Source organism: Brachionichthys hirsutus, chromosome 2 (assembly GCF_040956055.1).
Source record: "Brachionichthys hirsutus isolate HB-005 chromosome 2, CSIRO-AGI_Bhir_v1, whole genome shotgun sequence".
Classification (NCBI taxonomy): Eukaryota; Metazoa; Chordata; class Actinopteri; order Lophiiformes; family Brachionichthyidae; genus Brachionichthys; species Brachionichthys hirsutus.
This window is the reverse complement of record NC_090898.1, coordinates 14,425,192-14,486,139: the sequence shown is the minus strand read 5'-3', so window position 1 is coordinate 14,486,139 and position 60,948 is coordinate 14,425,192. Positions and strand designations below refer to the sequence as shown.

The following is a 60,948-nucleotide window of genomic DNA, read 5'->3' as shown; positions in this document are numbered from 1 at the left end:
AAGGAAATTGTTCTAACAATGCACCGACTTTGAAGCGGAGAGCTGGAGCAGGACTGTTCCCTAAGTTATCTCAGGGGCTACAGCGAGAAACCCGTCAGCCATCGTGGAAAGGAGAGGGCGGGAAGCTCCATGGAAAAAGGGAGGAGAAGCAGAAGTGAGGCGAGATCTTCGACGGATGCGTTCGTCGTTTTGAGGTTGAGTGCTACACGTGAACGGAACACAATCAAAGCAGGAGAGACGAGCGCCGATTTGTCTGCAACAACCAAATTCACCCGGGATTACAACCCTTGAAGTGGCCACACCCAATATAAACTACATTCAAACCCCCAGGCAGGGATGGGGGTGTGTGTGTGTTAACTCTGAGGAGGAATAGTGGGATATTCCACTACCCTGCGAATGAGGGCGGGGCTCTCCCACTGCCACAGACAAAGACCTCGATAAAGAAGAGCCCGGCGTGAGGTCACCGGTGGCCGGTTGACCCGCGCAGGCCGGCAACGCCCGAGAGTCACGATGGGCTGCAACATGTGTGTGGTTCAAAAGCCCGAGGAACAATACAGGGTTATGTTCCAGGTAAGCTCCCCCACCTCCTCTCTTCCTCTGCCTCCTTTCTTTTCTTTCTTTCTTCCACTCCTTTCCTTTGTGGATCCCTGTCGAACTCAACAATGCGCTGCTTCTTCCAGTGATTACAGGCGTCTCTAATCTAATCTAATGACGGCCCGTCATGTAAAAACACAGTAATTTAATCACCGACTGATTAGCATTTTAATTTGCTAATATTCATATGTGGAACTTGGATTTATTTAGCATATATTAAGGGATATTGTTTGCATTGATTGGAAATGTCAAAGCAAGCATCGCCGGGTAATTCATCAATTAAATATGAACACTATCATGATAGGGAGTCTTGATAATGACATTAATTAGTCACATTAAAACAACGAATGCATTAAATACGACACGGGGGGTAAAATGAGATCTGGATCACAGGCTGCATCGGGTTTTTACTGGACAGGAAGTAGTGATTGCGCTCTACTTCGTTTGCACCCGTATTAGCGAGACATTTATTTATTGATGTAAGATTGATCATTCTGATAGTGACAATCAGAGAGCGGCGCTCTTTCGGTGGAGCGGAGTAGTGCAACCGGATGGACGGGCTGTTAAAGCTTGACAAAAGGGTGATGGGAGACGGGGGTTGCCACGGTTACAGCCTCAGCACCGCCTGCCAACTTGGACCGTAGGCTGCGTGTGAGTAAGCTCATCTGGCTGAGTGGCGCCTAAGGAGGCTCCCGTTGGTGACTCAGTGATACACGGAGTCCCACGCCACATTTTGAGCGAGAGCGGCACCGGGAGGCTCAGCTGGGGGGTCTGAGGAGTGTTGGAGCTGTGTGGGAAAGTTAACCGGGCCGCGTTGTAGCGTTTAGGGCGATGCCAAAAGATAGGGAAACGTGAGAGGAGCGTCCAAACAGAAGGATGGAAATGAGTCAAGGTGGGAAATGAAGGAGGGCTGTTTCCTCCTTTGAGACGCTTTCGCTGCTGCCTGCCTTTAGACTGCAGGAACAGATGATTCTAAAGCCTCCATGCAGGAGGGATGAATGGAAAGAACCTGCAAAATGTCATCCCAGGGCCACGTGGCTTCCAAACGGGCGTGGCAAGGAGTGCAGCAGTGGCAGGGGAGCGTGCAGAGGAGCCGTCGCACGGTACTCGAAGATGGAGTATCAGGGTAGAGTGGATGCTGCGGAGCGGCAAGTCAGCACGTACGCCGGTCCGGTAAACCGGAAACGGCATCGCTAACAGGGAGGAGGAGGAGCTGAATGCAGATGGAGTTCTGAACCAGATCCAGAGGCTTTGGCTTCAAGAGGCTGCAGACGTGATGCAACGAGAACGTACTGAATGAAACATCAAAGAATCACGACCCGAGACAGCTAAATGAATCAAAGTACCAGGAACAGTGGCTTAAAGTCAATGTTTGAGTCACACGTTTTCTCATTGCAAACACACGGCATGGCTGATTCATCCTCAGATAACGAGTGTTTATGTATATGTAAAAAACCACATCAGAAACGAGGAAGCGTAATTACGCCCCCACGTTTCACGGCTTCTCTCATTAGAGGTTTGCAGCTTTGAGCTGTTTTCCTTAACTAATGTTTAATTACACCTAGAAATTAGCTGCAGTCTGTTTCTGCCAATAAACACGGCATTAAAGAGCTCACAGCGACATCAGCCTGGAATCAGACAGCTAAATGTGACTCTATCAAATCACTGCTGGTGCCAAAAGGAGTGAGATTCATGCATCGTGCATTGATCTGGCTACATGCGATCATTCAACCTCCTACAGCCACAAGTAAAAGGCTGAAGGGCAACTTCTACCCCCCCCCCCCCCCCCCCCACACACACACACGCTCATCCTCTCCTCACCGAAGTCCAACAGCCACATCCCTTTGTTTTACTCCATCCACACTGTAAAACAGGAGTCTGTTTCCATGGCAACCGGTGTCATTAAACAAATCTAATGTGCTTGTTTTAATTATTTTTTTACAATGACACGACACAAGCGGCGGACAGACAATCGATATTCCTGCATATTAATTCTCATTAATACGTGATAATAAATAGTTTATATCATGTATTACAGCTATAATACAATAATGATAATAATAAATATAATTTCCATGGTGACACATTTTATTATAATTATCAACAACATTGACTGGAGACTAAAAACCTTCTGTAATCATGGTTTAATAAACCATTTATTATCTCCGGCGAGACGGCGGTTATGTGATCGTGATCATTTGTCCGTCCATCCGTCCGTCCGTCAGCAAGATAACTCAAGAAGTTCTGGACGGATCCAGAAGGGATCCTGGATTATGGAGCAGATTGAAATGTTTGAAAACGTTGCCAGAATTAAGCAGGCCCCTCAGGGGTTGCCACGGCAACTCAACCTTCAGTCGATTGCATGGTTAAATCTGGCAAAGTTTTACGCCAGATGCCTTCCAATCTGGATTTATCCGGGTTTAGGACCGACTCAAGGGAGACGCTACCTGTGCTACCCCCCCTAAATTACTAATACTAACCCCCCCACTTCGGGCGGAGGTAATTACTGCAATAAATTACAACAAATGCAATATTCCTATTCCTGTTGCCATCCTTCGTGTTCCCTCTTGTTCTTTCTGTTATCAGAAAAACATCATAAAATATTTGCGTTCTGCTTGAAGAGAAGAATCACATCTGAGATTCTTAGAAGATTCAACCTGATGCTGGCGTCATGCCGCGCTTCTAAAACTAATAAAATGACTTTACGATGCAGGCACTAACGGAGTCAACATGTATGTTTGTGCACGCAGGCATTAGTGCGCGGTCTTCCTCGTGCTTCCTCTGCAGACTGACACCGAGCCGAGGTGATGGAGAGGATGCCGCTCTTCACACTGCATTGAAACTCGGTATTCCGTGCTCCCACTGAGGCTTGTTAGATCCATCGCCACCGGAGCTGCATTTTAAATCAGTGACAGCGTTTCATCATCAGTTTATAATACCCTGCCACCCCTTGCTTGTCCATTGAAATGAGCTCATTGGCACCAAACAGCAGGGGGTCACAGCCGGGAGTTGGCCCTGATTTCATTTCCCGAGGAAGCGACTGCTCCGGCCTTTAATGCGTCGCAGATGAGAAAAATCAATTACCGAACAAGTGGAATTCAATATCGGTCGTGCAGCAGCTCCCAAATGATTGTGTTAGAAAAGGCCGAACTGCAGCGCAGGGGAGAAAGAAAGGGAACGTTTCAGCTTGAGAGCGTGATAATGCATCTAAAAACACTCACACCGTGTGGGTGAATGAAGCCGCTAACTTAACACTCACACCGTGTGGGTGAATGCAGCCGCTACCTTAACACTCACGCCGTGTGGGTGAATGCAGCCGCTACTTTAACACTCACGCCGTGTGGGTGAATGCAGCCGCTACCTTAACACTCACACCGTGTGGGTGAATGCAGCCGCTACCTTAACACTCACGCAGTGTGGGTGAATGCAGCCGCTACCTTAACACTCACACCGTGTGGGTGAATACAGCCGCTACCTTAACACTCACACCGTGTGGGTGAAAGCAGTCGCTACCTTAACACTCACACCGTGTGGGTGAATGCAGCCGCTACCTTAACACTCACGCAGTGTGGGTGAATGCAGCCGCTACCTTAACACTCACACCGTGTGGGTGAATGCAGCCGCTACCTTAACACTCACGCAGTGTGGGTGAATGCAGCCGCTACATCAACACTCACACCGTGTGGGTGAATGCAGTCGCTACCTTAACACTCACACCGTGTGGGTGAATGCAGTCGCTACCATAACGCTCACACCGTGTGGGTGAATGCAGTCGCTACCATAATGCTCACACCATGTGGGTGAATGCCGTCGCTACCATAACACTCACACCGTGTGGGTGAATGCAGTCGCTACCTTAACACTCACACCGTGTGGGTGAATGCAGTCGCTACCATAACACTCACACCGTGTGGGTGAATGCAGCCGCTACCTTAACACACACACCGTGTGGGTGAATGCAGCCGCTATCTTGACACTCACGCTGTGTGGGTGAATGCAGTTGCTACCTCAACACTCACGCAGTGTGGGTGAATGTAGCCGCTACCGTAACACTCACGCCGTGTGGGTGAATGCAGTCGCTACCTTAACGCTCACACCGTGTGGGTGAATGCAGTCGCTACCTTAACGCTCACACCGTGTGGGTGAATGCCGTCGCTACCTAAACGCTCACACCGTGTGGGTGAATGCAGTCGCTACCTTAACACTCACACCGTGTGGGTGAATGCAGTCGCTACCTAAACGCTCACACCGTGTGGGTGAATGCAGTCGCTACCTTAACACTCACACCGTGTGGGTGAATGCAGTCGCCACCTGTCATCTGGTCTTGCTGTTCACCACGAATTTCATTTTGCTCTTTAAGGCACTTCAGATAAAAACTAATTGCGCGTCAACCACTTAGGCTTTTCCACGAGTCTCTATTGTGCTTGTGTTTATTTCCAAGAACCGAAGCAAGACCCGGGTTCACTCACTATTTACCGTCATCCGGCGAGCGCCTGTCACGGAGCGCTTGTTTTCTACACCTCTCCCTCCTGCATCATTATCTCCTCAACTGCCCTTCCTCCTTTCTCCCCATGCTCACTCCATTGCTTTCTGCCTCTGCACTTCCTTTCATCTCAGCCCACATCATCCCCACACCCTCAGCTCAAAAGCTGCTGCTGATCCCCCCCCCCCCCCAGTGAATTTTGGAGGCTTTACTGAATTTCAATTCCATTTTGAGCACAAAAAAACAGCAAAAAAAAGGGTGGAGTGTGGGGGCGGTGCGCACCCAGAGGCCTCACTATTTGCATAGGTTGTGTTGCTCATAAAGAACAGTTGGGTGGAATGACCCAGTAACCCAGAGGCATCCGTGCACGGTGGACGGATTCTCCAGGTTGGAGCCAAAGAGATCAACCCTCTCATTGATAATGAATGAATCCCTCTTTTCAGGCTCTCTCTGCATTCAAACCTGTCACTCCAGAGCGCTGAGTGAATCCCCAATGGCCTCTTTCTGATTGTGGAGAGCCGGGCGCTTGTAGTCTCGAGCGCAGAGTGTTGAACAAGCCATCAGACACCTCCTGTGATTTGCAGAGAATGAAGATCATTCGGTGAAAGAGAGTTAAAAACGCACTTTTGAAATAGATTTTAAGGCGGCAAAGAAAGCAGACGACTTTACAGAGACAGCAGGATTTATGAAGCGGCATTAGTGCGAGGAAGGACTTGCACACACGAGGCGACGGACCGGCTGAGATATAGATGGAAATAGAGGAGAGCGAGTCGTCTCCATCTCCAGGGATGGGGACGGAGCAGATAGAACAGCTGAGACAGCACAGTGGAAGAAAAGCAGGAGGCGATGGGTAGAGAGGGAAAGAGGAGTGGGTGTGATGGAGGTCATGCTGGTGGGGAGGCAAAGAGCAATGCAGCAATAGTAGAACAAACCAAAAACGGTTTGAAAAGGAGCAGAGGCTGAAAGTGGAAGACGCTTTGTGCTCGGCTGCAGCAGGAAGACATTGATTTAACAAGCAATAACTGGGGGGGGGGGGGTTAAAGTTTCATCTCTTATTAGCTCTGTGGTGCCGTTTAATCTGGTTAGAGCTTTCACCAGAATACGCATACATTTATCAGTTAATACATTTTCACAGAGCAATAAATTAAAATCCACACACAAAAGGAAGCTTCAGTTCAGGACTAAGAAGCACAAAGGGAACTTGGTTTTAATCTGGAATGAATGCACTGAACTACTTCTGCCCGTCTCCAAACTCTCACAGCTGCGCTTTTTAACATTTTATGTATTTAATCATACGCAGAGGCAATTACATTCCAGCCGCCCGCTCTCCCGGCTTTGTGTGCTGAAGGGTTATTTATGCAACATGTCGGCTTATTCCGAAGCCGACAGTCGATTAAAGGTCGTGGCGAGCGTCTTTCTGCTCTGCTGCTTTGTGTCCTGTGGTGTCGAAACGTTTTAAATGCAAACCTGTTTCCTTTCTTACCCCCCCGCCCTCCGAACCTGTTGAACCACCATCAGAGCGAATAATCAGATTTTAATTACCCTCCCTTACAGAACAGGGTTTTTTTTTTTCCTCTTTACGGGACCTTGTCTGTCTTCCAGCTGCAGTCCTTCCTTCCTTCTGTTCTTTACGAGGCAGATTTATCTCTGTGCATTAACCTCTCTTTTCGGCGACACTCTTTGTCTTCCTCCCTTCCTGTTACTCATGTTAGCATCTTTCTAGTTCATCTCTTCACATCTTTGATCTCCCTCTCAGTTTTCCCCTCCTGCTCCTCCAACATTTTGATCTTGACCATCTGTGCTTTCCAGGTGAACGGAAAGGCGCTGTCCCGCCTTTCAGGGGATCCCACCCTAGCCATACGGGACCCCGTCCTCTCCAACATACTGAGACGGGGGGCTCGCAGACGGGCGGGCCCCCCCGGAGGCTTGGTGCCAGTGACCATGGGCATGGCCGACTGTGTGGACAGCTGCACTCAGACGGACATCAGCTTCCAGCACACGTTGACTCTGGGCGAGAGCGGACAGCATCCCTGCGGGGCTCCGCCCCCACCATCACCTCCACTCCCACCACTCCTGGAACCGTATCTATTCAGCGACCTGTAAGTAGGAGCAGCTCGACGCCTCCGACTGTTCCCTTTCACTAAAACATATCCGGAATATTTTCTATTTTTGGCCGCAGCTTTCCAGAGCCCATTTACTACGACCCTACCGACTACTTCGACGTCACGCAGCACGAGGTGGACCGCCAGGATGAGCTGGAGTATGAGGTGAGAACCTGGGATTTGGTACCGGAAGGCCACCTCCGCTGCTTTGGGATGACATCATCGACCTTTTTTTCCCCGTTTCCAGGAGGTGGAGTTATACAAGTCGCGTCAACAGGACAAACTTGGACTCACTGTCTGTTACAGAACTGATGATGAGGAGGACTTGGGGATATATGTAGGAGAGGTGAAGATGGATGTGTGAAATCAATATTTCAGTCAGGAGCTGCATTTAAAAAAAAAAAAATATTCTTAAACCTTTTTTCCATTTTTGTGATTTCCAAGGTGAACCCAAATAGCATCGCTGCAATGGATGGACGTATCCGCAAAGGAGACAGGATCCTACAGGTGCAGGTCTCCCAGATGAAAAATGTATATCCTGGATCAAAGAATATTGTCACAACAGAAAAAACAGAAAAGTCTCTGATAACCTTTGATCCGCATTAGAACTGGGTTCAAGTCCCCTTCAGTAAGGCCTCAACCACATCTGAAATTAAACTGCTAATAGTGCTTCTGAATTTCCCGCGCTTCTTCATCAGATCAATGGAGTGGACATCCAGGACAGAGAGGAGGCGGTGGCTATTCTCACCAGAGAGGACAGCACTAACGTCTCCCTGCTCCTCGCACGGCCCGAGATCGAGGTGAGGAAGCGCAGTCCTCGGAGCGCCGAGCAAACCGACCTAAACACGTCTCCATCTTTATGCGAGACATTAGCAGACTTGCTTTGGTTGCAAAAACGCAGCTCCTCCTGCATCCCAGAGGAGATAATCCAGTCAGAATAGAATAATGGGGAGCCATAAATGTTTTTTGCTCCGTCCTGGGAGCTGAAAGATGCAAAAACACGATGAGAGCGGAGATAAAGAGGAGAGTGAGGCAAAGACAAATCGTGCTTGCACTAATCTGGAACGGCTCCGGTTCCCTCAAGGTCACTCTTCTAGCCGATATGAGGGTACTCTAGCACGTACTTGACCCCCCCCACCCCTCCTACCTACAATAGAACCACTAGCAATTCACTTGAAACAACTTGACAGAACCAAACCAAGCTGAAGTTCACCCTGAAGATGTGTGAGGAGGATGCAATAATCTGCATGCCGGCTGGCATTTGTTCAGAAGCAGCTAAAGGGCGTATTTAAAAGCTGCTCATTAAAACGGACTTGGTCAAAGGTACAAGACAAACTCCCCCCCCCTCTGTGTAAATATGTCCTTGCACAAGCGCAACCTGCGAAAGCGTGACAAGATTTATATTGCTCAGGCACGGTCCCAACATTAAGATTCAAGCGAGAGATGGGAAAATCATCAGAGGGAAACGCACAAGCAGAGATTAAAGCCTGATCTGTTGTCTCGGGGGGGGGGATGAGAATGAAGATAATCAATACGTTGCCTCTTCTTGCGTTCTGCATGCGGTTCACACTCAAATCAAATGAATTAGCCAAGATTGACTCCGCTCTGAGAAGCCAGCGTAAGAAGTCCAATTTATTTATAGCTTGTGGAAAATGTTCTTCACATAAAGTACGGTCCATCTTGTTTTAAAACTACACGACCGTGTGGACTTGTCACTGCCTGCTGCAGGAACCCTCCCCACGACGAACCCATTTCACTTCAGGAACCCCCCCCCCCCCCGCTTGGTTCTAGACCTTTTCGGGACCACATTATTCTCTAATATAGATCATGGAGTAGTCAAAAGAATCCCAAAGCAACTGCAGAGCATCCGGATATAAAATCTCACGCAGTTCTGGCGACCCCTAGTGGCAGAGACGAGCACCAGAGAAACAGGATGCTGTCAAAAAGATTCCTAGTTGGGAGATGAACCAGGAAAAATGTCAACATCACCTGGAGCCTTAAACTCAGACGTGTGCGAACAAACAAAGACAGAAACACATTTTATTGAGAGGCGGGGCTTAGCAAGCTTTCTAATTCATACTTTCCTTTCTTCAACACCTTTACCTGTCAGAATGACAACCAGCTGGACCCAGACGAGCTGGACATGGAACCCCTGGACAACGCTGTCCATCCGCCCAACAGCAGCGCCGCCCCGGGTGCTGGACCAGGCGGCGTCGGTGGTCTACTAGGAAGCCGCTGTCACTCCGGGAACAGGGACTCACCAGATTTGCTCCACACTGTGTTGAGCAACAGCCAGGAGCTGGACAGCGGCGTGGGTCGAACCGATGAAAGCACACGATACGAGGAATCATCGGAACACGACCTCCTGGGGGACGATCACACCAGTGCCCCAAACACCAATGCCACCAATACTCCCGGCAGCATGCGCAAGTTTCTGTCCAGTCAAGGCGAGAGTCCACCTTTGCTGCACTCCCAGGACCTCCAGTTCAGCGCCGACTCCCTCTTAGGACTCGACTCTGTGAACGGAGGAGGACTGGAACAGGCGGAGAGGTTTGAAAGGGCCTACAGGGCAGACTCCGTGAGGATGACGATGCCAGGACTCACCGAGGAGGAGTGTGAGAGGTACAAAGAGCTCCTGGAAATCAAGTGTTACTACGAGAAGAACTGTACTGACGCGCTGCTACGAGGAGGTCACGGGCTGGCACAAGAGGAAGGAGGCGTCTCGCTGGATGTGAACAGGAACGAGAGCCTCACGCAACACGAGATGGCCCTCCTGGAGGAGGAGTTGCGCCACTTGGAGTTCAAGTGTCGCAACATCTTGAGGGCACAGAAAATGCAACAGCTGAGAGAGCACTGCCTGAAGGCTTGGCCCATTGAGGACAAGAACAGAGCGAGTGCAGGGGCTGGAGTAGGACCCGGGCCCTTGGACATTAGTGGCCCTTTAGCTAGCGAGGAGTCCTCTCAGCGAGGTTTGCCAGACATCAATGAGCTCCCAGAGAGGGAGCGATCAGACAAGGACAGTACGAGTGCCTACAACACAGGAGGGGAAAGTTGCAGGAGCACCCCTCTAGTTCAGGAAGAGCACCCTTCGCCCTCGATGCAGAGATCGGAGGGAGGAGAGCATCTCATCCCAGCAGGGACGCAGCTCCCAATCACAACTAGGCAGCGAGAGAGAGGGTCTCGGGCTAGAAGAGGGAACGGGACGCAAGCGAACCTCAACCTACCTTTCTCTCCGCAAACCCAACGGAGAGGAGCTGAAGCCAAGATCGCCAACTCTGGAGGGAAGGCTCGGTCTCTGTCCCGGGATGTCGGAAGCAGGCATGCCTCAGACGGAGGGGTGAGACGCAACCCCAAAGAGAGAGGCGGCGGATGTAGTGCGGAGAACAGTCCTTACTTATCCCGGCGCGATAATAAAACACAGTTGCCTCAGCGCTACCTAAGCTGCATGCAATTGACGTCTCCTTCCACCCCCGAACGTCTCGGAGACGCTCTCAGAGAGTCCGGGGGCGACGCCAGCCCAATGAGCCTGGGTAGCACATGCAAAGACGTCGGCCCAGTCTCCAATCGCGTACCCTTAACCTTAACCTCGCCGCTGCTTCCCGCATCCCCTCGGATGGAGTGGAAGGTGAAGATACGCAGCGACGGCTCGCGCTACGTGGCCAAGAGGCCCGTGAGGGATCGGCTCCTGAAGGCGCGCGCCATGAAGATAAGGGAGGAACGAAGCGGCATGACGACAGACGACGATGCGGTGAGCGAAATGAAGATGGGTCGCTACTGGAGCAAAGAGGAGCGCAAGCAGCAGCTCCTCAAGGCCCGGGAGCAGCGGCGCCGCAGGGAGTTCATGATGCAGAGCCGCCTCGACTGTTTGAGGGAGCGGGAAGGGGAGCAGGGCGGCGTTGGGGAAGGGCAGCAGGGCACCGCGCACCAGCAGGAAGCCACCTCCATCCTGGAGCTGTGCCACAAGAGGAGCACGAAGAAGCGCAGTCGGCGAATTCTGGACAACTGGATCACGATACAGGAGCTCCTGGCCCACGGGAGCAGGTCCGCAGACGGGAAGAAAGTCTACAATCCCCTGCTGTCCGTCACCACAGTCTGATGGTTTCCGCGTGAAGTCAAACGGATTAAGCACAAACGTTTGTCTGCAGAGACACCAGAAACACAAAAGAACACGATAAGAGGTGCAGCACATAACACGGCGAGTATTAGAAGCACGTAAATAATCACAAATACATGACAATGTATGATACTGAATGTACCTGGACAGGTCAAAAAACACTCTCCCGCCTTTTTTGTGACGCCTTACTTCCAGAAATCTGAATGTCTCAACCGATGCCGAAGACAAAAGCAGCAAGGAGGGTGGACACATGGACACACGACACAGATGAGCATTTCAGAAACGAATATTCGGAGGAATCAATTTACTTCCTCTCACCTTGAGGTTCGACGGTGAGACAAAGGCAGCAGAAAATTACAGAACCGGAGCTTTGTTATGCATAAAAAGCCACATCTGTCACATTAACTGTGTTTAAAGTACCAAAAGGACTTTGGAGAACATTTTGTGAAAGTTGCTGTATTTGTGATTTTTTTTTGGTGTGTGTTTGTGTACAAATAATCTTTTGCTTTGACGAGGGAAATGTGACGTCACCGCCAGCCCACAGCTTACTTGAATATTAAATGAGCTGGGCGGTGCCTTCTTTCAGGCGGACTGGACCAGAGAGCACAATTTTAAAAGCGAAAAAATGATCGTGAACCACTGTTCAAACGAAGATCGAAACAGACACGATTTGTTGTATAAAGCACAGAAAACGTTTGATTACTGTAAAAAGAAATGAAAAAGCACATTTGCTATTTAAATGGATGATTAGCCTTTTTGTCCAGGCAATACAATTTATAGGATTGACTGTGCGTAGCGACATCCCGTCCATGAGGTCTGCTGCCAAATTAACCGTGTTCCGTTGTGAACATTTCAGAACTCGAGGTTTACACTTTTTAATTCTGTGCTTTCAAATTGGGTCTCTGGATAATGTTTTGGAACTGATCACGTAAAGCCCCGTGGAGCAAGAACTGATTTTCCATCTTGCTTTCATGCATGTTTGACCCCCCCCCCCCCATGTATTTTTAGGCTCAAAACCTTTAAGATACTGTAATTATGAATGTCTCTTTGAATTTGCCGTCAAATTCTAGGATAGAAAAAGACAACATGGTGTACTCGTTCAATATTGTGATGTCCTTGCGTCTGCCGTTTCACATCGAGAGTTTTTCTTAATAAATCTGTGATCATGACGACTGGTTTTATGAGACGGTCAAGAGATAAAAAAAAAAAGAGTCAGCGTATCCTAAACAATTCTAAACCTTTATTTCCTATCAAGAGTGAAAAGAAAAACAAGGCAACATTTAAATGAAAGTTTATACACAAACCCACGACAACTGTGTGTCTGCAATATCAATAATATAATAATAATATATAATTTGAACCCAAGAAACAAAATCAAATGTGACAAAGCTAGTTACAGTGAAGTTACCTTAACTTGTAAAGAGTAAGAGTGAAGGAGGGAGAACAGAGGTCAAATGGATAGGCGCTTAAAAAAATAAAAGAAATAAAGAAGGCATTCAGGAGCAGAAAGGCGGGGCAAAGACAAACTGAGACGTATAGATGTCCATTTCGGAAAAGTAGCACCAAAAACATTAATTTGCTGTTTTTAACACTTCCCAAAATGTACTCAGTTTTGTCAAAAATGCATGTCCTCTCAAAACGGCCTCAAAAGACAAGATTCAATACAACTAAAAATACAAGTGTGACCGCCGTGCTGTTGTACAAGATCAGGTGTCAAAGATCCTCTGAAGGAACTCGAGGATTCAAGCCCAAAACCGAACTGCCTTAGCGGACTCTTAGCTTATTGAACTTCAACAAGGGGCCTGACTGAGAGGGAAGGACGGTCGCCGGCTGGACTCCCGTTTCCAACCGTCGGTACGGCGCCGTCTACCCACCGACCGACGCTCCGGCAACGGCGAGTCCCACAACGAAACCGAAACAGTCTTATTATCTTCACAGCGGGGAAAAAAGGAGTCCGGGGAACGCAGCCAATGAAAGAGTTGGTAAGACGGCGAGGTTGAAGGAGGGGTGGGGAAATAAAAACTGTGAAACATGGCCGAGTGTGGGATCAGATGGAGTGTAGAAAAAGAATCATCGCTCGGTTGGCGTCTGAATGTGTGAACGAGGGACGAGATGGAAGGCGGGGGGGTGGATGTCCTGCATCTTTTTAGAACTTGACACTGTCTTCCAGCTCAGAACCGTCCCTTCGCCGCTTCAGGCTAATCCAAAGCTCCAGTGTTGACGTTATCACAAAATCTGTCAGGAAAAAAGGTTACAAATATAATCTGTAATTAATTAAAAGCCTTTGGAAATATTTGAAAGGAAGTACTTTTGATTAAAAGTGTAATAAACAGGAAATGACCTCTGGATGGGGCTGGACAGGTGACCGGGGGGAGTGGCTGAGGGGGCAGGCTTTCTTTGACTCCGTGGCGTCGGCTGACCTTTCTCCCGCCCCCTCCAGGACGCCGCCTCTGTGGCTCTTCCGCTTCCTCTTGGAGTCCTTCGCCCGTCCACGGCCGGTCCGCCTCTGCTCCTCAAGCTCGATCTGAGCGAGGCGGGAAACGAGACGAGATCAGAAACGGAGCGGCTCGGCGCGTCTCAGGGGAGCCGGAGTCGATCCTTCTCACCTGAACGAGCGTGCGCAGCGCGTCTCTGGGCGGCGCCGACGCCGCTTGCAGGACCCTGTGAATGAGCGGCGTCTGATCCAGAGACACCTCCAGCAGATCTCCTTCCAGCTGCAGCTCCTCCAGCTGGATCCTGGCGGCGGGCGAAAGCTCCGCCACCGGGCCTTTGAGCAGGGGCAGCAGGGTCAGCAGGAAGTCCACGCCTGCACGAGGACGAGGGAAGACAAACACCGTCAGAGCCGGCCATCCTGTCCCAGTCAACTCGGTCAACACGCCGTCCTCACCCGTCACGTTAGACTCCTTGCCGAGACCGTTTTCGTGTCCAGCCTGGGGGGGGGGGCACACGAGCATGGCAAGAATAATTAGTTTCAAATGATGCAGCATGGTATTAGTCAACAGTTTGATGGCCCGTCTTTAATCTCAAACCAATAATGTGTTAACCTGAGTCCCGCTGCTTTCCTTGGCGTTCTTTTTAGGCGAGTCCTCCGTCAGATCAATGACTCCATCGTCTCCTTCCCCCCCGTCGGAGTCCGATAAGACAATCACTGAACCCCCGCCCGTCGCCGTCCCCTTCTCCGCATCGTCCCCGTCCTCCGCTTTGGACTGGAGCGTCTCCTTGAGTTCCTGCAGCCTCCCAAGTGCCCGCTGCAGCTCCGGCGCCTCCAGCGCCTCCTTGGCCCGCCCCTGCCAGTTGATGGCCCGTTCCGTGAGGCACTGGAGCGCTTCCCCTTCGGGCAGACGCACGGGCAACCGCTGCAGCGCAACGAGCAACGCCAGGATGGTCTCGAGGCGCGGGCGCCGGGACCGCTGGCACCGCGGGCACAGGAAGCGCGAATCCCAATCCCACCAACAGCGCGGGTTGACCGGCGGCCCGCAAGAGGGGAGGAGGGAAGGGAACGGGACGCAGCCGCCGTGGAACCAGTCCTTACACAGATGGCATCGGAGCTGAGGGGGACGAGGTTGACCGGCGCACACGCACACCGACTGCGCTGGGGGGGCGCAGGCGTGGCTGCTGCCGCCATTCTCTTTAACAGAGTTCGTGGATGTGTCCGTGTCCATAGCCTCCTCCCACCTCCCATTCTCCTTGTCCTCCTTGCAACTGGCGTTAAATCCAGATTTACACATGTTTGACTCTTGGAGCCTCAGCAGCGCCTCCTTCTCCTGGTGCTCCCCTTCTTTGAACGCCATCACCTGGAGACAAGGCACAAAAAAACATAAAAAAAAAAAAAAAAGACAACCGTGGATATCAATGCGGAGGAAAAACGGGCTCGCTGAACTCACAATAGCTGCAGGATCCCTCAGGTCGTGAGCAGAGAGGCCCAGCGTGTTGGTGTCAGAGTCCTCTGAAGCCTCGCCCGGCGGCGCCGTCTCGCCTCGCCTTTCTCTCCTCTTCGCACACGGACATAACACCTGCAGGAGGAAGACATTGGTATTCAACGCCTCCTCTCATTGGTGGGATCTGTTAGTTGGAGTTGAGCTCGAGCGCCTCACCTCCAGCAGGCTGTGCAAGCTGCTCTTCTTCAGGAAGGTCTTGCTGGCCTTGTCCCTCCAGGAGTGAGCGCTTGCCACCTGTAGTTCCAGTTGCCTGAGCTCCTCCATGAAGACCGGCAAGTCCCTGCCGATGGCCACCAAGCCCTCGAGGTCGTCCAGACACGGGTAGTGCTCTCCGTTCTGCAGCACGCACCAGTTTGAGTTTCGTTTCGCGCGTCACACCGTTAGAGAGACGCGGGGATTTCTCCGTACCTGGATTTCCTCCAAGTCCGTGACCCAGGCCCGAGCTCGACTCAGACAGCCCTGCAGCGCCGTGATGTTGGGCAGCTTGACTGGAATGAGCTTGGCCTCGTTCACTATCGCCTCCAGAGTGGAAAGAGGATGCTTTTGGCTGGCGGAGCAAAAGACAAAAGAAGCTTTGACTGATTTGTGTCACGATGAACTGACTGGATATCGATGTGGAAGGCGGAGCTACAGTGAATTTTTTTTTAAATTTCGTTTTACTGGGTTCAACTCGCTTACCTTTGTTCCAGACAAATCTGGGCTTTTTCCTCCCAACGTTCTGCAATCGTGAGCAGCTCCTGGAGCTCCGCCATGGCCGTCTCGACCGAGACGCTCTGAGGCACGTTGCAACCCGACTCCATCAGGTTCCTCAGCACCTCCAACGTCACCTCCTGCTTTTCCCCTCCTTCCGTGGCCAGGGTGCGCCTCACCTCTGCCAGCCAATGGCCTTGCTCCTTTAGACCCTGCAGTAAATTGCACTCTGGCACCACAACGGGCAGCTTGGACCCCTGCTCCAACAACGTATGCAACCGCTCCGGCGGTGGCGAGTCCCGCCTCCACTCCTTGTCATTGACCAGGAGTTGAGCCTGACTCTGGAAATCCTCCACCGTTTGCAGAACCGCCTTGAAAATTCAGACGGAAGGTACCCAATAAGAGAACTTAACAAGAGGAGAGTTTATCTTTATCCAAATCTATTTAACAGTTGATTACTTAATCGGCTTTGAAAGGATAAAAATCATAAACAAACACAAACTAGTTTGCTCAGAGCTCACCTCTACTTCCTTCAGGTGGTTCACTGCACACGGAAGGTGCTGCATCGTCGCCACCAAACACTTCAGCTCTGCCACAGGCATCTTGCCCTCGCTGGAAGAGAGCACGATGTCAGCGCGTGCAGCTGAGCGGTTAGCGGGAGCGTCGTGCTTCCGGTCATCATACCTGCACGGCGAGTTACCGAGGAGTTCGGTACTTCTCTGTTGGCAGCGCTCGATGTCTTTGAGAACCGCGTTGAGCTTCCGCAGAAGTTCGTTGTCGGGAAACTTTTTATCGGCTGCCTCGGTCTTCAGCAGCTCCAGGTCCTTAATTTCTGCAAGTGAACGACCCACTTTCATGCCAGCGACCTTTTTTAAACGGCGCCACATTCAGTTTGAACTAATAAGGGACGCAGCTGTTTCCCCATTTCCCAAACCTATTTTGCTTCCTTCTTCCTGCTCGAGGGCCTCTTTGACTCTGTTGGCCCAGTAATCGAAGGACTCGGACCGAACCTTCAACCGGTGCAACATGCCCAACAACTCGTCCAGGGTATACCTGTACCTGCGGAGGGACGCAAGGACAAACTCAGCACGGCCTTCTTATATTTATTCAAGCGCACGCGAGGAACACGTACCTGAGGAAGAGCTTTTCGGTGGGGCAGTTGCACAGATCCTGAGTGTGATAGAGACACACCAGACGCTCTGGACAGTTGGAGCAGGCCAGAGCAGAGAGGAAACACGTCGTCTTGCAGTTGTCGCACTGCCGCTCGTCATCGGGCAGCAGCTCGAATGCCTCGCGCTCGGCTTCAGTAATGCCCTGCAGTCACAAGCCGGTTGATTTCATTACGTCGTTTTTCCCCCTCATAATAAAAGACCATTCAGCTATTAGCACAAAGCTACTCTTAATTATTCACTGGTAAAAAAGATAATAAGATATCATTTCTCGTATCTACAGTTTTCTACACCCCCCCCCCCTGCAAAGATCCCAGAGGCTCACCCTTTCCATAAGCGATTTGCGCAGCTTCCTCTCCTCCTGAACAATGAGGAACATTTCCCGGTGCGTAGCCGCCGCCAAGTTGAGGTCGAGTTTCTCTGGGCTGGCAGCCATTTTACACGTGAGCTCCTCGTGGGAGAACACGCAATACCTCCTCAGGCGGCGGTAGTGCTCGATGCATGAACGGCCGGCGGGCAGCTGGGAGGGAGAGGAAAGCCCGACGTGGATTAATGCCGGATTGTGACCGATCTGAGCGGGCGAGCCGAGAACCGTCTCCGTACCCAGTCTGCAGTGCAGAAGTTAACAGCTTCAGCGAAGTTATATCCCTGATTGAAGCCGCTGTGGTAGGCCCTGGGGAACGTGATGACAAACTCTCCGGCGCACTGGTTGGTCCGCACCACCTGCCAACCGGAGACAGAGCTCAAAGACCACGTCTCGACGCACCACACTCCTGCTGCGACTGCGCGCTAACGGGACCGACCGGTACGCCGTGCGACATGAGGATATTGGGGTTCATGATGGTGACCAGCTGGTGCAGGAGATCCGGCTGGAACTCAAACAGCTCCGGCGTCAGCTTATTCATCACCTCCTCAAGCCGCTCGGCTGCGACGGAGGGAACTCCGTACCAAGTCTTTGGCTCGCCCCTGACGGGGAGGAAACGTTATTCGTTTTTCACTCAATGCGCCCCGAAGCCGCAGTACAAACGACACAGAGACACGCTGTTACCAGTGCAGGTAGTTGATGGAGTAACTCCAGTGGTCCTCGATGTGCCAGCAGAACGCCGAGAACACCATCCCGACGTAAAGCCAGGGCACCTTCATCCCGGAGATGTCCCCGTTGATGTGGCACAGGAGGGACTGCTCCAGCACCGGCATCACATTCAGGTTCCAGCCACTGCGGGCATAGTCCTGAGCGACAGAGGAAAGAGTGAGCACTGAAGCTACATGCTGTGGGGGTGGGGGGGGTTGATTACAACATACAGCAGTGCACTTTTGATATCTTCAACACGCGAACTGAATCAGGAAGCTGCCGGCGTCGTACGAAAGGAAACAACAATGAGCACACCTCCTCTTCCTTTGTGAGGTTCCTCTTGCCGTTGTTCATCGGAAAGCCGCTGCCGAAGTCTTTGGAGTGTATGTCGGCCCCGTACTCCACCGTCACGTCTTCCTCAATGCTGCTGGACAGCCTCCAGAACTCTCGCTCCACCAGCTCAGTGGGAACCATCTAAGCCGGCGACGCCACAGATTAGTCTCACACATTCTCGTCAATCGGGAGAGTTTTCCTCCCCAATCAAATCGATCGGTGTCGGATGAGTGCGCTCACGTGAACGGGCATGTTAAAGTAATCTGCTTTGAAGGCGTCCGCCATCTCCCCGAAACTCTGCAGGTTGTACTCTCGTGTGGCCTGCTCAAAGCCGAAGGCTTCCGTAGGCTTCTTGCACGCCTAAGAAAATGTAAAGTAAAAAAACAAAAAGAAATTCAAAACACAAGTAAATACTGAATGTTCCAAAAAAAAAAAAAAAACTAGCGTGATACTTTAAAACATGCTGATGTACCTCTGCAACACACTTGGGGCATCGCCAGTTGCCTTTGGGGGGGTCGGTGAGTGGGGGCAGCAGACAGAAGGTGTGATAGTTATCGTCGCAGCCGTCGCACAGCAGGAGCTTTTCGTCGTCGTCTCCTCGACCACACATCCGGCACACGAAGGAGTCCACCTTTGAGAACGGGACAAAGCAGAGTAAGAAGACGGAAGGCTTCGGAGCCGGGCGAGCGGGGCTCACTTTGAACTGGAGCAGAGAACGACCGTAAAGCCGTATGAAACCTGTGACGGGTCGATATCTCTTCCTCCATCCTCTGATCTACTCACACTCTGTGGGTTGTTGATGTTGCGTCGGAGCCTCATGGTCATTTTTGTACACGGTGTGTCGGATTCATCGTGCTCTGCACCGTTTGCTTTATTAGCCTCTTCCTCTGGTTCTTCTTTCTTCACTTCCGTCTTAACTCTGGTGCCAGGAGGGGGGAGCTGGGGGCTCGCGGTACCCCCGTCGTTCTGCCTCTGAGGCTCCACTGGCTCTACTTTGACGGAGGCGTCGGCAGGAGTGGAGGACGCGTCCGCCTTTATGGTAACTGTTTGGGGCAGCTCCTCTACTAGGAGAGCAAACATGTTCAGAACATTCCGGTGCAATGAAACAATGATCCAGGGTTTTTCCAAAGAAACTGAAGCCAGAATTTTAAATCTTCCAGGTACATAATGTGCGTGTCTGAAGCCATGAGCCATTGACTGCGCTTACCTTTCTTCCTGATGCCTTTGTATCTGGCAACCAGTCCAAGTCCCATCATTTTTGGCCCTGCACCGTAGATCTGGAGCTTCTTCAGCTCTGGGTTTTTCTCTATGTCTTCCTCTGTAGGTTCCGGCTGCAGATGAAGACACGTATTTATCATGAATGCAAAGATGGATAACTGCTACTCTCCGAAGCACACCGAGCAAATCTAGGGTTTATTCCAAATGCAGGACAAAGACGTTAAAAGGTGAGAGCAGAGCGGTGCAACACAGCGAGGAATTATGCTTGGTTAGGAACTGAAGAAACGTTAGCATACGTTACGGTGAAACCTTAAAGGAAGAGCCGCCACCAGAACACAAACCACCAGGAGTCGCAACCATACAGTTCTAGTACCGTTAGAAGTCTCACCAGCATTCCAATAATCATGTTAGTTTGATTAGAAATGAAACAAGAGCAAAGTTTTTGGTGTAATTTGTTATACACTCTTAGCCGTTTTGGAATTATTGCTTGGTGAAAAGCCAAATTAGATGCAGGTATATGCAATACAAGCTGAATAACCACCATTTTATCCTTTTCTACTAAAGTTTATTTTTTATTTACCCATCGTCTCCATCACAGGATCGTCAATAAAAACTTTGGCTTTTTCATCCAATATGGTTTTTCTTTTTTCTGCTGTACCTGTCTTCTCTCATAGAAGAGGCTGATCCGCTTTCAGTTAAAAAAAAAAACACTCTCATAATCTTACTTTTCCCTTTCTGCACTTGAGTATGAGGAAAGAATAGGTAGTAAGTATTTGCCATGGTGTCCTGGCCATGTTACAAGCACTTTGGAACATTTCAGCCATTCTTCTCTGCACAGTAAGAAGGCAAAGATGTTAAAACAAATGTATTCTAACCAAGTCATAGTTGACCTTAGTCGGTTGCCTCCGTTTGAGACGCATCTCAGAAACACTTCGTCTTAATCGTCCTCTCATTTTGTTGTTCTCATTTTGGAGCCTCACTCTGAGAAGGCCGTGTTTGCGTCCAACTGCATTGAACCTCGTCTTCTTGGACCATAACTTTGTACAACAATAATATCAGGACTCGATTCCATAATAAATTACCATTTTTGATGTCCTCCTTTGTACCAAATAGTTTTTCTTAAGTGCCGATACGTCACACTATTGATACCAGCATTAAATGCCTGCCTAAGCTCCAATCTGCCATACAACACACACACACACACACACCACATGCAAACAGCAATGTCGGTGGAAACACGCAATGTTTTAACGTCTTTCAATAAACCCATAGTTCAAAGAAGCATATACAAGCAGGGCTTGGTAACACGCCCAGTTTTGGTTCCAACTGGGTTTACTGCAGTCTGAAGGCTTCCACTACTGGGATGAAGCAGCAGAACCAGCAGTCCATACGCAGTCAGAATGTAAGCTGATGTCCCACAGGAGGACAGTGCCTGTATTCATGTTGTAATGACACTCAGATGGATCCCCTCCTCCCTGAAGAAGCGGTTTCACTTTATGGCTCCACTCCTTTCATTTCTGGTGTAACTTATTTTTGTCTTAAGAAAAAGGCTTCTTTTCCTTGAAGCAGAACTTTAACAAAAAGACGGAGGGGAATAAAAGCTGTAAGCAGCGAAACAGATCAGTCGGGGCCGTTCACTTGTAATGCTTCTTTCGGCTAATATTTTAATATCAACCATCAGACTCCAAGCAAGACATAAAAATAATGGGTTCTTCCGTGTGATGGTACTGAAAAGAGACCGCATGCAGCCACGCTGTTAGCTGCCGTGGTGAGTTAACAGCAAGGCAAAACACACGCACACACAAAAAAAGCTAAGGCAAACAAACAGCTCAGCGACAACGCAAAGTACAATCGCAAAGAACGAGGATGGGTGAAGGAGAGAACGCTGGAAAACGCAGCAGCCCAACAACTAGACAAGCGTGTTTCAAACGTCAACATAAAGTGAAATAGTTAAGAACCTTCAGTGAACTTTGCCATGTAGGAGACCCGAAGCATTAGCTTAGCATAGGCACTGGGATTCAAGTTTACATACATTCATTGTTTCAAGACTCGATTATTATTTTTTTAATCATTGACTGTCGGAAAACACGCCGACAACGCCTCTGCTTAACTGCAGCTCTTATTTTTAGCAGCCTTTCAGCATCTTCTTGTTGATGAAGACAAGTACAAAAACAAAAACAAAGGAAGGAAGCCAACGAGACGGTCCTCTCTGCGTTCACGGTCTGGTAAGGAAATTACAGGATAGTGGAGGTTTAATACTGCACCATTATTGTTCAGTCATGTGACCCTACATGAGTTGCATGTCACTGAAAGCGTTTCTGTGGTTAGTGTAAAAAGGAGATTGTCTTTAAAAAAACGGGGCGGGGGGGGGGGGGGGGGGAGGGGAAGCTCGTATGCTCAAGAGGCAGTACCGCAGAGATGAGTTGAGAGCCCGTGGTGAGAGGATTGGGGGCGAGGTCCTCTGGACCCTGCAAAGGGAGACAATAACAGCAACAATAAACTAAGACAAGAGAAACGAGGAGGGGAGAGAGCCTGGAAAGATTACAGCCAGTAGTCGTCGGAAAAATATCAGCAGGGTACATAATTAAAGGGCCAAATAATCCATATCTATTTCAGATTCAAGTCTCAGCCCTGACCTGACAAGTTGCTGCAAACGTCTGACAGACTGACTCAGTTGCTGCATCAAGAGTTCGTCTCAATGTGCTGCTTTACAACCAGAAACTGAGTGGGAGGAGAGTCCCGATATGGTGAACGGTCTCCTGATTCAGACGATGCTAAATTGGTCAAATGTCCAAATTAATCTTAAAAAGTCATGAAATCCCATCAGGAAAGCTTAAAAATGTGTTTCAACACATTTCAACACGCCACAGACAAACATATTGGAGCTGACCAAAAAATAAATAAATCATGAAATACAACCAGAAGCTCGTATTTCATCTCAACGTAGTTGGCAGATTTTGCATCCATCACCAAGAAATAAACAAACAAAAATCAATTCTCAAGCATTACATGTTTAATATGTGATGAGTAAGCCATTCACAACCCGGGGGGGGGGGGGGGATAGCTTGCTTGTGAGAAGCATGAGATTACACAACGCAGACTGGCCCAAAGGAGGAGGAGTCAATGCAAAGAACAAAACATTGTGATGTGGTTTGTGAAACAAAGAGCTCTATATTGTTCTGAGATCGATACTGTACAAGACATGGAGCAGAGAGCAAGAGCAGCAGGGGTTAGCACACTGGCGTGGCAGGATGGAGGGCAGATGAGCAGGGATGCACTCTGTGTACACCGACACACAAAGTTATTAGTCCCGCCCTGCTAGCTGATGCACGGTGACGTGGAGCCGCACAGAGAAACAGCTCATACGACAGCGTGATGATGCCTGCTGGAGTAGAAGCACTTTACAAACGTCTGGCTTTTTGTTAGCTTTCAGTGTAGCGAGATCTGATATTGATCAGCAAGCAGTAGATAGTGAACCATGAAGAGATCATCGTGATAAACTGATCGCCTTTGACACTTCCTGTTCAAGCAAGATCATCAAGTCTAATGTACATTGAGGTTTAAAGTCCTGGAAATAAATGAACATTAAAACAACACAACACAGAAATACATCAACGTGTGTTTGGAGGAAACTAAACTCGCCATTACTGAGACAAAGAGGTCGTTGGCTCAGATCTATTTCGATATGTGATTCTGTGAGAAACATTCCCTGATCAAGTAGTTACAGGTCAGAACAGCCTCAAGTCAAATTCACAGCAGAAACTAATTCCTCGAGATAGATCAGGTTTGCAAAGCAGCTCTTAAAAAAAATATATTCTCTTTTCTCTTTCCTGTAACAACGTAGATTCTGAGCAATTGAGAAACGCGGACTGTTTTTAATGGACAAAGGGGATTATAAGGAGAGCCAGCGTGGTCCCAGAGGTATGGACCTGCCTTGGACAGACAGGAATGGTATTGTGACTCACATCAGGCTGGCAGCGGTTTGCCCGGCGTCCGTAGCTGTTCATTCTGGATGGCTGCACGGACTGCCGAAGGGGAATGGAGTGGGGCTTGTACTCTTTGTCCACGTCCTCGCCGTCATAATGTTTGGGTTTGCAATGCTGAGCGAGGGAAGAGTTTACATTAAGACACGCAAGACAACTAATTCCTAACCCTATTCAAAAGAAAGTCTTCAATGTAGAGACAAAGTCCTTCTTCACAGATCTGCTCAGGCTGAATTAAACTGACCATTTATAGCATAAAACGGAAAGAATAAAATGAGAAGTGATACCGGCATGCTGGTACCAGACTGGAACATCTCAAAGGGGTAAATGATCCTCTCATAGTGTGAGCGCAGCAGAGAACCAATGTTCTTGCCCGGGGGGTATCCCAGCCTTTGGGCCACGCGAGACCAGTGGCGTTCCTTACAGACCATCTCGAAGCCGCCTTCATCCGTCACAACCTGGGACAGAAGAACATTTTTGGGACAATTCAGCACATCACAGGTAAAAAGCAAAGCAAAACAAAAATAAAGTTCTAATAAAATGATGTTTCTGAGTAGAATATATTGAAGTTGTTCCTACTTTTGACAGGCTGAACAGATCAAGGATGCGCCTTTCAATGTGTGGGATTTTTAAAGAGGATGCCTGGATCTCCCAAAACCGGGCCATACGGTCCAAGTAATTGAGCTTCACTCTGGTCTCTGCCTGGAATGAGACACATGAGGGACCAGCCTGTTTACAGTTGGCAGTTGCAGTAAAGAAATTCAATTATATGACATCAATGTTCACCTACAAGAAGAAAAAGAAAACCGGAACTTACCTCCAATTCGTTAAGCCTCTGCATACGAGGTGTGAAACGGAAGCTATCCAGCTCCACTGAGAAGGGTGGCTGCCACTCCTGTTTTGGAGCAAAGACATGTAACTAAACAAGAAACCTATCATATAAAATAATTTGTCTTATTTTAAACAAAACTTGGGGATTATTGACAGTTATTGCTTAGATGGCACTTAGCTCCGTTTACACACTGGCTATTCATAACAGAAACATGGCACAGTTAAACCAAGGATAACCATAAAGCCGTTCATCATCATCATCATCATCAAGAAGGAAATGGTTACAACTTCATCTGCATAAATATAAAACATAAAATGCTGCAGAAACACCCTGAAAAGATGTTGATTTAGGACTACTGCAGCCTCAGGGTTGTTTTCCTTGTTCAAACGCACACCAAGTTGCAATTTGCACAAAGTTCTGTCTACAAACACAATTAAGTTCATGAAGACAACGCGCTAAAAGAGGCTTTCATTAAATACAGAATAGCTATAGATGTAAATTCAAAGCTACAAACGTCTTCTCCCTCCAGAAGATCTTTACAAAACAATCACATTTTCAGAATGGGTACCCAGTATTACTGAACACAAATTCATTGATGAACCATGTGTGAAATGTGAACCCGGTGTCGCTTTCTGCTCCTGAGACAAGGTAATGCAGAACCGGGAAACAGTTTGTGTAGATTATGATAAAGATCAAGTCACAGTGAACTTGATCTTTGACACGATGGATAAAAAACGTCATTGCTTCATGATTTTTTCCGACAAGAGTGTGTGAGAAGTTTTCTTCATTCACTATAAAACACAGGTCATGATGACCGTGACCCAGTGAAGTCAGAGCTGAGTCTGGTTGGGCTCGTGTCACATTTGAAGACAGAACCACAGGACATACCTGAGGTATCTCATTTTCAAATGAGATGAAAAGATGTCCTGGAAAATCAATGGATATTTCCAGCGTATAAATAAACTCCACAGGAAGCAATGTGACTAGAGTTTATAGACCCTGTTCTTACTGCATAAATCTTTCATCCAGCTTTAACTAACTGCATTCTGATATGTAACCCAATTTCACTCGTTGCAAAACATTCTGTAAAGAACTCTTCGACGCCAAGTATCATTGAGTTGCTTTTTTTAATGACTGTTATCCAATGTAGTACAGAATGTAATTCATGGAACCTGGATGCAGTGTGCCAAATTAGCTCATCGGGTTGTTTTTGTAGAGAAAATGAATTCCTGTAGGCTGATTTCATTGTCATTATACTTGTTTAGCTTTTATCAGATGAATCACTAAAGTTACACAAAAAAATTAAACGCTTGAGATCTAACACAAATTAAATAGCCTGCTTCGTAATTGATGTTAGACAGAACCAAGCCAAGGTTACGAAAGAGAAAAAAATCATGTTAAGACCAATATGATGATGTGTCATGCGTTGACAGGAGCGCCTCTGCTTAACCGGTTACACAGGATCACCAATAATTTGGTTTGTAAAGTCTGCTAACTGAAACGAGCCCAACAAAATAAACTTGGGGGGGGGGGGGGGGCAAGATGTGCCATGCATGTAAAATAAAATACTGAAGCCTGTCAGATGAAAGATAGAGCAACTTCAAGGCATATAGCTCAGGAAACAGAAAATAATCCAAGAACAGGCAAATATTTACTGTAGGAGGTCGGATTTTGCAGATTCCAGACTTCTCTGCGATAGGGCGTATCTTGGCAATGTAGCCCAGGGGATCCCGAAACTCCTCCCATGTTGGCTCAAATACCGGACACTCCGGAGGAGGTACAAACTCGTCCCCTTCCATTGCCCTTACAACAGAGAGAGAGTGTTAATCTCTGAAAACACTGTACATGCATTTGTAAGAGCTTTTAAATCCCTGAACACTTTTCATACTTAAAAGGTCGATATAAATCCCAATACTTTTGCGATGAAAGATAACCTCAAATCCATCTGACAATTCAAAATGGAGTACGTACAAAATAATCTGTAACTTATGACACGTACGTACAGAAATGACATTTATTATACACATTCATCCATAAACATTTCACTTGGCGGATAACTGAGACAAATTAAATATACAATGATCAAATATGACAAAAAAGCGGTGTCAGTTTATTTTGCTGAAGAGAAAAATGGACTAGTGCATCACAGCAGGCGCTCGTGAAAAGTTCAGTTACAGTTTTAGTCCTTGAAAGTATCTTTTTTTTTTTTAAACAGTCCTTAGAAAGACTTTACTGCCCATTCAGCTGAAATATGAACTTTGCTAGAATGGTCAATTCAAAAGAACTTCAGACAATGACATCAACTCACTAGTGTTGGAGGGTGAAGGCGTGAATGTCTGCAGCACAGGTGTCTACATAACATATCCAGCAGACATTGGGCATCAAACTACCTAAACTAAACCAAACCCTACCATCCTGTCCTGAGCAAGAATGCAAAGCGGGTTGTTCTCAACCTGCACTGCCCCCCACAGATCTCATGCGGATTCGTTTTTTTGCAGATTTTCTTTGTGGCAGACACCTGAGATGCTTTAAAACTGTACAGTATATTAGGATTCGTCAAGATGAGTTTTGAGTATGGTTTTAAATAAATAATACACCATTCAAAATATTTTCATAGACTCCAAAATAATCACTGCTTCAATTTCTATATATTAAAATGGAGAATCTAGGCAAAAAGTCCCATAATGTAATTCTACATGAAGGTAAAGTAGAAATCAATAGAATTTGATATCTAGACTAAAGTAATGAACCCTTAAATCGGACTCCTGGTGGGCCTTCAAACAAACAATGGCGTGTAGGCCATGAACCTCAAGGTGCGGGAGCCATCGATGCAGGAATGAACTATGCTAATTCAGGAGCTTTAGCAAAACAAATGAATCTCGAAAGCCAAGAAGTCAACACCTAAAACGACCACGTTTATCTTACGCCTTCTTAACGTAACCCAATTACACGCCACTTAATATTAGCCGAGAATTGTTAGCTAATGCTACCAAACTGAAGAGATTGTTCTTAAAACAAACCGGACATAACGAGGCAAAAGGCGATGTTGTGCACTGGGTTAGCTAGCCGTATCGATACCGCTTCTTTGAGTCATCGTGAAATCCATTTGCGTCTATTTTCCAGCTATTATCGCGACACCGTCGCTTATAGCGAAAGTTAGCATCGAGGCCTCCAATTTTTCATCACAGTCCAGCCGCGTCTCACACTCACACACCGCTTTAGGATAACTAGCAGTAGTTAGCTAGGCTGCTAAAGAAAAAAAAAAGTCAACAATGCAATGTGAAGGAAAGCAAGCTAACCAACCTCCTCAAATCCACGCGAGCATGCAGCTAGCTAGTTGACGCCAGCTATTCGCGTGTATGTGCAATGAGAAATGCAACATGCAAATGTTGATCTTTTTTTCCCCCCCAACTACAAATGTCTCACTGCGTTCTCAAGACTGACCGAAGACACCTCGATGTCCCGGGTATATTGTGGGCTGGGGGCCGCTCTCCTCCCTCTGGTGTTGTGATGACTGGTGGTTAGGTAACGTCGGTCAGCTGTGCTTGGTCCAGTTGGCTAGCTTACGACGCTAGCAAAGTTGACCGTTTTCCCAAGCTCGGGTCTCCCATACACTTCGTTTTGTCTAAGACACTCCTTCAAAATATGGTTGGTTGAGATTCGATTAACAGTAAACAAATTATCGAACTTCATCGGTTATGTCGTTATCAATCATTTCCCCCCGATCATCACCATCACTCCCATCAGGTCATCCTCCTATCTTTCTTAACGAGGCGCCATCTTAGTTTTTCTCACGACCGAAGCACAACCTCTACATTTTTCACACCACGTTCGTCACGTTCGCTCCCTGGAAGTAGTACGCAGCACTAAAAGAGTCACGTAGCCGCAGCGGGATTACTTAAAGAAGTAAGCCTCGTCTAGCGTTTGGGAGTTCCATAAGTAAATCATCAGTAATTTCCCCAAACTTAAATATATACTAATTTAAGTTAAAACTTATTTTGTATAACAAAATCAAGTAAATTAAATTTTAAATTTACCAGTAAACAAGATGTCACGTGATCTCATTCTTGTATCATTGCAAACACAAGGGCAATCTTTAACTTTAGAATATTGTTGCATACTCTGTTTTATATCAGAACTTCAGAGGTATCCAAATTACGTTTGTAATCGATCCTTAATCACTCTAACATGCCGAACATCCTTCTGGTTGCATTTGTAAAGAAAATTGTAATTAATTATGGTGACAAAAATGGAAGTTTTGCCAAACATCTGCACTGATGTCAAGCTTCCATTTGCTGTGTTTCTTTCTGTCATGCAGAAAGCATTTGTAAAGTGCACTATAAAAGACAATGACTGCTGGACACCTGGCCTCCACCACCAGGGGTCCACTACTGACCCCTGATGGTGGAGGACCTGCACGTACGCCATTCTGAGGAGACACATCTTATCCTTTCAGATGTTATCAGGGTAGTAAATGTTTACCATCGGAACACTTCCAATAATAGCCACCACTAAAATAAACAGTCATCAAATGAAATCAATAATTCCACTTACCGGTAGTTAACGACAGGTTGGTGTTCCACAGACTGGGATCTGCCTGATCCAGCTGAGCTCATATTCTTGCAACATGTTTGCACAAAACTGTGATTAACTGACTAAAATGCTACTATGAATGAAAAATACCTTATTAAAAATGTTTGTTTCCCTTTGCTGTTAGGATTAAATAAAGGGATTTAAGTTTATGTGGGACTGAGAAGGTGAACAGATTGCCAAATAGTGGGACAAGTCCTGCCATCTAGCGGTCGTTAAATGACAGTTCATATTTCCAGACAGCTTCCTTTATGACGGGAATAAAATCTTTGAAATCATTTCAAAAGTAAAGTTTGTGTTGAGCACTTAAAAATCAGCCTAATCGTCACAAATATTCTTCTAGAAATAGAACCACTCTAAAAGGTTTCATCTTGTCCCATCCCAAGTTTTAAAGCTAGTATTTTCAAAATGTGCACAACCAGTTTCATAATAAACCAAACTATTTGAAAAACTTTAACCCTATAAAGCCTGAACCATTAAATAATGACCAGAAAGACCATTAAAAAAACTCCACAGAAAGTAATATGACCAGCATTTATAGACCATGTGCTCACTGCATAATTCTTGGATCTACTTTACTTTAAAGATGATCTTTAATACACTGCATTCTAATATGTAACCCAATTTCACTTGTTGCAAAGTGTTATTCAAAATATTGTTTTATTCGGTTTTTAATGATGGAACATAGATGCAGTGTGGGAAATTAGCTAATCTGCCTGTTTTTGTACAGAAAATGAATTCTTGTAGGCTCATGGATACATGGATGGCTCATTCTTGTCTTATGTTGTTCTCCTGAGGTAAGTGGCGATCAATTTATTATTATTTATTAATTTAACTGAAGTTCATTTTTCAGAATCAAAAGGCTCATTCTGTGTTTTTGTGCTTTTGTTTTAAATGTGCAGTACAGAGCTCAACTGGGACAACAACAAAAAAGCACTGCCATTTTTGCACAGGCAGCCCGAGACAATCACTCAATAGATCACCCATCAGGCCAACAGTACACAAAACTTGTGTACATTGGTGTGGGTGGTTTGTTGCCCATTTAAATGTCCCCATTTACAATATTTTCAATTCTTACTGCTTGTTTTACCTCAATATCATACAAACTATCTGGCCCATACATATTTAAAATATCCAAATACTGATGATGAGTAATGCATAAAATTGATTCAGCTGTTTGTTTACAGATCTTTGAGTGTGATTTGGAATTTGGCCTGCAGGTCATGCACCGACCACGTGAAGACGGACGATTAAAAGTAAATAAATAATACGATTGCCAATACAAACAATTCCTGTTGGCCAATACAAGCAGGCCTAGACTTTCGCACAGTATATATATAGCCTTGTCATGCATCTTTAGTGATGCCTACTATGATACACTAATTACCTAAATTACAGCAACATAGCACGATGCTGACAAGTTATCTGGTAAATCTTACAGTAGTTGAGCTGCAATGACATTAGATTATTTTGCAAGCTGGAATTTATTTAAAGATCCCATATTTTACCCTTTTTCCACAAGTTAACGCGGTTCCCAGACACTTATGTGAAATATCTGTGACAGTCTTTGGTTGAAATAGCAAACAGATGCTGCAGGACAGCGTCCCTCTTTTCTGTCTCATACGGCTCTGTCAGAAAAGCGTCTGAAGCAAAACTAAGTTCATTGCGCTGCGTGCACGCAATGACTGTGCATGCACGTGCACGTTTTAACAATGTGACGTCACAGTAACAAAGATTTCTGCCAGATGCGTTTTCAGTAGGTGATTACAGAAGAACGCAGGATTGAGTGGATGGTTTATTTAGCTGTTTTTGGGGTTGATAATGACCCAAACGCTCCTTTATAGTGTAGAAACATGAGAAAAGTGAGTTTTTCATAATGTGGGACCTTTAACACTTTAAACTGTTATTTGTCAATGACTGACTTAGTGTACCAGCACATCATCATTATTTCATTAATCATTAATCATCGACATTATGGCAAGGCACGCACACACACGCACACACGTGTTATTTACATCTCAGCAGTTCACTGTTAATAAACTACTCCATATCACTCCAATCACACTCTGCGGCAGCCACCTCTAGATTTTAATCTTTATTCTTTCACATCTTCTCTGCACCCCCTTGTGCTTTGGTTTGACTCCTGGAATCCAGAAATACACAGTGGGATCGAGCAGCAGATGTGGTAAGAGCCAGGCCGGCGTCCATCATCGGTGGCTATCCGTAAAATGCTAACTTTAACTAATTTAATTTACTAGTCCAGCTCTGCTTCTGGATACTTCAGGAGAATTTGCTCAGAAAGTATTTTTAAATAAATGTTTTCCTAAAAATGAAAAAGGCTGCGCAGATGATTTTAATTAGCGCAGAGCCACGTCTCGGACCGCCCCCCTAAGCAGATCCATTGTTTTCATTGGCTCCTGGGATGCGCGCACCGCCTATGAAATGCAAGGGGCGGTGCTAGCTTGAGGATATCTGTTTGTGTACAAGCTTTGGTGTTGTTTTTGCGAGTGCGGCGGTGAAAATGTCGGTCAAGGCGCTTTGCACAGCGTTAACCCGTGTGCTGCTGACCGGGGGGAACAAGACGCCACCGTTGGTGCAACCGGGAAACGTGAACAGACTTTCTACTTCCAGCAGGTTGTCAAAAAAACCGGGCAGCGAGCAGCAAGTCTGTGAAGGCGAAGGCGAGCCGTCAACCAGCGAGCCGCCGCAGAACCGCACGGCTGGAGAAGGGAAGCCACGCAAGGAACCCGCGGGCGCTCCCGGTAAAACCGGCCCGAAGAGACGGCCGCACGCTCCGCGGGACCAGAAGACCTTTCTGTGGGGTCGTTATAATGAGCTGAAGCGTCTGGTTCACGGTAAGAAGCGGTGTCTTTGTTAAAGTCTCCCCCCCCCGCTGGGAAGCGTCCACGTCCACGGGGCTGTTCGCCGCCGCCGCGAGGTTGATCAACAAATACATTATATGATCACATTTAATGATTAGGTTAACAGGCTAACAGCACTTAAGGTATCTGTGGTCATTGTTCTCCTGCAGCTCTATTTTTATTTTTATTTTTTATCTTAAGAATAAACATAAACTAGCAAATATTAGCATTGCTACGTTCAAAGGGTTACAATGAAAACAATATTCACAAATGTGAAAACGTAGAGATATTCCTCTTCACAAAAAAATAATTAAAAAAATTACAGTCAACAGTATATTCTCCGCAATTATTCAAATTAGCATAATCAGTTTCAGAATTTTCCAATGTCTTTTACATAAATAACAAATTTAAATGTATTTTACCACCGGCCACAAATAAAACTGCACATTAAGGTTTGTTTGTTTGACTCTAGTAAAGCACATCTGAAAATAGCTTAGTTCAATAAATGAGTTCATTTTATCTTTTTTTTTTTTTTCCTGACAAACCGTTCTACACACCAAACAAGAACTGATGTGTTTATTTCCATCCATGAATGTTTGTTTCTGTTCCATGATTACGAGTTGGATGAAGGCTCAGCTCCTGCTCGGCTTCATTTTTGGAGCAGACCTCAAATATTCCAAAAGATTTCAACATAAAAAGACGCCGTCCAAGTACTGAAACTGTGCCTTTTACTGTTTAAGGACTTCTCTCGCTGTAAGTTTAACACGTCCATGACGGCCACGCTGCAGGGGAACGAACATGAGCATGGGATTAAGGACTTTGGGATTAAGGATTTAAAAAGAAAAACACCAAAACATCAACGCTCTCCTCATCAATATTAATTTAAATAGTCTAATGCCAAATATCCGATTTCTGAAACTGAAATGTGAGATTGTTCATATATAAATGATTCTGATTTGGTTTCTGGTGTTTGAAGCGTGTGAACTTTATATGCAGAATACCGGGTCTGTGTTAAGGGTGAGTAATTTCATCAGCCTGATCTTTAAGGTGATTCTTGATGAAGAATAGAGCAGAGTAGAATCCCTGGAGATGCAGCTTCATTTAGCCGTCTGGGGTCATGATGGTCTTTCCTCACGTTTACTGGCAACACTCTGAGTTGTTGTCACGTTTTGTTTTCAGTAAACAAGCAGTGGATTCGCGTGAAACCTCGTTACTAGTTACTATCTTCAACGCTGCATGGATTGTGAATTTTATCTACCTTTTTTCTAGAAAAGAATTCTGACCTTATCTAAGTTCTTTCATCACCTCATCTGTTAGTTTTATTTTTGGTTAACAAGGGACGATGCAAAATCAAAACAAAAGCGTCCGACAGGCGCAGAGAACGACGACGGCGTTTGAGCCCCCGAGGCCGGCTCCGTCGGGAGCGGATTGTGGACTGTTTGTTTAATCTTTGTCCACCTGTTAGCGGCGTGCTGCGCTTATCAAAATAGTAGCCGGCTAAAAAAAAAAAAAAGTTTCAAAATAAACCTCAATTCAGCAGCTGAAGAATGTTTGTGCTTTAATTCAGGATCTAATAAAATCACGCGGTGCTTTTAAAGGCTGTACAAAATGTTCCTTTTGGTGGATTTTAGGGAGCAGACGCTTCGTATTCGTATTATGTAACTTCAGGACTTTGCCAGCCGTGCAGCAGCAGCAGAATTAGTCATTTCCTCTTTGCTGAAAGGAATAATCAGTGTGTGCCCCCCCCCCCCCATTGTAAATGAGGCCTTGCATTTTGTTCCCGGTCTGCTTTCAGACCTGATCCCCCCCGGGGCGTGTCACCCCCTCAACGCCTCCACCATCTACGCCAACAACGAGGTCGACCTCGATGACGTGGACATATATGGCTTCGATTACGACTACACGCTGGCTCTGTACTCCAACGCGCTCGACGAGATGATCTACAACACGGCGAGATCCTTCCTCGTGGAACATTTCAAGGTGTGTGTTGTAGTATTTTTGCGAGTTTTAGTAAAACTGCATTTGGGGGTTAATTAATTTCTGTCCTGCCCGACAGTACCCCGAAGGCATCAGGAAATACGATTACATTCCCAACTTTGCAGTTCGGGGTCTCCACTACGACATCCAAAAGGTAAATCCTAAGGAAGGGATTCTGAGAAATTGTTGCTTTCCTTTTCACGTAATCACAATTTTAATTGAACTGTTTTTTGTTTTTTTTCCACTCACTAGGGTCTTCTGATGAAAATGGATGCCTTCCATTACATTCAGCCGGGAACGGTGTATCGGTAATTGTGCTGACTATCTTTCACAATACTAGTAATACTGAAATAAAATGTTGTGTTTTCTGAATTGCTGAGTATGTTTTCCAAACGCGTTGTTGTATTCTGATGTATTTAAAGTGTGTTTTTAGGTTCTAATGCATTCGTGTGCTTGTCTTGCTGTCCACAGCGGACTGAGCCCTCTGTCAGACGAGGACATCCTTCAGCTCTACGGGGGGACTTTCCATGTCCCCCTTCTGGAGGCCAGTGGCTTCTACGGAAAGGTCAGGACGGCTCCTGCGCTGTAAACACACGTCTAGTATTACCTTCCATGTTTCATTTGGCACAGATGGCGGGGAAAGCTCTGCTGAACTTAATAGCTTCAACGCTTCTAATCTCTTCCAGCCTCTCTCAAACGAGGCTGTGGCTCAGGAATAAATCAACGAGGGTCCCCAGATAGTTCAAGTATCTGGCTTTGCATGGCTTCATTATTACATAAGCGTCGGTGTTCAGTCCGGAACACTATTCCGCTGACTCAGCAGTGTTCCAGTGCCTAAAAACTCGACGTCTCTGTCCAAATAAAGCGATTTGTTTTTGATGCACTCGCAATCACAACAAGTAGAAATCTTTTGAGTCGCTCAGCCACAAGCTTAGACTAATAGTTTCCAGTTCCTCAGCGCCTGTAGCAGGAAGTGTGCCTCTACCCAACACAAAGTTGAACATTCGCTGCATCCTCCTGTAAACATTAAACGTCTCTTTGTCACAGGGACCAAAGATTAAACAGTTCATGGACATATTCTCCCTGCCGGAGATGACGCTCTTGGCTGTGGCAAATGACTTTTTCATCTCAAACGATATCGAATACGATCCGGTTCACCTGTTCAAAGACGTCTCGGTGAGTAAGATCCCTCCCCCCCCCGCCGGGTCTCATGGTATGAAATGTTACGCCTCAAAGCTGTAAGTCACGAGGAGAAATACACTGGTTTATTGTGCTGGACTGTTTTCAGACACTGTGCTCTTCAGCTGGGAGCTCAGGAATCTGCTGAGCTCACTTAACTCATTGAGTGCCAGCCGGTTTCAGCTCGGCTATAAGAGTGCCCCAGTTTTCACGTATTTCCCCCGATTTTCCAAGCCATCACAGAATACTCTTTATTATGACCATGCAAACACCGAATGTATTAAAAATGAAAGATTAAAGTTTCTTCATTCATCAGGAAAAATAAGTGTGTTCCGGAGTTATTGGCCGTCGAAGAGGGGCAGATTTTAATGTCAGGGTTGGTAGTGAAAGTTTGGGTTTCAAAAAAACATCACTCAAAGAGTTAAGTTTTCAGTGGACTCTTGTGGGGAAGAAGAAAAACACCGCCTGACTTTTTTATAAAGCGCCTCGTCCTTTTGGATTGCTCCTTGTGAAATGCTGAAGTTAGAATGGATAAAAGCCATCAAACTGTTGATCTGCTTCCTTTGTGTAACGTTAAATCCACAGGAAGCTATTGGCATGGTTCATCTCAAAGGCTATATGTACAAGTGGATCGTGGAGGATCTCGGTGAGAATCTTTCTCCTCCTTGTCATATCGGTGCAGCTCACTGCTGCAGATGATGATGTAACCCCGCCCCCCCCGTCTCTTCATAGCAAAGTTCATCCAGAGAGGAGAGGAGACTGATGCTGTTTTACATCGTTTGGTCAGTCAAGGGAAAAAACTTTTCCTCATCACCAACAGTCCCTTCAGCTTCGTGTGAGTGTTTCGTTTATCTTTCACCCGCGCTCGACTTGTGACGAATGGAAATGGATGCTAGTTTTTTGTTTTTCTTCTTCTTCATCCCAGAAATAAAGGAATGATTCACATGGTGGGAAACAACTGGAGAGACTTCTTTGATGTTATCATTGTGCAAGCAGACAAGCCTCACTTCTTCACTGACTGTGTCAAGTGAGTGCACGTTTTTTGGATTTAGGGATACTGCATTTAATCGGGTTTCTTCAGAGATGTCCTTAAATGTCGCTTCGCCTCCAGGCCTTTCAGAAGGCTGGATGTTAACGGAGACCTTCAGTGGGGAAGGATCAACACTTTGGACAAAGGACATATCTACAAGCAGGTCTGTTTCATTATATTCCTCTAAAAGCTGACCCCCCCGGTGGGGTGTAATCCAACAAAGAAAATGACTTGTGGTTCTCTCTTGCTTGTCAGGGAAACCTGTTTGACTTTCTCAAACTGACGGGCTGGCGAGGCTCAAAGGTTCTTTACTTTGGAGATCATCTTTACAGCGACTTGGCTGTGAGTGTGAAAACATGACGATGCATTTCAGTTACTGCGTTTAAACTAGTGTTGAAGCCCGTTCTAAGTTGCATTTAAGGCTTGAGTTTGTGTTCTTTGAGCAGGAATGTCAAATTCCAAAGTCACTGATCTACTTGCAAAATGATGAAATCCAGGATGTGGGAAGCTGCTTGTTTTTGCTGAGCATATTTTGTGTTTCTACTTATGTTCACAAGTTGGTTGATTATTATATTTTCATGTGGATTATATTTCCACTGCCTCTTGCTTGGATACATGTAGCATTCATGCTAACCCTTGCTGGGAACTTCAGGGTGCTACAGTTTGTCACCGTACAGGCTGGAGTTGCACCAAAGCAGTTTTACTTGTTGTTGCAGGACCTGATGTTGCGACATGGTTGGCGTACGGCAGCCATAGTTCCTGAGCTGGAGCCGGAAACCAAAGTGGTGAGCACAAGCCGGTACTCGGTGAACCTCACCTGGCTGCAGGCTTTGACCGGCCTGATGGAGCGCATGCAGGTGAGACGTTCACCCCAGGATTCAAAAAGCAGCATGGACACACTTAGAATGCTATGACATCTATAAACGGCTTCGGTTCAGATGTTTGAAGGGTTAATAACAGCTCACACTTGGGGAATGGTGTAAATATTGCAATCTTTTTTACAAAACATTGTTTTGTTTCACCTAGACACATCGGGACTCGGAGTCTAAACAGGTTTTCCAGGAGTGGCAAAATGAGAGAGAAGAGCTCAGGTGAGTGCAACTGTCTTTTCTCTTAGAGCACTTTGCAAAGTGTCAGTTTATTTGTTACTTTTTTACCTCCATCTGCATGGCGGCTGTAGTTGGATCCCACGGTAGGCATATAAAACAAAGTTATTATACTGTAAACTAAAGTACACGATGTCTCATGATTCCTTTTTCCTATCTGTAATAATTTTTCAATGGTTTAAAATGTAATAATGCGTCACCTCTTCCGTCGCAGGGTGATGATGAAGAACCTGTTCAACCCGCAATTTGGCAGCATCTTCAGAACGTGTCACAACCCCACCTTCTTCTCCAGACGCCTGTGTCGTTTTTCAGACATCTACATGACCTCCGTGAGCTGCCTTCTGAATTACGACCCGGCTTACACCTTCTACCCCCGCCGGACCCCTCTGCAGCACGAGGCTCCTCTGTGGATGGACCAGCTTTGCACAGGCTGCATTAAGAAGCCTCATTTAGAGGAGATGTCTTACATAAGATGAGAGCTGTGCTCTCCCCAGTGACTGTTAGGATTTCATGCTTTAGGTCTGGTAAACACTTGAAAGGCTGAGGGTTTCTTGTTAAAGAAGTTGACGCACAATCTCCTTCAATGTAAGCAGACTTATTCTAAACTGTGAGCCACTTCCCTGATGAACTCACTAGATGGTGCTCTAGACTTTACTATCCCTTTCGTTTAAATTGTTTTGTTTTTTTTGGTATAACTTTGACACCGCTTAGGTGCTACCTGAAATGTTACTTCATTCGGCGAAGGGATCTTCTGCTGCTTAGAACATGAATTCATTCATTCTTAAGGTCATATGACGTTACTCTTAAATGTTTGTTGTGCAGTGGTGATACAACATTTTTAATGGGAATGCTAACATTTATCAACTGCATATTTTAAAATTTCTTAATAAAATTTTACAATAGTGGTGATTCATTATTAAATATCTATTTTTTTTAAAACAATATTTAAATTTAACCTTGAACCATTGGGTAACTGAATAAATTAGGCGAGGTGAGGTGAGTTGAGCATGTAGGGATATCTGTTAAATTCACCCGATTGGCCGGCCGGTTGCTAGGCAGCGCAGCATCCATTCATCCGAGCCGATCTCAGAATCAAAAATTCATTCACTTCCCGTCGCGAGCCCGAAGATGACGACGAAGGTACGGTAACCGTCTGCTGACAGTTTTCTGGACTGTTGTCGTGTTGTTGCAGCTGTGCGTGCAGACAACATGACAACAGCATTTAAATGGCTGCGAGAGCGAGTTAAATGGAAAAAAAAAGAAAAAGTCTCAAAAGTTAAACGTAAAGTCAATAGCCTGTTCGATACGAAATGATGAAATAATGACTCATGAATAAATGATAAAGAACCGATAAATCACGAGTATATTTGATTAAAGCATGAAATCCAATGTATAATTTCACAATTTATTCAGGATTATTACATGGCTAGATTTGTTTTTGCATCAAAGCGTCCTTTTTCAGTTTGAACTGCAAATATTTATGGTATATTGTCACATTAAAAGGAAGGTACTTTTATTTAGTGTGCATTCTTCAAATTAGACCATTTTACATTCAATTATTTATTTATTTCAACATTCCTGTATAGGTTTGATGATTCTCCAGACATTTGATGATTGAATGAAAACTGTTTCTATAGTTTTCATTATTATTATTCACTGAAAAATAATTGAAAATGTAGCACCAGTATTTTTTTTTTTACCGGAGACACAACATGTAAGGGTGTAAAAATGACACTAAGGAAAAGCTCGAAGCTGTAATGACTGATGCCAATTTGACAGCAGATGAAGAAACGAGAAATTGATCCGCCTCATTTACAGCCTTAATTTATTTGTCTGAGCTAATTGAGATGAATGCTTCATTGTGTTGATTAATGGGTGGCTCGGTCTATTGCTTGGCCGCCAACCTTTGATGAATGAGCTTGCACTTGTGTCGTAGAAGCTGCCAGGATGTTGCTTTTCATGTCTGCTGACCTCTTTGAATCCACTAATATATTTGGTGCAGAGGAAGCAAACCTCGCTTCTGATTGAACACATTTATTCCTTTGCTCTTCTACCAATCCACGTTTTCCTTTTGCATCCTCGCTCCTTCATTTCCTCACCTCTAAATGTGTCCGTCCTTTCCCTCCCCTCCTGTCTCTGTGCTTCCAGTCAAGTGGCTCTGTGTCTGTCACTGTGCCAGCCCTTGGAGGCTGTGCACTCAGTGGTTTTGTGTGTTCTCAAAGCTGGCCCTTCCACACAGCAATCTCTTCTATTATTAAATGTAATGAGACCTTTGCTTTTACAGCTGAGTGCATGTTTTTGTCTAGTGTGGGAAGATTTCCCAGTTGCAAATGAGTCTTTCATCGTCCTGCAAAGTCAAACAGGAGAAGCCCCCACATGATTTTAATATATTGCTATTCTTCTTTTTTTTTAATGCAAAAATAATTATAAAATCATGGCGTCTTTGTTAATTCATGAGGTTTGCTTTCCTTCTGGCCAACCTGCATAGGAAGAGCAGATGGGCTCATCTTGTTTGACTTGGAAATCTTAGTTTTGGCTCTGAAGAGGGGCCTCAAGGCTGCAGCTAATTGGCCCCTGTCAGTATCCTGGAGGGGCCTACTTTGAATTTACTGTACGTGTAATACGTAGTGAGACAGAAACACATCAGACTGTAAAGGGAGTAGCAAAGAAAGTGGTGGATAACATCAACCTCCCGCCCTCGAGCCCAAGCTCTGGTCAAAGACAGAAGAAAGTAAATAATAAAAATAAAAATAATGGTTATAAATAAATGGAAATAAAGATATCACGTCAATTCATTGTAACTATAATTGAACATATTTAACTACGGTAACTAGCGAGTTATTTACATTCTCTCTGTATAAAAAAACAGATGTCGAAATTCTCAGGAGATGTCCGAGTTCTTCAGACACTACATCCCATAATAATGCAAGACTTTGTGATTTTCTATCATGTTCTGTGGTTTCTTCCAATTATTTCCTTTGACTTGTACCTTTCGATTCATTCCCCTCAGCATCTTATTGAAGAAGCTCTTGTCCATTCGTGAGTCCCTTTCGTGTAATGAAGGATTCATTGAAACCTTCAGAACTCGCCTTGCCTTGGATTTGAGGTGGATTATTTATATGCTGCTCTGTGGACGTCCAGCGGCCTCTTCTGAGACGCTCCGCTCTTTCATCGTTGCGTATGCAGGATGCCCCCCACGGCATTCTGTCGATCACACAAGTCTGTGAAGATGTAGCTTCCTTCCTCTTCTTCTCTCACCCTGTCAGGCTTCGGTCTGACATCCAATGTGCTGCTGCACCCTTCTGTGAATTAGAGCCGGTTCTGGGATGTCTGGAATACAAGTGTTCAGTAATTAACATGGTCACCGCATCAGGGATGAAACGTGTAGCCTGACTGATGGGAACGTGGGGAGACAGTAGTTCGCCTAATGTTTTATTAGCACTACATTATGACTCATTATTGTCTTCGACACTGAAAATCTGCTTGATGTATTTTCTTATGTGAAATCTGCTGCAGGGACAACAAAGCAAACATTTAAAGCGTCACATTAATACTTAAAGTTCTTTTTTTTCCCCATACATTTGATGCATCATTGTTCTCCCCATTGAATTATTCATTTACAGGCGGAATTTGTGCATGCTCTTCTCAGAGGAGGAGCTAAAAACAGCTTATTAGCGTGAAAGTGTGCCGGCGTGTTAAGTGGGATTCATGAGTCGCCCCCACTCTACATCTGTTTCATGGAACCTTTATGTTTGCTCTTGATTTTCCCTGCACGCTGCCTTTGAGTAACTCAGTGGCAGTGAGCACCTTGTGCACATGCATTTTACGTGAGCTGGTTCACTTCTAAACACACGACAGCCTTATTATTGATAAATGTCTGAATCATGAGCCAGTTGCTCTTTCGGATTGTCTTTACTTCTCCCGGGAGGAGTAAAGAAAACATCGTCATTCCCTTCATGTTCCTAACCGAGGCGAAGAGAGAAGCTCTGATCCTGAAAAAAAACAACTGTTACACTAAATGGAACTCGCCAGCCACGCGGTAATCCTTTAATTAGCTTTTAATGATATGCAGAATAATGTTGTGGGTGACAAATGAAGCAAAGAGTTAAATGTACACTATAAACCTTTAATGGCTGCATTTGAAAATAGGGCGTGCGATCATATTTGTCCTACTGTGCTGCCGTACTGCACCAGCAGAGCTCACATGATATCTATTGATTTATCCTTGGCTATTTTAGTCTTTGTCTCATGATTCAAAGCATATCATCACACTCACATGCAGCAATCACCATTTCACTCAGGGATGGATTACAACTAAATACTTCATTTTCTTTAAAAAAAAAAACATGAAACAAATATTTATGGCTTCAAAGTGAGGCATGAGCTGAACCACTAACCCGTGATCACATGGAACAGCAATTGACCATTCATTCATTGCCCTGAAGAAATGATTCTGAACGATGACGGAGTCATTTCAGCGTGAAATCAGGAATAAAAGGATGCCGTATTCTTCACCGGAATGATTTCAGTCTTTTTCTTTCTGCACCAGTGAGCTGGTAGATAGAACATAGATACAAGAGGAAAGGAACCCCACACGGCCACAAACATTACTTTGAAACCTCCATGGTGACGAACCTGCAGTGTAACATGCAGCAGTCCCGGTGGGGATGAGCCTCTCACTGCCAGGACACCAAACACATTTCCTGACGCTCCCGCCCTCTCTCCCGTGATTTAGGTGACATTTACAGACTTTTACTTCTATTTTCAGAGGGACCTGCAATTAAATAAGCCTGTCTGGTACAGTGATGCACTTTGCTTGCATTAGTCGCATGTTTGCACAACCTTTAATACAAAACAAATAATGCACATCGGTATGCTTCCGAGTTTGGGATCAATAACGTCTAAGTTTAGCCGATTCATCTAGCCATAAAAACACTATTTCTGCCGTCCAGACATCTAATGTGAAAGATGAAATAGTAAACTCTGTTTAAAACTAAATATAACATATAAACATAGCTATTACCTAAAAGGAATTAACATCAGAAGGTTACTGCGAAGTGGTGAGTAAAGGATTTTATTTTGCTATCAAAGTCCCTCTTTTATTCTTTTAGGACATGAATTTATGGGATGTTCTGTGCGTTCTCCAGCAGAGGACGCTGTTACTCTTGATTATTATGCCCACCTAGCTGTGCTCCTTAAATATTCAGTCGAGATCCAGTCTGTATTCCAGTCTTCTTACTGTCCCTCCTTTGTGTCTTCGAACACGTGTCAGTTCTGAAATAGCGATCAGGTGACGCGAAAGCGGCCGATCTGCCGTGCCCTCGTGTGGCCGTGGTCGTCTATCGATCACATCATTGATCTCCTCCATCGCTGCCTGGGAGGATGCACGCTACTGTTATATTCTCTGCAGCAGAGATCAATGAGCAACATATTCCCAGCCGTTTCTCTGCTCCTGCGTGGGATCATAATGCTCTGATGAAGACAGGCTGCCATGATTAACGATATACAAGACGGATACTATGAAGAGTTCCTTTCTAAGCCCAGTTATTATTAGCTAATCGATGGCCATTAAACACACACACAAAAAAAACCCCCTCTTGATTCTATTTGTGATTTGAAAATGAGGCAGAGTGAGACAAACCAAAATGATCAGCCTCTTGTCATCTCCTCACGGGTTCTCATCACTGAAAGGAAAACCGCATGGGGAACTGAAGAATGCGTTGAAAACAGAGATGCAGGACGAGAGCGGGCTCAGCAGACAACAACACCTCTTTTCTTCTGGCGTGTCCGCCGTAATGGCCTGTCCCTCTAATGAGAAGCAATGAAAGGCCTCAGTGTCCGCTTGAGTCTGTTTGGAGCATCTCCCAGGGGCCTCGGTGGGGGGGGGGGGGGGGGGGGCATGTGGCTTCAGTATCTCTCAGTGGGGCCTGAGTTTTGAGGAGGGTAATGAAAAAAAATGAAACGCTTGCAAAGATAAGGCCTGGCTTATTTGCTCGTGCTCCAAAGCACAATTGCCCTTTGAATGTCCGTGGCCCTCAAATATTTGTATGGCACCCCTTCCTCTGCAAACTCACCCTCTCCAAACATCCGGGCGTGTGTGTGTACTCCTTGTTCGGGCAAGTATCTGGGAAATATTTAGAATATACACCGGCCATAGGCGGCGCCGTTCATGACGATGCAGTATAAATATTGCGGAATGCTTTTTCATTTAAAGGGCTGGTCATTAGCTGGGCTTCCAGAGGTCCTCTCTAAATGTAAACTCTAGCTGCCCCCCCCCCCCCCCCCCCTCCTGCCCTGCCAATATTAGTAATTACGTTACAATTGCCTCCATAAAGCTGTAGGTCAGGGTTTATTTTTATTAAAAGGGGACCGCTGCGTCTTGATGGAGGTCAAACGGTCAGTCACTGAGAAACGACTGAATGTGTCTAGAGCCTTATTTAAAAGTCCAAATATCCAACAATCTATTATTCTGAAGTTTAATTCTAAGCATATTCTCTAGAAATTTCAAGAGAAATGCTTGTTGAATAAACAGAACAGACAAACAAAGAGAAATATTAATCACTAATAGTGAAAAAAAAACTTCTTCAGTTTCAGCGACTGGTAGAGAGTTTAGAGACACTTGTACTCCTGTTGGAGCAGAACACAAAGACCCGGACGACTGAGAACCGACACAGACACGTCGGAAATATTAATGCCAGTAAACACAGAGATGAATCGCTTTGCTGTATTCCATTCAAATAAAGGTTCTGCTGAGTCAGCAGGGCTGTATTTTGCCATTAGCCTCACATTGAGTTGATTTATGTTTGCTCTGCCTCGAACACATGAAGCGCCCACATGTAGAAAATTAGATTTTGTATCTAAGATGGTGGTTCTGGTAGTGATAAATTGAAGTTCTGTTCATGGGATTTGTCTCTTGAAAGATGGACGGCATAACAATCAAAATGCGATTTTGTCATTTTATTTAGAAAAACAACAACATTTTCTCAGTTTACAGTTGGCGCCACAACTTAAAATAGTTTTGCGCCTGTCAGACATAAAACAATCAGAGCTTTACTTGGGAAGACAGAGAGGACATTTTCCTCACTTTGTGAACTCTGTTGTGTGTTTGTTTGTTCTTCTTCGCTGGTTTTGCTCGTGTATCAGTAGCTTCCGTCACGCTGCTGACAGATATCAGATAGGGGACGTTTTCTTTGTCCTCTCGAACGTCTTCCTGCTCCGTCAACTTGCAGGGAGACAAACGAGGAGCCGGAGGACTGGGTCTTGTTTCCGAGGTGATGCGATTAAAGGCTTCTGTCTGGGCTGCACCCTCTTGCAAACAGCTGCCTTAGTTAATTGAATTGTCAGGAAGCAGACGGGGCTGAAGGTAGCACCAAGGGGAGCGCACCGGATCAATAGAGTGGCACTTCAATAAATAATCGCTGGTAGTTTTTTCTGACCGGGTCAGTGATTTTATTTCCCACCCCCCAGCTAATTGATGGTCTCAATGGTGTATTTCACATTTTTGCCAGCTAGCATGTATGCTAACCAGCAACCCTGTGATATATTGTTGCATTTATTTATCAGTTTAATGCTGACAACTGCTATTTGCATGCTGACATGCGATTTAGCATAAGGTGACATCGCTTTAGATCTGCCTCACGCCACATTAAGTAATACCACACGATCCACCGACCCTGGAAGCCCACTCTGAGCATTTATAATCACGTGTTTGCCATCAGCAGCTTTTGATTTATCAACCATTATTCATGCTTGACCCAGATCTGCGCCTCATCTAGATATACCAGCTTACATTTCACGGACCCATGAAACCCATTCGCGTGACTCTGAATCTCAGCTACAGTACGAATATGTTGCTGTGCCGCAATCCCCTAAATCCATTTTTATCATCCACATCTAAATCCAATTGCAATGCGGTGGAACATCATGAGACGCCCACGCAGGGCTGCGTTTTTATTTTATTGGCTTTTTTCTTCTTTTTATTTTATTTTATTACACTGCTCTATCTAACGTTGTTGGAGAAAGCCAAAAACAATCCGTACACAGGTTCCTGTTCAAAATGTAATCATCTCATTGGCTCCAGTCCTGGTCAACAAACAAACATGATCATCTGGCCTCCAGCTCTCATTGGTGGACGTAATTAAGCACTTGTTAGCTCAGCTCCTACGAGTGCTTTGTAATTATTGCCATGCGGACAATTATTGTTCCAAGGAGAGATGCAGGGGAGTGAAGAGATTTTATTTTTTCACATATTGGACAAAAAAAACCCCAAAAAACTGTGGTTGACCAAAAACATAACTTTTCTAATCTAACACTATGAATATATTTCACGCCACATGGGGCGAATGCTTTGGAAGTGAAGGTCAATCAGATAGTTGGCTGATGTTGCAGGCCGCAATCCGTCTTTATCCGCTAAATCCATGATCCCGTTTAATCCGTTGTCACCGCTGCCAGTTTGACAGACATTTACTCGCTTTATTCAAGGTGAATATCGGCAGTAAATCTGCGCTTCTTGAAACTTCCTTTTGTGTACGCCAGAGGCCATTTGCCTTCCGGAAGAAACGACACAGAAGGATGAGTGAAAAGAAACTTATTTAGAGTCCCTGGCCAACAGCAAGCAGGAGTGGAGCTGCTAGGTCCTATAATTAGGTTTAAAGAATGACGTTTGTCGGTGCAGCCTGTTTGACCAGCCGTTTCACCGTGACAGCGACGAGAACTGCTTGAAGACTTGTTCTGAGCACGATCCCACATTTTCGAGAACTCCTCTGCTTTGTCTTGGGTCATTTTTGAATAACAATTTAGGGCATGCTTCAGTCAGTTTCAGAGTAACAACACGTGTCGTGGTATTCCCTGTGATCCGGATGATGTTGCCCTGACATGAGAAACATTGCCACCGTACTCCCGGTTCCCTGGGAGACTGAGATAGTCTCCTCGCTTCATCCCCCTCCCCCCTTCCTCCCTCATCCCTCCTGTTTGTGAAGGAGGCGTGCGAGCGAGGAGGAGGCAGTGCATGTTAGACGTGGAAATCAGACAACAGGCAGAGCATATGAGAGCGCACACACACACACACACATGCTCAGCCAGTGTGAGTGCTGGCTCCATTCATCTCGGAGTTGACTGCCTCACTGCTGTCCATTAGCCGGCATGCCGCAGAGGAAGAGGAGTTTCACTTTTGGGGCTTATGGAGGGTAAGAATGAATATTTGACTGATGTGCAGACAAACTAGACCTCTTCTCTTCTCAACACAGTTTTCAATCGTGCGTTTGTGTGTCTGCCCGTAGTTCAGTCTCCCTGCTTGATGACTGTGCAGGTTTTGTGCCTGCATATCTACCGTTTGCACTGGAATGCCATTATGGAGTAGGCTTTTGTCTCAGATGTCTCTTTGTCCTGGCTTTCAGCCAGGAATCTAATCTGATAATGCTGCTGTTGCTGCTTGATGGTGAACCGCTGAAGGTTACGTTCCGTATCGTACCATCAAGGTATCGGAGCATAGCAAGTAACTCCTCTATGGATAGTATCACTGAGGTGTGTACATAAAAGTGCTCCACAGCTCGGGTCTTTAGCTCCTCACATCCGCAGTGTTTTCAATGGGCCCACTTGAGACTTGAGAGGATACTGAGCTGCAGATGCCCAGTCAGCAAAAAAACAACAACAACATCTTGAAATGTCAAAAGGTGAACAGTTGCCTCAACTTAACAACAGGCCTCAAGGGTAAATTTAGTCTTTCACTTTTTGTGTGTGTCTGTTTCAGTCTTGAAAAAGTCCTGAAATGTACCATCAGCAAACAAGAAAGGGAGGGGATAGGAAGGGGGCGTGGCATTCTGAAAAGGATCACGAGTACGAGCTGCTACCTAAAGATTTAAAAAGCAGCTAATATCCATTAGCAGCTAACCGCTGCTAGAGAAGAAGTGGATGAGACCCGCCGCAATGTAACAGTGAAGATAAATGCTTTTGACATATTGCTTCTTAATTGATAAAGGCATACGCACGGCGTCGCTCTACGCCGACAATGCTGTGTTATGTCGCAGCTCTTTCACTCAAATTGGCTGCATTCAGAAACGCAGCCTCTTATTGTTTGACACAACAAAATTCCGATATGATCGCATCTGAGCCGTCGCCACGAGCTTCTGGGAAAAACAAAGTGCCTCTCAAATTCCTGAGATATATAAGAATGACTACGAAGCTAACGTCAGTGCTCCCTATAAAGTATACACACACATGATGCACACATCGTGGTGAAATGTGTCATGGCTAATGCTCCTCAGTAATCTCAATGGCCTCCAGGCAACAACAGCAACAATAACGTTGTATGTTGTTGTGTCCCGTGGAAAGAATGCATAGAAAGTCTGTTCAAAAACAACCCAGAGGAAAGACGCGCATCGTTGTTCAATGTGAGCAAGCCTGAATTGTAGGAATTCTCTGGTCAGCTGATTTTTTCCAAATGTCATTCCTTCGAGTAAACATTCCAATAGTTGATCAAATGTTTTTGTGCAGTTTGTGACTGAGAATATTTGTTTATTTTTTAAATCCGAATGAAACCTGAAGTTCCCATGTGTGATTTGTCATTTTTATACGCATCGAATGTTGTACCATGAGCAACGGGAAGCGAAGGCAAAGACAGAGAGGGATTTTTGTTGGACAAAAAAGCAAATGTTTGCATGAGAAAAGAGGATTAGGCCTGAAGGAAGGGCTGCTTGAGCACAGGGCGCCATTCAAGCGGTAAAACAAAACAAGGGGACTGAAGGACTCTCCATAGCCGACTCACCGAGTCCACCTTGCATATTTACTTTGACATTCACATTCAGACCGGTACTCGTTGCAGCGAAGACGGGAGCCTGAAGGCGCAGCAGTTACTAATTATCCAACGCTCTCGAAGTTGCCAATTATTCACTTATTTTTACTCTGATTTAAAAAGCAACAACATGGGATTTTTATTTTTCTCTTCGCCTTTCTTTAATCACTCTGTGGCCACATTAATTCAGATTAGCCTTGGTTGGTGCAGTCATTTTAGTTTTACAGAATACAGAAAACAGAATACATCGTTTTTATTACAAAATAAGACACGATCTGAATATAAAGCATCGCCGGGCCGCAGTTAAAGGAGCCCCGGTAGTATTCTTATGTTTGACGGCTTCTTTTCGCCTGCATTTCTCATAACCAGTTTGGTAGTGGCTGCAAACGCGCTACAAACAATTTTTTAAATATCTTTATATCAACTCAAATAAGCAGATCCCAACTTGGTCAGTAGTTGCTGCAAGGAAAAGCCCTCCGGCAGGTAGCTCATGGAAAGCCCGTCGTACGAAGCAGTTTATTAACACCCGTCTTTAACTACGTCCAAACACAGTTATTTGCTTGCTTGTATAAGTTCACACCAAAGGGGATCTGATTATTAAGCACAATTTATTTTTCCATGATGACAAAAGGAACAAAAGCAACGAACCGTCCAAACATCAAACAACCTGTTAGGTCAGTGAATTATGTACAAAGGACTTTCAACGGAAGCAAGACCGCAAGGGCCTTTTTTTTTAATGTTCCCCTTAGACAGGGTGTTTGACTGTACTTGTACTGTAATACATACTATTGTTTGACTGTACTTGTACTGCTCTAACATTCTATCTAATAAATATATTCATCATCAGAATCAGAAGTAGTTTATTGCCATTATCAACGAGGGTTCACAGACGAGGACTTTTTCCTCGGTGAAGTCGTGCAACATGTAACAGTAATGACTAAGTTACAAAAAACATATATAAGTACAGAACACATCACAAAAACAGGAGCATCAGGAGCGGATACTCAGATGTGTATTAGCAGCAGTAGAACTACGACTACGTCAGGAGTCGCACAACTATTTACTGCATTAACATGCCATTTCAAAATAAAGGACACGGCGAGTTTAATGTGATGTTTTCAAAGCTAGATTGAGGGCGTGGACCATCAGTAATCATTAATAAAACAAACAAAACGAAACATTTTAGTCGTTTATTTTAAAATGAATTAAACCAGTGCGCTGTCCCTGGTTTTCCCTTTACTCGGCTGAAACTAACAAAACTAACTCTCTTGTGTTTCGCTCTTGCTGGATGTGGTATATATTTTGGTGCCTGCTAGCAGCTAGCACAGCCATGGTACTGTACCAGCATGTGGAGTGTTCTCACTGTATCCTACTGTACTGAACCCAGATGAGAATATTGAGCCACGCATTCAGTCCACGTTGGGTCAGGATTCATTAGAGAGCTAATCACGTGCAGCTGTGTTTTACTTTATAAGCCTGATTCTTACATATGGCCATTGCTCAACGACTCGCGTGTCTGTATGGGGATGTTGTTTTAGCGTTATCCAGGTTTTAACCTGAGTGTTTCTGTTTACTGTGTTTGTGACCTCATTCAGATTTAACTGAATGAACTCGCTCTCTGGACTCAGCCAGGCATCCACCGTGTTTCTTTTTTGCAGACTTTCACGGTCCCAGAGGATGAATCGTTATGACTTTTCCTCCAAGCTCAACACAGGCCGATTATGAATCAAAGTAATTCATGAAACATCAATTGATAAAGCACAATTCATTTTATTTCCTTTCTACATCTCAACTTGACGCATCATCACTTGCAACGGGGATGACAGTAATAATAGAATTCTGCATTACACCTCTTTCTTCCTCTTGAATATCTATTTTCCATATGCTGGAGCGAAGTAGCTCTGACGATTCGATCAATCTGCACTGGACGGCTGGTGTGATCATCAAGTCTTCTTATATTTCATACATGAAATGGAGCATGCTAGGACATGTTGCAGCAGCATGTTGGTGGCTGAGCAGAAAACTGGATTTCCTCCAGGCTGACTCCTCAGCCCGGTCTGGTGACCTACTTGGCATGAACAATCAATGTTGCAGACTTAAAATACGACGGAAGAATATTTTCAAAAATTTAGTGGAGAAGAATCACAAGCTTTTCTTAAAGTCAGATTAAGCTTAGTGAACTAATTGTCACAGCTGCTGACTTGATGATAGCCTGGACGTCCTCTGCTCCGCCTTTAGTCCACTCATCCCTTGCTAACTTTGTTTCCATGGTGGATACCTAGCTGTCCCGTACGCGTTTTCACTGTGAGGGACAGAATATTCTTTGTCCTGCATTGAGCTTTGCTTCAGCTGCTTTATTAATTATCTCTGTGATCTTTTTAATTGAGCTCCACTTTGCTTTAATAGTCTTCCTCGCATGGCTCGGGGGGGAAGGACAGATTCACGTAGTGATTTTTAAAACTGTTTTTAAAAAGTTAAATTGTTGGATTTACATTTCTACACTGTGTTCTGGTTTCTTCTGCCCTCTCCAAAAAGTATTTCCTGCATTAGCTTACTAGATTTCAGACAAAGATAAGTTTTTTTTGAAGGCAGAAAAATCTAATGTTTCACCCTCTTAAACCAGGAATACACAATGTTTTGAGCCTCTATTCAGACACACCCTTGATTTAATTTAATAGGAATTCCATGGAACATGAGAATGGGTGAGCAGCACAGGCAGCAGCTGTATTCTGCGTTTCTCACTTCACAGTACCGGTAGTACTGGTCTGGTCTCGACCGGTCTCGAACAAAGATCACCAGACCGAGACAAGACCGAGTAAAAATGCCTTCGATTCCGAGACGAGACCGAGACCCTTAAAACGTGGTCCCAAGATCGAGTACTACAACACTACTGCTTCCCTGCTCAGGATTTTCTCATAAATATATTTTGTCATCCACAACAGCAGGTGCTGCTATAGGCCAAAAAAAAGTCCTTATTTCTATTTGGAAATTTAGAGTTTGTCAGCTGTGCATTTGCCAGTTACTAACAGAAACCGGGGAGACACAGAAATCCAACGTCCTAACCAGCCGACGTTTTTCATTGTGAAAATGACAGATTTATGTTTCTCCCTTTTATCAATACTGTGAGTTATTTGCCGGTACTGTGTGTTTTTTTTTTAAACGTAACTGACATCTGGTTTGCGAAGGTTAGCATGTTAATACACCAAACTAGGATGATGTAGTGGTGTTGCCATGCCATTTAATGACATCATCTCAGGGGTTAGAGAGGTCTTCTGTCACCACCACCTATCAGAAGACACCATCTCAAGCAACACGTCTTTGATCTTCAGTGCAGCAGCATCATCTTTCAAATATTCACATAAGAGAAGCAGGACTATTGATGAAAATGATGTATGTCACGCCTCCTTGAGGATTTACTTACCATGATAAAAAAAACAACAACTTTTTTCTCATTGGAAAGGAACGCGTCTCATGAACGTTATTACTCCTGCACACACACAGTGCCATCTAGTGGTAGAAACAATCCTCTACAGCCTCATCTGAGTGTCCAGTGTTGGATTGTCTGGTTTCTAGTGATTTCTGCTCAAAGCTGTGTATCCACAGTGACCTGAGGACAGATGGCAATTTAGTCATCATTGGCGGTGCATTTTATCCTCACAGTGCATATTTAAATCAAAATTCTAGCCTTAAGCTAAAAGGATGCTCATTCGAGTTCACGCCTCCACTACAGCACAGCAGTATTTTAATTACATTAAGCGCTTCTCCAAATTCAAACCAGACATGCTTGCCAAAAACAGTCTGCTCTCAGGCTTTTGTTAAAATACGTGAATAAACTTCATAATTCAATCGCTGAATTTTTAGCACATGGCTCACTCGTCTACAAAAGGGTCACGAGAATCCTGAAAGCAATTTGTGCATAATTGATAGAAATCTTTTTGTACCAATTTGTGGCTATTTCTATTTAAATGGTTCTTCCCTGCTGTGCGTGTGATTCTGCTGACAGTCAAAAAGCAGACCATTACCTCTGGAGATAAATAGAACGTTGAAACTACTAGTTAGTGCAGGATTCAATCACGTGTTGCCGGTTGTTGGGTATTGCATTTATTTAATTATTTTTTTCTTCTTTTTATTTATTGCATTTATTAGAAATATTTCATATTAGTTTTAGCTTGAAATATACTTCTGTTGTTCCCCCCCCCCCCCCCACACACAAATCAAAGCCAAATACACACATATCTCTTGATATGTATAACCAATGATTTTAAAAGCTGTTCTTAAATGTTTTTTTTTCTAGAGTGGACAAAACCTTCACCAAGACAAGAAGCATATGGTGAGTTTTTCTCCTGTTTTTATTTTCATTATTAAATGATCACATTTAATGCATTAATCAATGAAAACATGATCAGTTTTTTCATTTAAAAAACAAACCCAAATGTTGACTCACAGCAAGAAAGTCCCGGGTTCGAATCCTATCTGTGTAGAGTTTGTCTGTGTTCCCCGTGTCCACATGGGTTCTCTCCGGGTTCTCCAGTTTCCTCCCACCTCCAAAAAACATGCCATTTAGGTGAATTGGTTATTCCAAATTGTCCTTAGTGTGTGAGTGTGTGCGTGAACGCTTGTCTGTCTACGTGTGTGGCCCCACGATGCGCTGGCGACACATTCGGGGTGTATCACACCTCTCGCCCATAGCAAGCTGGGATAGGCTCCAGCGACTCCCGTGACCCTCAAATCGGGAATGCAGAAGAAAATGGATGGATTGATTGATGGATAAGAGGATAATAATTCCTAATGCCTATGACTCAGTAAATTGGCGTTGGGCTTCGTGGCCAGCTTTTAAATGCGTGAATCAGACTGCAGAGTCGAGTGTAAGGAAGGCGTATGAGTCACTGAAAGGTAGTGCAGATGGGCAGCGGCGGGGAAACAGATACCGGGCCTGTGCTGCTATCTCTGCAGTGCTGCCACAGTCGAAATGCTGCTGTCAGTGGCACGTGGCGGCAGGCGGGGAGCTGAGCGTGCACAACTCCTGCCAATTCAGATAGACCGGTCCAATTCACAATGCTCTGGGTGTGGTGGCACGAGCTCACAGCCCTCTCTAGACCAGCGTAGCCCGACTCCGTCTGACTGTAGCGGCTCGCCTTCCCTCTGGAATGCAGATAGAGGAGCAGCTCGCGTACCTGCTAGGCCTGCTAAACTGCGGCTAAGCTCGTTTGTTGAGACTGCAGTTGGTCAATTGGGATATCAGTGGCAATCACAGGAAAAGTGCAGCTCATTGTTAAGAAGAAGAAGAGGAGAGAGCCTGGAGCAAAAAATAGAGATGAAGAGGAGCAAGTAAAGAGGAGACAGAAGAATCTGGATGTGGATGGCGTGACAGGAGGAGAAGAGGAGGTCTGCAGAGTTCAGAGGTCGACACAGACATTACTCAGCCATGCTCCTTCGTCAGAGTCGTCCTTTTCTTCAAAGCGAGGAGGAATTCAGCAAACCCCACTTGGTGCCTTTGGAAGATCCTTCCCGCTGTGTTAATAGAACTTGAATGATACCACATGATCGTCAATGTTCATGCCCAGCAGGACAAACCAAATTCTGGTGGTGCTCGGAATAAACGTCAGTCAGAGTTAGACTTTTAAAAGAAAAGGGAGAACATCAAAGAAAGTCTCTGCAAAGCAGGAAGTCAAAATCTGTTTCCAGGTACTGGATGATGGACACGAAGAGAAAAGTGAGCTACTACCGGTAAATCATTTCAAAATAAAAGCTTTAGCGGCATAATCTTGAAAAATGCCGTGCTCACCTTTCCGAATCGGGAAGCCAAAACGATTGTGGTGAGTTCCTCCTCCCTGGGGAGAGTTTTGATCATTAACAGCATGACTCCACAATCAAATATCCGTAAGGATTTAATTTACACGCCTGATGCATGCAGATTCTCCAACATTGTAGCAACCTGTTTATCAGTTGTAAACATCAGCGATACAAACGATTATCAGTATCAATCGATCTGTTTAGCGACTTTTATTCAGGTTGACGTAAATTGAGGCTCGTTTTTTTTCCCCCTTTCATCAAACGTTTTCTCACCTTTGCGTTTGGTTGCTTTTTGGTCATGCAGAGAAAACAAAAGTGCGACCGATGACACCGAGGTTTAGATTCTTCCACTCTTATTGTGTGTGGGGGGGGGGGGGGGGGGGGGGGGGGGCTGTAATTGGTCGTAATCCTGACTTGCTAAACTCTGGAAATGGGAGAGGAGGGTTAGCATAGCTAATGGCCATGTTGAGATGTTGTGTAAGAGCCTCTCTCTCTCTCTCTCTCTCTCTCTCACACACACACACATTGGACGATGCGTCCAGATGCTTTGCTGTCCCCGGAGAATGATGAATTGCTGTGGCGGGTTGTCTCTTTTATTACATTCTGCCCTGCATTTAATCCCCGAGTCGTGTACTTTAGACCACCTGGTTCTCACGCAGGACAGGCTTGCATTTCTTCTGTCCATTTATTATCGATGTCCAGAGGATGGACCCTGACGAAATGACGATCGACTAACTCAAGCACCACATCACCATTTCTGTTTTTTGGGGCAAAATGCCTCCACATTTTTTCCATTTATATTATCATGAAGTTTAATCTTAAATCTGGATTTAATACTCGCAAGCATTGAGCCAAATCTATCCTCCAATATAAGCAGCAGCATTTTGTTCCTTACCTCAGATAAACTTCAGAATCACCTCAGAACACGCTCCCTGGGATGGTTTTCAGTGCGCCTGCGTCTGCTTTAGAGGAATCTGTTGTTGTTCTCTGTAAGGTAGTGCTGTTATTTTAATACTGCGACTGGATGATCTTGCTATTTATTCCAAATGATGCGATTCAACATTCTATTTTTATGATTTTTTTTAATTTTGAGGCCCGTTTCGTCTTTTTCGGCCTCTTTTCACCAGCGAATGCTAAACCGGTGTCGCTGTAAACATATGTACGTATGTATTTCCTGCCAGAGGCCACTCTGCATCACCGTCTGCATGTCGGCGTCGCACACGGGTTTAACCCCCCCCGTACTGTGAAGCCGAACCTGGGTGTCTCTTGCTCATCGGTGCACGTCAAGTGGTGCTGTCTGGAGCAGCAGACATAGTGGGGGACGCATGCTGTCAAGCCTGATCAGACTACACCGTCTCTCCTGCAAATCCCCCCGCTGTCGACCAAATATAGCGCCGTGGTGACAAGCTCGCCCTGGGTTCCACCCGTCTCAATCATCTAAATGCTAACATGTCATCTTCCATCTAGCACGAGCGTGAGATAACTCCGAAAACACGACGCATAGGTGACGGCAGGCTGTTGAAGGTTGGGACAAATGCCAGGAATCATTGACAGAACATTTGTACTTTACTTTATCCGATCCTTGTGGCAAAGTTGAACACCAGCTTATGAAAGTCGACTTCTTTGTGATGCGATGGCAGGGCCTCAGGTCTCGCTATATCCTCGCATCTACATTTTGGGATGTGCACATCACTGCAGAGCCTGATAGCTGACACCTGTCGTGTCGAGGACGCTGTGGAGGAGCTTCTGCTCCCCAACCTTCTGACAGGTTTTCGCTGCCAAAGAAAAGAATATCCTCAAAATCTTCTGCCTAGATCTTATTGCAGTGCGTGATGCACACTGCATGAAATGTAATCTCACAGTGCCAACAAGCACAAAACAATCGGGGGGGCTGGCTCTCTCTGAAAAGGCACATCTGCATGAGTTTTATTTCCCAGCCTGTGTGTTTCCAAGCAAATCAGGACAGTGACATTGTGAGAGGTAAGCAAGCTGGAAACGGAGACATGCTGGTCGAGTGAACATGCTTTATTCAACAACACCTGCTGTACCTAGCCTTTTAATGCATACTCAATACGGCCGTCTGTCCGAGGGGGACGCGGGCTCAAGATAATCCATCAAGGAGTCTCGTCACGTATCAGATCTGGCAGATATTTTTTTATTTATCATTCCCAGCGTGTAGCGTTTGATTGTAAAGCTATTTTGTCCCCCTCCTCCCTCCCCCCTCTATTCTTGGCTTGAATTCAACAGAGAATAAAACCTGTGCTCCTATCGTGAAATAAAAAAACAACCGCAGCCAGTCGGTAAGAGCTACTGATTAGATTTCCAGAGCTGACCATTTGTTTAAAGGTGCTTTTAGACTCTCAATTCCCTGGAGAACAAGCACTTTCCTGCAGTTTAGATTTTTTCCAGTATTTGATTTTGTGTGATTGTGGCTCGCGGCGCTAACTTTTAATGCCTGTGTGACAAAAGAGCAGGGAAGGTCCTTAGAAAGTCCTGTGGCGAGCTTTTGTTCCGTCTCACACTAAAAAACACACTTAAATAAAGCAAATACAGATCATAATGTTTGTTTTGTCTCGCATACACAGATTATAGGAATGATCAGCTCCTTCCAAAAAAAAAGGGAGCAGAGAATCGGACAATTCAAAAACGGATGCGACCACCGCTGGGAGAAAAGATTTCATCCGCAGTGACAATCTTCCTCCTATTAGTTTGAGGTCAGTCCGAGTGGACAGTGTCCATTTATGTGTAAATCACTTCTCTTGCGGTCCACATGTCTCTACGTGATGGAGGACGTGGCTAATGGCAGGTGAGGGAGCAGTCTTTGCTCCTCGGTGATTAATTAGTAAAAGCATTAAAGGACGATCCGTCCCTGATATCTGAGCACGGCAGGGCAAGTGAAACCGGATCCGTGATGAGCGCAGATGAAGGTGTCGCCGTCTGACCTGCATTTTTACTGGCACAAACAGCTTGCTGCTTAAACAACTGTTGTTGACTGTGCTGATGAATTAATTGAGGTCAAACCTCTGTGTGAATGTCAGCAAGGAGGTGATAAAATACATGTTTGGGGGGGGGCTGCTGTGGCTCAGTTGGTAGAGTGGGTTGTCCAGTGATCAGTCGGTCGGTGGTTTAAATCCCAAGACACTGAACCCCAAATTGCTCCCAGTGGGCCTGGCAGCGCCCACTGGTGGAGTGTGACTGAGTGTGTGAATGGGTGAATGTTTTAAATCTCACTGACTGATAATCCGACAATAACATTTGTAGCGTTTCTTTAGAGGAGGATGGACCTTAATGAATTTATGATCCCCTAACGTTTAATCTTGTAGAAGAAGCATGCTTTGTGGGTTTTGCTTTAGTGAAATGTCCCTAAAATCTCATTACATTTGTTGCAGACATTCATATCCCCATCGTTTCTTTCCTAAGATCCAGTGACAACATGTATTGCATTTCAAGCGTGTTATCGCGCTGGTTTTTATTAACATTTATTCATAGCAAACACTGTAAAAGGTTCAGCTGCACAGAGCAACCAGCAGCCTGTAGAACAGGTCGAAAAACAAATTGGCAGGTGGAAAAATAATTGGTGATAATTTGCTGTTAGCCTTTGCTAATTAAAATATATTCTTATGCAAAAAGAAGAAATGCTATTGATGTCACATTCCTGCTAACACAGTGTATGTAACTCTTTTATTTAAAGTATGTGGCAAAATAAAAACCTAAAAACTGTTCAGACTCGACATTGTTGGCAGGGAACTTCTGCCTCCAGTGGCCAGAATTGGTATCACAAAAACAATGACATCACAAGCGGTTTTACAAATGAACAAAAATATGATTCTGGCAAAACACAGGAGGAACAAAAACTTTCTTTTTAATCAGTTGCTGCTCAAAGCTTCCATATCAGATCTGCTGCATGTGAATAAAATCACAGTTGTTAATATACTCTTTCTTATCCGCTGAGAAACCCCTCCTGACATTCCCCAATTACTCAGTACAAAACAAGACGTTTAAAGAGAAAGAAAGAAAATGCTGCGTAATAATGAAAGCAGTCCCAATCACAGTCCCAGTAGGGTTCAGGTGCCCTGTGGAGGAATCACACTGGGGATGTAAAGTTTCTTCATAAGGTAGGAAGCAGGTGATGTTCCTGTTTTGAATTGCAAACAAACAGCGTGTTTGATTACATGCGGCCTCCCTGTCTAAGGGGGGCAGGATTTAACAAATCAGTAAAGGAAAGCTCCAGGCGTCCTACATAAAAATAAATAAATAATAATAATATCATTACCACGACTAGTACACACTAAATATTTAAAGAAAATGTAATTACTGCATCAGACAGCACAAGACAAGTGAAGTAAAATGATTTATCATGAGTCATCACTGAACACAGAACGATTGATGTGCAGTCGTTAAATGGCGTCATGAATCCATCTTCCCCAGTCTCCTTCCCACTGAGGTCAACTTACCACTAATTAAATCTCAACCTGTGGGACACACTCAGTGGTTCCGCGTAAATAACCCTTCATCCATATTGCAACACGGCGGCCATCTTTCCTGCTGGAGACCTCTGACATGTTAGCGGCGGCTAATGGCATCGTGACTACAGTTCTTACCTCGGGGGGGGGGGGGGGGGGGCGCTGCCCGGTCACACCAGCACCGCCACATATAAAGATTCAGTTGGCTTGGTTGGCTCAGTTGACGGTTGGAGTGGATTTGCTGTGGGATTCTACAGAGAACATTGGAGCAGGGAAGATAAGATAACATCTATCTTCATCTATAGGAAAGCAAATAAAGCTCTGGCCCATGATTTTCTCCTTCTTCAGCTATAGTTTGCTATTTTGTCTGCATGCAAGAAGGTCGAGTCCTCAGTGACGTCCCAGACTGTCGATACAAAACGCACATCAAAACACTGCAGAACAAAATCTTTCAGCTCTCATCCGATGTCTTTTTTATCTATAAGCAAGTGTCAAAAACACTCACCCACAGCACTTTTTTACCCCCCATGCTGGGCTGCCAAAAAAATGCAGCCCCAGATGGGTGACATCTGACGTCTCCGCTCAGGTGTTTGAAAAAGAGACAGAAAGAGGTTACCGTCCCGCTGCAGCAGGACGCCGAAACAAGTCAGCATTCATCTGGACGTCGTCCAAAATGTCCGTTTGGCAATATTATATTTCTTTAACAAGAAGCTTAGGACAGTGAGCGGATTAGTTGCTTTGTTTATTACGATACACAGCGCTTAATGGCGCACAGTTTGATGACTGTGCTGTAATCCCTTGTTATCTCTCCGTGGCTGACACACACACACACACACACACAAACACGCAAAACATACTTTATTAAGAAGTCCTTCAAGGAACAGATGAGCAGATGCTCTCTCTGCTTCAGATGTTCCTCGACAGGAAAAGGCGACATCATCGCCGGCCTGCTGGGAACCGCTGATGGTAGCTTAGAGCAGGAAATGCACGTTCTCTGGGGAATGAGTGAGAATAATTACAGTCATTAAAAAGCTTCCCACACATGCTTCCTCATCCAGCACTACGAGCGTTAAGGACACAAGACCCGCTCACCTGTGGGAGCTTAAGACCAGACGTCACCTTTGCATCAAACGGCATCCTAACCATCATGGATGGTGCCACATGTGGCTGATGTGGTTGCCACAGCAACAACTCCGGCTGGCTCTTGAGGCGAGTGTGGGGATTGAAAGAAACACCCCTTACGCTATTCATCCCAGTTTTCCGCTCTTTTCTCTCTTTGCAGCAGGCTTCAGTCGCCCACTATAGGTAGGACAATGGGGGGGTTGTTCCTGCTTTGACTGGATGAGGATGATGTGCTTTGGAGTTTAGGACAAGTGCCTCATCGTGTGTGTGAGCTTGAGAGCAGACAAAGAGGGCGGAGATAGTAGAAGTAGCAACTAGAGCGCACATATGTGCAAGAGAGACTGAGTGGGAGGAGCGAGAGGGAGGGAGGGAGGGAGGAAAATCAGAGAGGATGCTCGCTGGGAGTCTGCCTTGATAGTCCAAAGAGCCGAGAGTGAGGCTAGCAGGTGTACGGACTGATGGAAAGCAGCAAGTGAAACAGGGAGATAGAGAGAGAGGGGGGGGGGGGGGGAGATAAAGAAGATAACTGGAAAACAGAGGCAGGGAGAGGCTTAACAGACAGTGACTCATCCTCCCGAGCGCTGGTCATCGTCCGGACTTCCGAGGGAGCGCCCAGCTGCCCGGCATGCGTAAGTTTTCCGCCCTGCTCCGTGCAGGACACGAGGTCACTGCGGAAGCACGCCGTGACCTCCTCACATGGCTGATTTCTGCAGCGCATCCGACCAGCTGGGGTGCGTTATGTAATTTGTTGTGTTGTGGCTTAGGGCTGCAAAATGATCCGGAGGAGGGCTTACGTGGTAACGTTGCACAGACCGCGCGTGTGTGTGTGTGAGTGTGTGTGTGTGTGTGTGTGTGTGTGTGTGTGAGTGTGAACAGCGTTGGACGTGGGCTGCACAACATGCTTGATGAAGCGTGTGTTTGTGAGGGACATTTATACAGTTCGCTTTACGCTGATGCATCCTGTTGTCTTTTTGTGTGTGTGATATACCTCTCATTTTATTCCACTATGCAACAGCCGTCTGAAAGCCAGCTGTTAGAAGTGGAAGAATTTTCTTCTGCTCAAGTGTGTGTGGAGTTACGGTGCATTGGTTGCACTCAAGAGTCGTACATTAATGATTCATGCAGCATCTTGACCCTCTGAATGAGAAAATAAGAAACCAGATGAACATTTTGCCCCCCCCCCCCTGCTGAGCCGCATCCACAGCTCATCCTACCTTTTTTTTTTTTTTTTTACTGTGTGGATATAAAGTTGTGATTTACGTAGCTGTTTATTTTTAATAGATCTGTCTTTTCTCATTAGATGACGTATATTTGCTGCTATTGTGGATACAGAGACCGTGATCCATATTTCATGGTGGCGTCTGTAGCCTTCATAGAGAGCCACATACATTTTTCACGCTGCATTATGACAGCCTCAGAACCATTTTAGCATCGACTGATCCTCCCGCACGTTTGAAATTATGGCTGAATTACAAATTGAAAGCCTGTTGAGCAAACCGGCCAGCTGTCG

General features: G+C 45.5%; 3 protein-coding genes across 3 annotated transcripts; 2 read left to right on the top strand and 1 right to left on the bottom strand.

Annotated features, from left to right (window-relative positions):
- Positions 1 to 510: 510 nt before the first annotated feature.
- Positions 511 to 11,275, top strand: LOC137908583 (PDZ domain-containing protein 4-like). Its single transcript, XM_068752996.1, has 8 exons — positions 511 to 570; positions 6,426 to 6,476; positions 6,887 to 7,176; positions 7,257 to 7,344; positions 7,427 to 7,525; positions 7,624 to 7,686; positions 7,878 to 7,979; positions 9,290 to 11,275. Exons 1-8 carry the CDS (start codon positions 511 to 513, stop codon positions 11,273 to 11,275), a joined length of 2,739 nt encoding a protein of 912 aa, XP_068609097.1.
- A 1,244-nt stretch (positions 11,276 to 12,519) lies between these two features.
- Positions 12,520 to 28,309, bottom strand: kdm5c (lysine demethylase 5C). The gene is made up of 29 exons (XM_068746759.1): positions 27,973 to 28,309; positions 26,184 to 26,331; positions 24,514 to 24,591; positions 24,276 to 24,398; positions 23,984 to 24,154; positions 23,679 to 23,813; positions 22,125 to 22,181; positions 19,703 to 19,826; positions 19,279 to 19,556; positions 18,968 to 19,126; positions 18,736 to 18,855; positions 18,478 to 18,636; positions 18,139 to 18,320; positions 17,894 to 18,056; positions 17,694 to 17,813; positions 17,416 to 17,610; positions 17,054 to 17,235; positions 16,856 to 16,980; positions 16,606 to 16,753; positions 16,443 to 16,533; positions 15,910 to 16,292; positions 15,640 to 15,778; positions 15,388 to 15,567; positions 15,178 to 15,306; positions 14,338 to 15,087; positions 14,181 to 14,223; positions 13,900 to 14,099; positions 13,635 to 13,817; positions 12,520 to 13,528 (listed from the first exon to the last, which is right to left on the bottom strand). The coding sequence occupies exons 2-29, from the start codon at positions 26,325 to 26,327 to the stop codon at positions 13,520 to 13,522; spliced, it is 4,770 nt and encodes a 1,589-aa protein (XP_068602860.1). The 5' UTR covers positions 26,328 to 26,331; positions 27,973 to 28,309; the 3' UTR covers positions 12,520 to 13,519.
- Positions 28,310 to 31,634: 3,325 nt separating this feature from the next.
- nt5dc2 (5'-nucleotidase domain containing 2) lies at positions 31,635 to 38,180 on the top strand. Its single transcript, XM_068745309.1, has 14 exons — positions 31,635 to 31,973; positions 33,775 to 33,959; positions 34,036 to 34,110; positions 34,209 to 34,264; positions 34,428 to 34,521; positions 35,004 to 35,132; positions 35,721 to 35,781; positions 35,868 to 35,970; positions 36,061 to 36,162; positions 36,247 to 36,328; positions 36,421 to 36,507; positions 36,882 to 37,022; positions 37,192 to 37,256; positions 37,486 to 38,180. Exons 1-14 carry the CDS (start codon positions 31,640 to 31,642, stop codon positions 37,745 to 37,747), a joined length of 1,776 nt encoding a protein of 591 aa, XP_068601410.1. The 5' UTR covers positions 31,635 to 31,639; the 3' UTR covers positions 37,748 to 38,180.
- Positions 38,181 to 60,948: the final 22,768 nt, after the last annotated feature.

What these genes read in the sequence shown, in the direction of transcription:
- LOC137908583 (XM_068752996.1), top strand. Translation starts at nt 511, where the DNA reads ATGGGCTGCAACATGTGTGTGGTTCAAAAGCCCGAGGAACAATACAGG. An exon ending in AATACAGGGTTATGTTCCAG is followed by an intron (nt 571 to 6,425) that starts GTAAGCTCCCCC and finishes TGTGTGCTGAAG; the next exon opens with GGTTATTTATGCAACATGTC. An exon ending in TGGGGATATATGTAGGAGAG is followed by an intron (nt 7,526 to 7,623) that starts GTGAAGATGGAT and finishes GTGATTTCCAAG; the next exon opens with GTGAACCCAAATAGCATCGC.
- kdm5c (XM_068746759.1), bottom strand. Translation starts at nt 26,327, where the DNA reads ATGGAAGGGGACGAGTTTGTACCTCCTCCGGAGTGTCCGGTATTTGAG. An exon ending in CTCGGTAACTCGCCGTGCAG is followed by an intron (nt 16,534 to 16,605) that starts GTATGATGACCG and finishes GCTCTCTTCCAG; the next exon opens with CGAGGGCAAGATGCCTGTGG. An exon ending in AGGAAAGCAGCGGGACTCAG is followed by an intron (nt 14,224 to 14,337) that starts GTTAACACATTA and finishes CCCCCCCCCCAG; the next exon opens with GCTGGACACGAAAACGGTCT.
- nt5dc2 (XM_068745309.1), top strand. Translation starts at nt 31,640, where the DNA reads ATGTCGGTCAAGGCGCTTTGCACAGCGTTAACCCGTGTGCTGCTGACC. An exon ending in ACCTGTTCAAAGACGTCTCG is followed by an intron (nt 35,133 to 35,720) that starts GTGAGTAAGATC and finishes TTAAATCCACAG; the next exon opens with GAAGCTATTGGCATGGTTCA. An exon ending in AAGGACATATCTACAAGCAG is followed by an intron (nt 36,329 to 36,420) that starts GTCTGTTTCATT and finishes CTTGCTTGTCAG; the next exon opens with GGAAACCTGTTTGACTTTCT.